General features: G+C 48.7%; 1 protein-coding gene across 1 annotated transcript; it reads right to left on the reverse strand.

Moving 5' to 3' along the window:
* Window positions 1–18532: 18532 nt before the first annotated feature.
* LOC118095199 (uncharacterized) lies at window positions 18533–60045 on the reverse strand. The gene is made up of 10 exons (XM_088655800.1): window positions 60024–60045; window positions 59784–59854; window positions 59118–59197; window positions 32308–32355; window positions 32147–32210; window positions 31584–31863; window positions 31404–31480; window positions 31140–31194; window positions 22152–22228; window positions 18533–18715 (listed from the first exon to the last, which is right to left on the reverse strand). Exons 1-10 carry the CDS (start codon window positions 60043–60045, stop codon window positions 18533–18535), a joined length of 957 nt encoding a protein of 318 aa, XP_088511926.1.
* Between the last annotated feature and the right edge of the window lie 11614 nt (window positions 60046–71659).

The raw sequence follows: 71659 nt of genomic DNA on the forward strand, positions 1-71659 counted from the left end.
CCAGCGAATATGATTGATCAGTATTGGCACTTGTTGCTTTCAGCCCACAGGTGATATGTAATTGATTACTCGCAATCTGCACTGCATTTTCTTTGCATTGAAAGGAATGGGGTGGAATTACATAATCACAGCACAATTAAGATAATTTATGTGATTAATTACGTAAGTTTTGTTTTTTTAAGTGAGAGTGCCATATAAACACTGATCCTTATAAGCTCCGATTCATCTGTTTTATGAACACAGCTCTCTTTCTTCCCTGATCACCTTTTATTGAGAAACATGGATGGAGGTGCCACCTTTAGTTCCTACAAATGGCTCAGCTTCCTGATCCGCTTGTAAGATCACAGTTTTCACAGTCTGAAAGCTGCCACTGCCTTAATCTCTCCAGCAGAAATGAGCCCTAATTATAGGAAATGCAATCTCTCCCTCTGAGAATTCACAAGGAATTCCAAAAGTGGAATCAATACTTCTCTTGCCACAGAACTTCAGAGGCAGCAAGGAGAATTGATATGCAAGTACTTGCTTTTAAAACACTGGGTAAGGTATCCACCAGAACAGATGGCTTTGCATCTGCAACTCTTAATGTGTCACCAGATCCAGTCTCCTGCCTGAATGAGAGTTTTTATCCTTAATATGAATGCCTTTCCCAAAGAGGCACTTTGGAAATCCCGTTTTGCCCTTGAAAGCGCGTGCTTTTACATAAAGAAGTCTTAGGAAATTATCGTTGATACATCCCTCTAAGCAGGTTTTGTCGTATTAATTTACAGCTCGCTCACCAGGATTACAACAGAACCTTTCATACTATGTTCATATGAGCCGTAGACTTCCTTGAAAGCTTATTGGAGGCAAGACCTTAATTTAAGGTAAGAGCTGTTCGACAGTGGAATGGGCCTGCTATTGAACCCAATGGGTTTATGACTATATACGATTTTGGCATTGGGTTCAATCCCCAGAACAGCAACCCTAAGGAAGTTGAAGGCTTCCTGTACTGGACTAGAAAAGATCCATTGCTTTTCACTGCCGCCGATCGAGGTGGACCAGTATACATTAGGTTTACATTTGGTGCCCCCCCCCGAATTCGGCCCCCGGGTGCCCTGCACCCCTTGCACCCCTGGGTAAAATGGCCCTGGCCTCAGGTGCTAATATGTCATTCACCAGCCCCAGCTCTGGCAAACTTCAGAAGGGCTGGGCTTCCCACAAATTCAGGAAAATTAAGTTTGCCTAAACATCCTTAAGTATGATCTTCTGCTTATATCCCAGGCTTGGCTCTGTACTTCAGGCAGGGGTGAAACTAGGCCTTATTTCATCTGGGTCACAAATACGCATTTGTGTACACATACCTTCAGGCAAAAACCCCAACAGCTCCCCCCATAGCTCTGGCTCTGCTTCAGGGCCTGATCATGTGTGTGTCAATTGATGTTTTCTTTTTTACCCATTACCACAGCCCAAGGCATTCATATAGCTGGAAACTGCCTGCTTTTGCAAACCTTTAAATTCTTTTTTTTTTTATTGGCGTTTGAGTTGCCTCTGGATCTCACTAGCATCTCTCTGCAATTGCATTAGCTCTGTGCATTTCCGTCGCTCCAGCCTAATCCATTCACTTCGTGTTTCCCGACTGTGTGAGCGTCTCAGCGGGAAATGAATTGAAAAAGACACTTCCATTCACATTGTTACAAACTTTTCCCTCTCAAACCTACCGCATTTGGAGAAATGAAGACAGCAGCTATAAACGGACTCTGTAGATTATCAATATAGGTTTCTCCATGATGGCCTCTCTTAAGAAGGCAATTCCATGATACATATTTAAGTTGGTTTTTCTCGCTGCCATGGCTGCCATCCTGCATGTCAGAAAGCAAGGAACTATTACTGTGAAATTGCCTTTAGCTCTTCTGCACAGGAGGCAGCAATTGGCTAATAGTTTCTTCAGACAGCTTTGGCAGATGTGCCAGGTTCCTATGCAACCGTGCCCTGCGTGTCAGTCCAACGCCTGAGATATTCCCTTTTATTAATGTCCTGAGCTGTAATTAATCCCCAGCATCATTTGATACTGTCAGCAACGCCATATGGGCTAAGCATGGTTTTCAAGGACTAGCTATTGAGCAACAGCAACAGCAGAAAAATCACAGCTAAATGCCTGAGCGCTCTGCATCAGGAGAGAGGGCAAGTCAGGCCACACAGCGATGGAGCTCGCTTCTTTTTAAAAGAGTGTTGAAGGGAGCTTTGAAGGCCAGAACTGTTTGCTCTCCAAGCACTGGCGGACGAAGACTTTTCGGGGCCGGGGGTGTGCACCCGGGGGTGGGGTGTCACCCCATGCAGCACGCATGCACGATGGCGCCGTGCGTGATGCATGCGTCGTATGCGCATGATGCACGCGCAGGAAGTACGTGGCGCATGCGGCGTGCGCGGCAGCTCCATGCATGCATGCTGCGTGGCGGAAGCGGCGGTCGGTGGAGGTGGGGAGGGGGTGCTCCCCCCCAGAGTGAAGCCCAGGGCGCCCCACCCCTATCGCCCCGTCTCTTGCTACGCCCCTGTGTCCAAGCCAAAGGGCAAGATCACCCCTCTACCATTCCACATTCCAGACAGGAAGCTGAATCTCACTTCAGTCCTGGCTTCAGTGGAACATGTATCAAAAGCCAGGAGAAAGAGGTGTGTCTTCAGTAGTGTATATGAGGAAAAACCACATTATGACAGTGGGGGGGGGGGTCAGGACCTTGCCATGCAATTGGGAAACACTGGCCTGCAAGTGCTCCAATTGGAGAACAGCCTTTACCAAAGGTGCCATGGGCTTTGAAGAAACTCGAACTGAGGACGCAAAGGAGAAACATGCTAAGAGGAAGGCACGTATGGCAAATCCACACTGTGATCAACTCCCGTGCGGAAACCTATGTCCCCACTGTGGAAGAACGTGTGGATCTAGAATCACTTATGGAGTCATTGTTAAAACCGTGTTTATGGAAGACAATCTTACTCGGCTACGAGTGATCGCCAAAGAAGAAGAAGAAATCTAAAATCAACATGCATGTTACCTGTAGTTTGGTGCTCAGTGGCAGAGCACATAATTTTGCCTGCAGAACATCCCAGGTTTAGTCTCTGGTCTCACCATTTCACAGGATTCTCAGGAATCGGGTGCAATCTGCTTTAGTTCTTTGGAGAGTTGCATTTAGCCAAAGCAAACATTCCTGGTCTGATGTCATAACACACACACACACACACACACACACACACACACACACACACATGTTCAAAGAGCACTGCTAGGAGTACTGCCACCCATTCAGCACATCAAATAAACTTCTCATTTAACATATAAATATATTTGAAGAATAATGCTTGTATTAGAGAGAGCGCCTGTTAAAATAAAGGAGCTGTAATCTCTGGCAGTTGCTGCCATTAATATATATCATAAACAGAGCACAAGAGGCAGGTTGGTTGATTTATCATGAGTTGCTGTTCTCGTATATCTTCTTTCCTGTATTTTATTTTATTTTTTAATCAGCGAAATCACCCTATTGTGCGCACTGAGCTCAGCACCTCGACATTTGTACTGCTCAATTCTGCATCTTGTAAAGATGACAGGTCTGTTATGAAAGATTTGTTCTTCCTTCGTAGAAAAGGAGCCCGTGCTGCAGTGTTCATCAGAACGCTCTGGAACTGCTTAGGTACATGTAAGTGTCCTTAAAATGTGTGTGTGTGCTTAAAGTTACGGTATATAGCATCTCAATAGATTTGCTGGCAGAATATGTCCGGTTTCTGAAAGCGTTTCATTGCTGCAGCTAGCACAGAATGCAGTTGCCAGACTCCTTACAGAAATAAACAGCCAGAGGAGATTGTGGTGTTTCAGTGTCTACCACAGCTTCCTTCCCCAACCTGGGCTTGGTTCAAATGCTGGCTGTAACGTAAAGGTAAAGGTACCCCTGTCTGTTAGGTCCAGTCCCGGACGACTCTGGAGTTGCATGCTCATCTCACTCTATAGGCCAGGCATCCCCAAACTGTGGCCCTCCAGATGTTTTGGCCTACAACTCCCATGATCCCTAGCTAACAGGACCAGTGGTCAGGGAAGATGGGAATTGTAGTCCAAAACATCTGGAGGGCCGAAGTTTGGGGATGCCTGCTATAGGCCGAGGGAGCCGGTGTTTGTTCGCAGCCAGCTTCCTGGTCATGTGGCCAGCATGGCGAACCAGAGCAGCGCATGGAAATGCCATTTACCTTCCCGCCAGAGCAGTACCTATTTATCTACTTGCACTTTGACGTGCTTTCGAACTGCTGGGCTGGCAGGAGCTGGGACCGAACAACGGGAGCTCACCCCGCCGCGGGGATTCGAACTGCCGACCTTTCGATTGGCAAGCCCTAGGCTCTGTGGTTTGGATCACAGCGTCACCTGCGTCCCTTGGCTGTAACGTACAACCCTCTAAATCAGTGTTTCCCAATTGATGGTCCCGGGGGGTCCATGGCACCATTCACATAACAAAAAGTACCATGGAGATATCAAGATTGTCAAAAGTAAGGGGTCCATGACTTGGCTTAGGGAAAACAGGGAGTCCGCAGTACTTAATTTGGAGCCACTGCTTCAAGTGGCTCAGCAAAGCATATCTTAGGGCTAAACTAGACAGGATGCCAATGGAACACATTTGGGGGGGGGACTAGCCCCACCTTGGAGGGGATGTTGTCTTATACCGAGGCTACAGTTGTACCTGGTTTTCTTGGCTTTGAAGTAAGGTGTAGTATCACCCCCGTGCCGGAGGTGAGAATGGGCCCGTTCTTTTTCAAGAGTTTGCGCTGAAAACTGGAGAAACGGAAGGGGTGTCCTTATCGAGACCAGCTGACCTTGATCAAAGGACAGCTTCATTTTACTACCCTATCGTGTGTGCTACACTTCTACCTGATTAGACTAGAAAACCTTTAATCGCTAAATGAATTAATAGACCATCCTTGATTTCAAAGTCATCAGCATTCTCTAATTAATTTTAAGTACTCCACGGGTGGATATTTTTAAATCAGAAAAAAAGAACCACACACCATCCTCCAATACCTTAGGGAACTATGGAACAATATTAGTTAAACTAAATCCATGGAATGGGGAGAGAGAATGATGGGAGAAGTCCTGTAGATGTTTGGAGGTCGGTCCCAGACGATGTGGGATAGTGTTGTGATGTCTACCCTTTTTGGAATTCCCCCATTAAATAGTGTCTTTTTGGCACTGACTCCCTCCTCCAACAAAGCTTTCGAGCCAAGAAATCTCCCTGTCTGCATCTATATTTGGGATGGTTTTTAAGGTGGTTTTGGTTTTTTTAGATCTTTTGAAGGTTTCATCATTTCTGTGTTTGCCCCCCTCGACTCCTTGGGGAGGAAGGGTGAGATATAAATGCAACAGACTGAAAAAATGTTTAATCATGATGATGATGATGATGATATCATCATCATAGATTAATAATGGAGTTGGAAGGGACCATGTGGGTCCTCTAGTTCAATGTGAGGCTTGTACCCAGGACCTTGAGATTAAGAATCCACATAGAAATATCACTTGGGTAGACACTCTTCTCCTGAAACTAGCTTTGAGTTGCTTGCAGAAGGGCAGGGCAGTGCTGGAATGCAGCTTACGAATAAAGTTTAGGGAGATTCTGCCTGGAGTTGGAACTAGGAACCCTTTCCAAGAGTTCACATTCATCCACATAACGCGTAGGATTACTTACCCTGTGATGTGACTTTATCAAGTTGTGAGTTGATAAGGCAGCAGCCAAAGCCGTAGAATTGGAGTGGAGAAACTCACAGCCTGAGATCAATGAAACTTGCACTTTACAGGAGAGGAACGCTATTTTGGTGACACCTTTGTATTGTGTGTGACATGGGATCCATACATTATATTACGGTAGTATATAGTGTCATCGAAATTCTACTCAATATTGATCCAGAGTAGATTCCAATGCAGAGTTAGCAGAGTAAATACTTAAACACGTTGCAGGATTCCCCAAAAATAGACCAGAGACAATTATCTTTCATCCAGCAGAGCTTTACTGCTACTGAAGGCAAATGAGCATGTTGTTGTTGTTGTTGTTGTTGTTGTTGTTGTTGTTGTTGTTTAGTCGTGTCCGACTCTTCATGACCCCATGGACCATAGCACGCCAGGCACTGCTGTCTTCCACTGCCTCCCACAGTTTGGTCAAACTCATGTTTGTAGCTTTGAGAACACTGTCCAACCATCTCGTCCTCTGTCGTCCCCTTCTCCTTGTGCCCTCAATCTTTCCCAACATCAGGGTCTTTTCCAGGGAGTCTTCTCTTCTCATGAGGTGGCCAAAGTATTGGAACCTCAGCTTCAGGAGCTGTCCTTCCAGTGAGCACTCAGGACTGATTTCCTTAAGAATGGAGAGGTTTGATCTTCTTGCAGTCCATGGGACTCTCAAGAGCAGGGGTCAGCAAACTTTTTCAGCAGGGGGCCAGTCCACTGTCCCTCAGACCTTGTGGGGGGCGGATTATATTTAGAAAGAAAATAGGAACGAATTTATGCCCCACAAATAACCCAGAGATGCATTTTAAATAAAAGGACACATTCTACTCATGTAAAAACACCAGGCAGGCCCCACAAATAACCCAGAGATGCATTTTAAATAAAAGGACACATCTACTCAATGTAAAAACATGCTGATTCCCAGACCGTCCGTGGGCCGGATTTAGAAGGTGATTGGGCCGCATCCAGCCCCCGGGCCTTAGTTTGGGGACCCCTGCTCAAGAGTCTCCTCCAGCACCAGAATTCAAAAGCATCAATTCTTCGGCTATCAGCCTTCTTTATGGTCCAGCTCTCACTTCCATACATCACTACTGGGAAAGCCATAGCTTTAACTATACGGACCTTTGTAGGCAAGGTGATGTCTCTGCTTTTTAAGATGTTGTCTAGGTTTGTCATTGCTTTTCTCCCAAGAAGCAGGCGTCTTTTAATTTCGTGACTGCTGTCACCATCTGCAGTGATCAAGGAGCCCAAGAAGGTGAAATCTCTCACTGCCTCCATTTCTTCCCCTTCTAATTGCCGGGAGTTGATGGGACCAGTGGCCATGATCTTGGTTTTTTTGATGTTGCGCTTCAGACCACATTTTGCGCTCTCCTCTTTCACCCTCATTAAAGGGTTCTTTAATTCCTCCTCGCTTTCTGCCATCAAAGTTGTGTCATGGATCCTTCATGGATCACTGCCTTGTCGTGGCGAAGGGGCTTAAATAACTTAGAGAAGTTATGTTTTGACCAAACATGATCCACCTGGAGAAGGAACCGGCAAGCCACTCCAATATCCCTGCCAAGAAAACTCCATGGACAAAGACAACAGGCATATAAATGGCAATGTGTATACAGCCTAAATTTCCAAATGTGGCGGGTGGGGAGGATGGTAAAGACTGAAGAGTGAAGCAACAATAAAAAAGAACACCAACCAATGCATCTTAATGCATTGGGTTTCATGGACATGTTGAGGAAGAATGTGAGAGGGTTGGCCATTCCAGGCATAAAGGGCAGCAAAGGAGAATGAGCGGGTTCGTTTAAGAGAACATGAGACCTGAGCGGATTAGGGTGGTGGAGCCGAAATTAAAGACAAAGATCAATAAATGTAAAATCAATAAAAGCAAATGAAATCATTCAAGATCCGGCAGCCTCTTCAAATGTCCATTTGCGAAAATAAGGCCACCGTATCTGAAGGAATGAACAGCTGCACATGAGACTAGAAGCAGTCTGCTCTCTTAAACATGTATTGTATATCCTCGCTCGTTTCTGCTAACCTTAAAAAAAAAAAACCCTGCCTTTAATATGCATAGAATATGCAGACTTATTTGTGGCCCACAATCCATTGCAGCAGGTTGTGAAAATGAGGGAGGACACTTCATTTTACTTTAGCTGATTCTGAATGAGATGAACATATATATATATATATATATATATATATATATATATATATATATATTCATTCTACAAAAACTGAAAAGGGAGAATAGGCAATTTAATTCCACTTCGCTGGATTGTGAGCACCACTTCTATGAGAAAGAACTTCCCCCCCTCCCCATGCTGAGGTGGAAATTGAACACCTGAATTAAAATATGTCGGAAAAATAGGGGGGAAAGGAAAAGGACACTGCATTTGGCGGGCAAGTGGAACACTTGTTCTCTGACATTGTACTGACCTCTAGCGGTTGTCTGACGATACGTTCCAGAAAGTTAAATTTGCACTTCAAATCCAGTAAGGTAAATTCCAGATATCTTTCCAGAAAGGAAGCTGTGACAGTTTATATTGCAACAAAGCCAAGAGTCTTGTGGCATCTTAATGTTTTAACAAGACTATTATTTATTAATTCACATACCATCTAATTGCCAAGGTGGCTTATAAGTGGTTTACAAGTATAAAACCAATTACAGAATGTGCATATAATACAACACACACACAAAACCAATTTAAGTGAAACATGGGGGGGGGGGAGAGGAGACACCCACAATTTAAATGAGCAATAAGCCAAGTCTATTAAAACACCCCAACAATTCAAAGAGTTGAAAGAGAAATCAAAACAAAGTCCAGGGAACAGGGGAATAATCTGATGGCCATCTGTCATGGATGCTTTAGTTGAGATTCCTGCATCGCAGGGGGTTGGCCTAGATGTCCCTCACGATCCCTTCGAACTGTACAATTCTATGATTCTAGGTCTAAACAAGTGCCCATCTTTAAGAGCTGACAGAATGCCAATGGAGCCTCTTGCATTCCAGCAGGGAGATTGTCCCTGAGCTACACCACCCAAAAGTATTAATTCCTGTCATATATGAATAATGCTGGATATAATCTCTGGAAATGCTTGCCCCCCAAAACAGGAATCTGCAACAACTGCTGTGTGTGCAACCACAATTTTAACTGCATTTTGTTTGTGAATGCTGGGTGAAATGTACTCGGAGTCGAGAGTGAATTTCATGCTCTTTATTCAGCTCATAGTCATCAAGGAGAAGAGGAGAAGAAGAATGGCTCTTTCCCCAAAACCATCTGCTTATATACACTATTTACACAATGGGCCTTGCGTGATTGGCTACTTCAGGGCTACACCTGTGGGCCAATTATATTGTGGATTGACTTCTGCCTGCAGCCTGATTGGCTGCTCCTACAGGCCAATCAGGTAGCAGATTCACTTCTGCCAGCCGCCTGATTGGCTGCTCCAGCAGGCCAATCAGGTTGCGGATTCACTTCCACCTGGAGTTGGATTGGGTAGCTCCCGCTGATTCTGAATCCTATTGTTCTAGGATTTAGCTCAGTACATAACACCCCTCCCCTCTAAGTTCCAGTCCTGCCCGGGAAGTTGCATTCGTAGTCCCCAAGGTCTGCTGGCCGCCTCCGTGTGCGTTGTGGCCTGGGGTGTTCCTTGGTCAGGGGTTCTGGTTCTGGCTCGTGTTCCGAGGCTGCTGGCTGTGCCGGGGCTGTCTGGTCTGGCGCCACTGAACCAGTAGGTTGTGGCTCTAGTTCCGGTGTCCTTCCAGCCTCGGGGCGCCCCTCTGTGCCTACTGCTTCTGCTTCCCCTGCCCACCCCTCTTGCTCTACAGGCCTCACTGCCCTGCTGTCCCCTTGGGACCTCTCTGTCCCGCTCTCCTCCCGGGTTCCTCCTGGGAACCGTCGCCGTAGCTGGTCGCAGTGGCGGCGCCAACATTGCCCCCCTTCCGTTAGTACCTCGTACGACACGGGACCGGTCACCTTGGTGACTGTGGCGGGTACCCATGCTGGGCTTGCCCCAAAATTCTTTGCATACACTGGGTCCTGGGCCACAAATGTCCGGGGGTTCCTGCCTTTCCCCACCACTACCTCATCCTGAGCTCTGTCGGGGTGAAGTCGGTCCAGTCTGGTTGCAAGGCGCCGGCCCATTAGTAGTTCAGCTGGGCTCCGGCCCGTCGTTGTGCTTGGGGTGCTGTGCTGTGCTAGAAGAAATGCGGCAAGGCGGTATTCCCAGTCCCCTTGTGTCATGCGGCGGAGGCTGTCCTTGGTGGTCCGCACCATGCGCTCCGCTTGGCCATTGGTGGCAGGGTGGAATGGTGCTGAGCAGATGTGGCGGATGGCGTTCTGCGCTGTGAAGGTCTGGAACTCCTCTGACGTGAATGCGGTTCCATTGTCCGAGACGAGGGTGTCAGGGAGCCCGTGGGTTGCAAACAGCTTACGTAGTACCCGGATGGCTGCCGCCGTAGAAGTGGACGGTACCAGTGCGACCTCCAGCCATTTGGTGTAGGAATCCACCACTATGAAGAATGTTTTTCCCTGGAAGGGGCCAGCGAAGTCCACGTGCAAGCGTGACCATGGATGTCGGGCGGACTCCCAGGGCTGGACTGGGGCCCTTGGGGGATCCGGGCGGGATTCTTGGCAGGTCTGGCAGTGTTGGACCCAGGCCTCTATCTCTCTGTCAATCCCCGGCCACCACACATAACTCCTGGCAAGGGCCTTCATCCTCACTACCCCTGGGTGTGTCTCGTGTAGGGCTGTGAGGACCCTTTTGCGGAGGGGCTGGGGAACCACAACCCTGCTTCCCCATAACAGGCACCCCTTGTGGGCCGACAGTTCATGTTTGCGGTTTGTGTAGCCAGCGAATTCTGGCCCGGGGCTGCTGCTGGGCCATCTTCGCCACACCCAGTCCAGGACCCGGGAGATGACCCTATCTTTTGTGGAATGGTGCGCAACTTCTTGTGCCTGAATGGGTCGGTCGGGAAGCAGCTCCAGGGTCATAACCTCTTGCGCAGGCGCTGGGTCGGGGCCTGTTTCTGGTAGTGGTAGCCTGCTGAGGGCGTCTGCGTGGCCCATCGCCTTCCCAGGGCGGTGGATTAGTGCATACTGGTAGCCGGCAAGGAAAATTGACCACCTGAGGACACGTGGAGACAACACTTGGGGGGTCTGCTTCTCGGGGGCAAACAGGCCAAGCAACGGCTTGTGGTCAGTCACTATGGTAAAGGGCCGCCCGTACAAGAAATCATGGAATTTTTTTACGCCCTTCACGATTGCCAGACCCTCCTTGTCAATCTGTGAGTAGTTTCGTTCGGCTGCAGCAAGCGTCTGGGAGAAGTATGCCACCGGCACCTCTCTTCCATCCGGGAGTTGGTGTCCCAGGACAGCGCCGATGCCATAGGGAGAGGCGTCGCATGCCAGCACCACTGGCAGCCTCTCGTCGAAGTGTGCCAAGACCGAGTTCGAGACGAGCAAGTCCTTGACTGCCTGGAATGCGGCCCTTTGTCGCTGGCCCCACACCCAAGGGGCCCTTTTATCTAGGAGTCTGTGTAGGGGCTCCGCTACCGCTGCCTTATGGGGAAGGAAGGCATGGTAAAAGTTCAATAGTCCCAAGAATAACTGAAGTTCGGGCTTGCTCTTGGGCGCTGGGGCCTCACAAATGGCCCGTACCTTGTCACCGGTTGGATGGACCCCTTCTGCGTCCACCTTAAATCCCAGAAAGTCCACCTGCGGCACTCCCAGTAAACACTTTTCCCGCTTCACCTTGAGGCCCGCCGTCTGGAAACGGTGCAGGACGGAGCGGAGGCGGTCCTCAAATTCCTCTGGTGTGGGCCCGGCGATCAGTACATCATCGAAGAAGGGGGTGACGCCAGGAATCCCTTTAAGGAGAGAGTCCATTAGATTCTGGAATATGCCTGGTGCCACGCTAACGCCAAATTGCAGCCGCTTTACTCTGAATGCCCCTCTGTGCGTCACAATCGTCTGAGCCTCTGCTGTGGCTTCGTCCACAGGCAACTGTTGATACGCTTGGGCCAAGTCCAGTTTGCCAAAGATTTTTGACCCAGCCAGGGTGGCGAGGACATGGCTGACCACTGGCACTGGGTATGCATGGGCCGTGAGAGCCTTGTTTATGGTGCATTTGTAGTCTGCACAGATGCGGACCGAACCGTTAGGCTTGACGGGTGTGACAATTGGAGTTTCCCAGGGGGCGTTGGGCACCGGCTCCAGCACTCCTTGCTCCACGAGCCGGTCCAATTCCTCGTCTATGCGGGGTTTCAGGGCGAACGGGACCCGGCGGGCCTTGTGCCTGATGGGTCGTACAGCGGGGTCTAGCTGTAGGGCAATGGGGGGTCCTGTATATCGTCCCAATGCCCCATCGAAAACCCCTGGAAACTCTTTGCATATGGCGTCCACGTCCACTTGTAAGCTAGTGCGGTTCACCCCGGTAACGGCTAGCCCCAGAGGTCCAAACCATGCCAGTCCCAGTAAGCTAACGTAGGGGCCCTTAACTACCAGCAAGTCCAATTGTTGCTTTCGCCCTCGATATTGCACCCTGAAGGTCCCCACCCCAATTGTAGGGACCTTACGTTTCTGGAAGTCCCGGAGGGTGAATGGGGCCGGCCTTAGTTTGGGACCCCCATTAGGGCACAGTTCCCTTAATGTTCGGGCCGAGATTATGGATAGAGTTGAACCCGTGTCCAGCTCCATGCGGCATGGGGCTCCCTCTATCTGTACCTCTATATAAATTTTCTCTGTGCTGGGATGGGGCAACTGGAATACCTGGTAGTCCGTGATCTCCGTCGAGTTGCCTTGGTGCATGGTGCCGTGTGACCTGGGGCTCCTGGGTCGGTCATCTGATGCTTGTCGACGGGTGAGTCGAGCCCGACACACCCGGGCGATGTGTCCCAATTTTCTGCACTGCCTACACTCTGCGTTGCGGAAACGACAGGTCCTCCTCTCGTGGTTCTCCCCGCAGCTTGCACAGTTCCCTCCTTCTCGTCGAGGCTGCTGTGGTGTGTGTGCTGCTTGAGTGCGCCGCTGTACTCGGTGTACTTCCTCCCTGTCAGATTCGGATTCGTCGGTGAGGTCTTCGTGGTAGACCCTCGGTTGGGATGGCGGGGCCGGTCGTGCCTCTTGCGTTGACCTCTCGGCGGCTTCGGTTGCCAGGGCTTCCTCCAGAGCAATCTGGAACGTGAGGTCTTTTTTGGCGTAGAGGCGTCGTTGCAACATCTCGTCCCTCAGGCCACCGACGAGGCGATCACGAAGCATGTTCTCCAACTCTGAGAAGTTGCATAACCGGGCGGCTTGGCGGAGGGAGGTCACAAACCCAGTTATGGTTTCCCCCGGGGCTTGCCGCTTTGCGTAGAAGGCATTTCGGCAAGCTACCACCGAGGGCTGTGGTGAGAAGTGCTCCTTCAGCCGTTCCATTATTGTTTTGTAAGAGATGGTAGCGACATCTCTAGGTGCAAGGAGAGCCCGGGCGATTTCAAACGTGTCCTCTCCACAGACGCTGAAGAATGTCGCCCTCTTCATGGCATCGTTGGTGACTTCTTTCGCTTGCAGGAGGAAGTTGAAACGGGCGGCGTACCCTTCCCAGTCTCCTGATGCTGGTTTGAATGGCGAGAAGCTGCTGTCGGTTGCCATTCTGGGTTCCTTGGGTCCTGGAGCTGAAGCCTGGATGCACGGTGCGATGCAGCGGTGCAGCAGGTGGCGGTGCCGCGGTGCAGTGCGTGGTGGCGGTCAGCTCAGCAGGATCCCACCTTCGTCGCCAGTGAAATGTACTCGGAGTCGAGAGTGAATTTCATGCTCTTTATTCAGCTCATAGTCATCAAGGAGAAGAGGAGAAGAAGAATGGCTCTTTCCCCAAAACCATCTGCTTATATACACTATTTACACAATGGGCCTTGCGTGATTGGCTACTTCAGGGCTACACCTGTGGGCCAATTATATTGTGGATTGACTTCTGCCTGCAGCCTGATTGGCTGCTCCTACAGGCCAATCAGGTAGCAGATTCACTTCTGCCAGCCGCCTGATTGGCTGCTCCAGCAGGCCAATCAGGTTGCGGATTCACTTCCACCTGGAGTTGGATTGGGTAGCTCCCGCTGATTCTGAATCCTATTGTTCTAGGATTTAGCTCAGTACATAACACTGGGTAATAGGAGATTTTACAAAACTTTGGAGGTGAATTTAAGTCAAAAGTTTAGGTGTGCATACTTTACAGTAGAAAACTTATTAAACTTAGTAAAAATGCCTTTTACCAAGCCTAATTGCTGTGGGAGTAACATGGAGATGGGAGAGGCTTCCATGTGGGGTTTCTCGGGGTTCCATTTTATCCCCTATGCTGTTTAACATCTACATGAAGCCGCTGGTTTCAGTGATGCCTATTATGTCGTATTTAGTTTGCTGTACCAAGAGCTCAAGTTCATCTTGTTTATTTCCCATGCTCTGTGCATTAGTATACAGACATTGAAGACCATTGATCACACACACACACAGCCTCTTATTTAAGGATTTTCCCCTACCACCACTAGGTTTGCGTGCTGTTTGCTCCATTTGGTCCCTGACATTTGGATGATCATTTTCAGCACTTGATAGATTCCTACCTTCAGGACCACTGTCTCCCTCCCCCACATAAGTCAGTTTAAAGCCCTCCTGATGAGGTTTTTGAGATTCTTGGCAAAAACATTCCTCCCAACCCTTGTGAGGTGCAGCCCATCACTTGCCAGAAGTCCATCTTCAAGAAACTGCTGTGGGAGTAACATGGAGATGGGACAGGCTTCCATGTGGGGTTTCTCAGGGTTCATTTTTATCCCCTATGCTGTTTAACATCTACATGAAGCCGCTGAGTGGAGTTATCCAAAATTTTGGAGTACACTGTCAGCTCTATGCTGGTGACACACAGTTGAAGACTTATTTACATCTGCGGCTGGATGTGCTGGACCATGGTCTTGTCTCGGTAATGGACTGGATGACAGCCAGCAAACTGAAGCTGAATCCAGATAAGACAGAGGTACTGTGAGTGGATGGTCCCCTAGACCAAATGGATGGGAGGTTGCCTACAGCTCCCTCACACGCTGGAGCCAAGTTCCCAATGGGAGCCTGTTGTGGAGGCGCTGGGTCGCGCCCCCTCCAGAAAATGTGCCTTGGGGCGACGGCAACCCCAGCCCTCCCCCCCATACTTTGCCACTGCTAGGGGCTAACTCTACCCCACCCTGATTTCATGCAAATCCAGAATTGTGATGAGGCACTACAGATCCTCCAGTGCGAGCTGTGCGATGACAACCTTGCATTTTTATTTATATAGGAAGATATATTTTCTTTGTTTAGAAATACATAAGCAGAGGAAAACCACTTCGACTTCTGCAAGGCGGATTCCAAAAGAGACTCTCTCCAACACAAAGAGCTCCCAGAAAAGGTCCCACTTTCTCACATCCTGTCTCTTACTTATCTGCTCTCTTCACTCAAACATGCAAGAGAAATCTCTGTGTCAAGAAACCGGTTCCTAAAAATTAGCTCAAGCTATTGGGGAGGGGGGAGGCATCCGGTGACCATCAAGGACTCTTAACCAGCAATTTCCCTAGCAAAAGGAGTGTCTGAACATGGCTCGGTAATGTATTGCTGCAAATGCTAGCCTTTGTCAGGCAAAATAATGTTAATCGCCAGTTGATGGCTTCTTAATTGAGCTAGGGACTAGTTCAGAATTTCTCCAGAATGTTCTTAATGGGGAAATCTGTCAGAGGCCAGAGAAATGGACCTGTTCCCTGCCCCCTCTCTAGCTGAGATGGATCCCTGGGGCAGAAGGGGGGACACAGAGGGAGAAGCTGCAGAGAAATTCAGAATGAACAGGGAGGGAAGGGGAGTGGCACAGAGTGAGGTGAGTGCATTCAGGTGTTCTCTGATGTGGGGCAGATTGCCTCCTTGTAGGGGTGCATAAGCATTTCATTTCCACTTAGACTCAACTAGTATATTTGTAAGCAATGCCTCAGAAATGGTTTCCTACAATCAAAGTGTAATAATACCAGAGCCGTCTTTCCCATAGGGCTTAGTGGTTCTTTGCGCCGGGGCGCCGGCCTCTCAGGGGCGCCCAGCGAGTGGGGGAGCTGTGCGGCTTTGCCGGTGGCCTCCCCTTTCCCTGCATGCAGCTTCCCTCCCAAGCCTCTGGGGATTGCTCTCCCGCAGCAGCATTGGGGAGAGTTGAGCTCCCCCCCCCCATGGCTGGCAGTGCGCAGCTTGTCCCCCCCCCCCCATCCATAGTAATTTGGGGAGGCTGGACAGATATTTGCATCTGCTAAAGACGGCCCTGAATAATACTGCTGCTCAAGGGAGAGGCAGTTAAGGGGGTACTTTCTGCCAGTCCCTCACCACAGTAAACCCATAGGAAACAAACACAGGTTCCGAGAAGGCTAGACTTCTGCTCTAGCAGGGGGCATCTTTTTATTGAGCAAGAGCTAAAGGACCAAACCATGCAAGTGCTCTCCCCATTTCTGATCCTTCCCATTAACAATGCCTCTCTTCCAAATGACTTCGACTCTGGTCTTGAGTTGCTGTAGCTTAATGCCATGCCTATTGAGTCTGTTTGTGTCACATACTGTATTGGCCTCAATATAGCCTCACTCGCCACCCCCAATTCTGACCGTGAAAAGTTAAAGGGCGGTTTAAATTCACAACCTTACAAAAATTGGCTTTCACGATATCGCTGCTGAAACAGATATACGGTAAAATGGAACGGGTGTGAGTGCCTGGGGAATTTTAAGGGAGCGGCTTATATTCTCTCCTTCCTGTTAAAACCCATCCCAAACAAATGGCAAGATCCTGAAACTTTGGGAAATTCTCCTTAAAATGATCTGCAACATGTTTAGGAGCGATGAGTCTGTAGGTTGACATTTAATGGAATTATTCTTTGGCGATCACTTGTAGCCGAGTAAGATTGTCTTACTTTTTAGAACACGGAGAAGAACCTGCAGCTCACTTCCCCCAATTTCCTAGGAAGCAGGAGCGGGAAGCTTATGTGCTTCTAATAGGATAATTTGACAGAGCAGGATGCCTAAAATATTGCTCCGAAGGTTGGGTGCCTCCCCTCTCTCTGCCGAGCGGTGGCAAAAGCCCAAGGGGTTCCAGGCTCTCACCTTTGGAGAACTGAGACATGGTGGAGAGAGTCGTAGCTTTAGGAAAAAGTAGAGCAGGGTCCTTTCAAGAGGGCCGTGACCCCCACAGGACAGCAGACTTCACAAGGTGGATTCCAGACTTTCCTCCTCCTCCTTCTCAGCACCCCTGCTCAAAGCCTCTCTTTTCCAGACACCTCACACACACTTATCTCAGCCTCAATTGAAGTGATATTAGAATTCCCAATGTAATGTCAGGCAGGCAGGGAGGGGGAAAGAGAGAGAGTGGAATTCTGGTGGAGACAGAAGATTGATGGAGGCTTGGAAGGGGAGTTTGAATGTGGTGGGAGAGGCAGTTGAGAGTCGGTTGAGAGCGGTGGGTTCTAAAAGGGGGCACCTGAAGCTGGGCAGGTCTGCTCTTCAGCTTAGGATCAATAGTCCAGTCGCCATCACCCAGGGCATGTGCCCGTTCCATGACAAGAGAAGAGGGGCTCTGCTAGCTGCCCAAGAACAGAATTCCCTCGGTTTAGGAGGGCCACGGAGCTAAGGCTTGGCTCCTACTGCTAAGGCCCAGATGCCTCACACCACCCTCTCCAACTACCTGGAAAGCTGCTTTACAGACCTGGGCTATACCTGATTATCGTCTTCCCAAACAACTTAATAATGTAATGCTGATGGTCAACGAAACAGGTTTAAAGACTCTCTCAATGCAAATCTAAAAGAAATGTAGTATAAACAATGGGGACAAGCTGGCTTTCGAGTGCTCCAGTTGGAGAACAGCCTTTAACGAAGGTGTCATGGACATTGAAGACGCTCAAAATCAGAATGAAAGAGAGAAATGAGCTAAGAGGAAGGCGCGTTTGGCAAATCCTCACCGTGAACGACTCCCGCCAGGAAACTGTGGGAGGACATGTGGACCCAGAATTGGCTTCCACCGTCCATTATGGACTCACTATTAAGATCGTGTTCACGAAAGATAATCTTACTTGGCTACGTGTGATCACCAAGGAAGAGGATGATAGAAAGTGGGGGAGGGGGTTTACAGCCTTTTAATGGACATGGACTTAATGGAAAATCCTCAGGGGAAGAGGCCTTGCATGTCTGATGAGAACCAGCCTTGTTAAGCAGAGCTCCCAGAAGCAGGCACAGAAGGCAGAGAAGGAAAGAAAACTGCTGGTTACTTTTAGTTTTTAACAATCTTTTGTCACGGTATATTGAGGGACATGTGAATGGGCTGCCACAGGCCATGAGAGGCACCAAAAGAGTATCTCTGACTGCATGGCTTTAAAAGAGAATGAGGTGACTTAATGGAGGAGAGGGTGGTCAAAGGCTACTAGTCCTGGTGGAAATGCTTCAGAATAGCCATTACACGAAGTCCCAGGTGGGCAGAGGGCTCGGGCTCCAATCCTGCTTGCAGCACTCTCACAGGCATCTGGGAGGACCCTGGGAAAAGAGTAGGCTGGACCAGATGGGCCAATGGCCTGATCCTGCAGGCCCTTCTTGTGTGTTTCCTAAGGACCCCCTCCCCCCGTCCCATTACCTCTGAGGCAAGAGGCCCTCGTCTGGGCTCTAGTCCCTCCCAGGATGCGGCAGCTCCCAGGCTGAGTCGTTCCCTCGCTGCAAAGAAAATAGAGACATGAGCAGGCGCCTGGCTCCCAGCCACGCTAGCCCCAGTCTAGCTCAGAAGCAGCAGCCAAAGTTTCCTCCCTCACTCGAGATGTTCTTCAAATTGGAGGAAACTTTGGCTGCCGCTTCTGTGCCAAACAGGGCCAGAAAGGAGCCATGCCCGTACGGAGAAGGGGCAGTGGGGAAGCGTTGCGGGGGATTACAGCCGGGAGCCGCTGGGATGTTGTCTGCTTCTTCATCCCGGGAGCTAGATCTGGAGCCTCATCCCTGGAGGCGTGGCCCTGTGGAGGAAGAAGGACATCATTTGAGAATGGGGGCACATTCAGCTATCTTAGGTACACCAAAGATTGAAAGGCTTCTCTCTCCACTTTCACCGGCATGGAGAATCCTGGCAATCCTGGAGTGGAAGCCAAGGACAATCAGATGCCCCACAAGAGCATCTTGGATGAGGTGGATTTCAAAGAGGGTGAGACAATTGCATGGTGCAGAGGGTTATGCAAGGCAACCCAGTTGGAGGGAGGAATGCTTCTGAAAAGCACTTCCTGGAAGCCACAGGTGGGGAGAGTGTTCCTGGGAATCCCAAAACATGTTTCACAAGGATCCCTTCATTCCCTCTGCCCTAGTACCTTTTTTTCCCCTAAATTATTTTAAAATAAACTTTATTAATTCATATTAAAAACATACAAATACGAAAAAAAGGAAACCAATATGGTTTCTCCACCATAACAATTACACAATTCATAAATCAGATCTTTATACATAAATAAGTTTAAAATTAACTTCCAAACTCTTCCACATCGCTTTGTTGTTAAATTCCCCCTTTTTCTTTTTCTCCTAGAACTAAATCAGTTATATGCTTCGTCCTTATCACAATTTCCTCTTAATTCCCCTGTGTTGCTCTAATCTAAACAGATCACTAATTCCGTTTTAATATTTTTTTTCCTAAAATAATCTTCTACGTACTCCCATTTCTTCCTAGACCATTGTTTCGAGGTGTTCCTGATTGCCGCAGTCATCCTATCTAAATTCATGAAATCCAGTAATTTCAACTGCCATTCTTGAATTGTAGGTACTTCTTCATTTTTCCACTTTTGACCTATTAGTAATCTTGCAGCTGCACAGGCATAAAGAAAGATATCTTCCCTATCCTCTGGGAAACTGTCGGGCACAAGGCTTAATAGAAAGTATTCCGGGCTTTTTAAAAATGTAATCCTCATCATCTTTTTTAATTCCTCGTAGACTTCCCCCCAGAACTTACTAATTTTTCCACATCTCCACCAGCAATGTATATAGTCTCCTACCTCCTTTTGGCATTTCCAACAGTTGTTGTCTCCGCTCTTATAAATTTTTGCGATCTTATCCGGAGTTAAATGCCAACGATATAGCATTTTCATCATATTTTCCTTTATCCCAGTACAGGCCGTAAATTTCATTGTTACATTCCATAATCTATCCCATTGGGCTTTATAAATCGGCCTTCCCAGGTCTTGAGCCCATTTAACCATAACACACTTTATTTCCTCATCCTTTAGCTCCCACTCCAGCAAGAATCTGTATAACTTTGATAAAGGTTTAACATGATTTTCAATTATTAATTCCTGTACCATAGATTTCTCTTTCGCAAACCCTACTTCTTTGTGTTCCTTAAATAGACTTTGTAGCTGGAGATATTGTAACCAACTGGTGATTTCAACACTAATTCACCCTTGTCCTTTACTAATAAATCTTGGTAGGTTAGCCAATTTCCATTCCTACTTCTTCCTCCCATTGCCGTCATCTCCAGGGGTGAGGCCCACCAGGGTATTTTAGGCTCAATTAGATCTCTAAGTTCTTGCCAATTCTTGAAAATCGATTTCTTTATCACATGATCTGAGAACTGTTTAAATTTCTTCCTATCGTCTTGCAATAGATATGTGTGCCACCCAGTGATGTTCCTAAAGCCTTCTACCTCAAGAATTTCTTCATCTCTCAATAGTAACCATTCTTTAAGCCAACACAGGCATGCGGCTGCATGATAGATTCTAAAGTCCTCTGCCCTAGTACCTGATGTTCGCCACGTCTCTCCAGGGATTTTGCCAGAACAGAGTATACTATGGGGAAAGGCTCCCTCACTGCAAAGAAAACAGAAACATGGCACATGAGCGTGGGGGACACGGGAAGGAAGCATTCCTATAATATAGGGCACTCAATTGGCATTTCCACTTACCTGAAGTGGGAGCCTTTCCCCCCTTGTTCTGGCTGGCCTCTCGCCTAAGGTAGAAAGAAGCTCAGTTAGTCTGATTGGTTGGAGGAGTTCCAGATAAATATATAGATAAGAACATCTATCTCTTTTCTTCTAAGGGCCATTATGGTAACTGAGAGCACCAGTTGAGGTTGGCTAGAATCTCAGGAAGGACATTTACATGGGATACAGAAATTAGGGGAAAATATGGGCTAAGAAGGCAAGGAGAGCCACTTCTCCCCCTGGTCCAGTTCCACACACCATGTCTGCTTCTGACTTATGGAAGGAATGACGTGTGTGTGTGTGTGTGGAGAATTATAGGATTCATCTCCACAGAAGCATTCCCAACCAGAGCCAGATTACCCAATGGACAGAGCAGGCACTGGCCTATGGGCCAGGAAACAATGGATCAGAATAAATACTGTTTGTTTTGCATATTAAAAATGGATATTTTGGATATTTTGACGGCTCGCTACATTTCCTCTGCCTGTTCCCATGTATTTCTATGGGTTGACCGGAAGAATCGAATTTGACAGCTCGCTGCACTCCAATCAATAGTCATTCTCAAACAGTGTCCTTAGCGCTTGCGTACTGATTATTACAACAGTCTTCCAAAGTCTTCCCATTCACCTACCTCAGGTATTGATACAATGTTTTCACAGCCAAATTGGCTGTAACCAGGATTTGTTAAAACCACTACTGATGAGAGAGAGAGTTTCGATTGATGAGACTTAAATTCATGAGAAAAGAAACCAGTCATGAGTCAGATCTCTTTTATTTCACTTTATTATACTCTGTGTATAAAATTTATCTTGGGAGGACTCAGCCGACGGCCATGATCTGGCAACGTAAGCAACCCGCTCAGGGACAGGAATTTTCACCTCCAACTGTGCCAGACAGCCGATCATCTTCTATACGATTGATTTTCCTCTCAAAGTGGATTCAATCCAGGATCTTCTCAAAGGACAGCAGCCATCACCTCCATGCTGGATTTGGATTTGGGAACTGCGTACTCGCCGTCACCGCCGTGCATTTGGGGCCAAGGAGCCATGCGGTGAAGATGGGTGGTCTTGGGAGGACTCAGCCGACGGCCATGATCCGGCAACTACTCAAAGGACAGCAGCCAACTTCTCTTAGTCCTGTGGAATTTAAGAGGGAGGGGGTGAGAAGAGGCCAGGAGCAGCTGGCCAGGTGCTCAAATTTCTATCTTTGACCCCTCCTTTTTGGGATGTATCAATGACATATCAGTGACATACTAGTGATGTATCTTTAGGGGTGTACCTAGGTGGTGGGATGCAAAGAAAAAGGGAAGACCCCCTTTGTTCGGGGTCTCCTTCTTGCTTCACCTGGTTGCAGGTGGGGCCCTGTCGCGACAGTATTTTGCTTGAATAAAGACCAAGCCTACTGGCTGCTGTTTTGCCCTGATACTCTTGGCTGGAGTCTTGTTTTGTCCAAGAGAGCCCTCAGATTTTCCGTTAACACTCCTGTCCCGTTACCTCAGAGAAGCGTATCCTCCGCCTGGGCTCCAGTCCCTCCTGGGATGCGGCGGCTCCCAGGCTGAGTTGTTCCCTCGCTGCAAATAAAACAGAGATATCAGCAGGCGCCTAGCCCCCAGCCACGCTAGCCCCAGTCTGGGGCAGGAGGGTGGGGGACCTGAGGAGGGGCATGTCCTCCTACCTGATCTTATAAGTTTCCCCAACCTGGCCTCCCCCTCCGTACGAGCATCTTGGCTCCCTCCCAGCTGGCCTAGCTCAGAAGCAGCAGCCAAAGTTTCCCCCCTCACTGAAATAACTTGAGATGTTCTTCGAATTGGAGGAAACTTTGGCTGCTGCTTCTGTGCCAAACAGGGCCAGAAAGGAGCCATGCCCGTATGGAGAGGGGGCAGTGGGGAAGCATTGCGAGGGATCACAGCCAGGAACCGCCAGGATGTTGTCTGGTTCTTCATCCCGGGAGCTAGATCTGGAGCCTCATCCCTGGAGGCGTGACCCTGTGGAGGAAGAAGGACATCATATGAGGAATGGGGGGGGGCACATTCAGCTGTCTTAGCCACACCAAAGATTGAAAGGCTTCTCTCTCCACTTTCACCGGCATGGAGAATCCTGGCAATCCTGTAGTGGAAGCCAAGGACAACCAGATGCCCCACAAGAGCATCTTGGATGAGGTGGCTTTCAAAGAGGGTGAGACAATTGCATGGTGCAGAGGGTTATGCAAGGCAACCCAGTTGGAGGGAGGAATCCTTTTTCTATATCACGTGGGTACCCTGCACATTGCACAGAATACAGGGCTCATGTAGCCCTCACAGCTTACAAAGAGTAAAATTAAGAAAGACACAGCATCATCCTAAATGAAGGCTTTATTGCCAAAAGATGCAGGAAACAAGGGGGGGGGTTGCATCTGGGTATCCCAAGATACCAAAACTCTTCCCTGGTAGGTGGCACTCAGGTGCTGCTCTTTCACGGTGGAACTCCTGAGATTTCTTCGAAATCTTAATCTCGTTGCCAGCTCCCCGGCTGAATCTTTCCCTCGCTGCAAAGGAAACGGAGACATCAGCTGGTGCCTAGCTCCCAGCCACGCTAGCTCCAGTCTGGGGCAGGAAGGTGGGGGACCTGGGAAGGGGCTTGGAATTCCACTTGCAGCTTCAGTGGTCTATCACCCATACTTCAGAGGCGAGAGGCCGTTGTCTGGGCTCCAGTCCCTCCCTCATGTAGTCCTCACAGCTTACAAAGAGTGGGTCTATTCTTGGCAGTTTCCCGTAGATATGACACAGCTGAGGCGCAACTGGGAACATTGTGTGAATAAAAACCACCAACTTAAAAGTTCCAATACTTACCTGCTTCTTTAGATATGTGTCAGCAATGCGGACCATAGTAGCTAGCTTTCTTATTCTCTTGGATTGCTGCTAGATTCTAGCTTCCTCGTATATAAATGTGGCAAAGACACTTAAAGAACAAATACTGTTGCTTCCATCATGCCTACTTGGACCCATCAACCCTTACATCCATCCCCTATTTTGCGTGCTTAAATAATTCAATAAATAAACTCAATCAACAACAACAACTTTGGGGCTGTGAAAAATTCACTCGGTGTGTTTTGTTCCCTTTTTGTTGGTTAATCCCATTGCAGAAGAAGAAGAAGAGGGTAGGGCTCTTTGTCTCGCTCCCCATCCCTTTCCCCACAAAAGCAGCCTTTCGCTTTCCTTTCACTTGGCTGAATCAGGCCCCACAGGTTTAATCAGATGTGCATCCAAGGACCAATTCTGATTATCTGTACTATCTGCACCCCATTTACCGTACGGCCCTCTAAGGAGGCCTTTCCCATCCACTGTTCTGTTTTCCAAAGAGTGTTGTTGGTATCAATGGATTTGGCTATCCATGCCAATTAGCCTTTGATAGTATGTCCACCGCTTAGGAGTCCCAACGAAAGCATAATGGAAGGGGTGCTGCTGACGCTATGGAGTTATCCAGTCTGGAAAGAGAAGTTGCTGAATTGCAACTCATTACCAAGCTTAAAACCACGGAGAGACCTGGTCTGAATAAGGACACTGGATTCTTATCTCATTATACATGATCAAGCTCACTTTACCATCTCAGCCCTTGCTTTTTCCTGAAAGACCAATTGCAGTCATTAACAGTCACCAACAGGTTTACCACTCCTATCAGCCAATCACCCATTCCCACCACCCTCAGTAATACCCCTCCCCACCCTCTCACTATATATAAGGGTCTGGTGACTTCTGTTTCAGTGTATCTGAAGAAGTGTGCATGCACACGAAAGCTCATACCAATGACAAACTTAGTTGGTCTCTAAGGTGCTACTGGAATGATTTTTTTATTTTATTTTGACTGCGTCAGACCAACACGGCTACCTACCTGTAACTGATGGTAGAATTGGAAGGGATGCCAAGGGTCATCTAGTCCACCCCAGACAATGCCAGGCTCCTGCCCACAACCACCCCTGGCTGGGCTCCAAACTCCAACCATCTTCTTACCAGCCGCAAGGGGACAATGACAATAAAGATATCTAAATCTGAAATCAGATGCACAGACCCCTTGTGATTCTGCCTGGGGTGGAGAAAGGAGAGAGAGAGAGAGTCAGAGAGAGACAGAGAGGTTTTGCTCTCTGTCCTTCAGGACATGGATATGAGAGCCCCACCATGCAGCCCTGTCAATATCTCAGAGGAATCCCTTGGAAGACCGTAGACTCTCTTTCCTTGGAGGAAGAACTTTCTGACTGCAAGAGCTGTTTGACAGTGGGGAGAAATCCCCCAGGAGGCAGTATACGCTCCTTCCTTGGAGGTTTTTCAGCAGAGGGGGGATGGCCATCAGCCATGGATGCTTCAGCTGAGATTCCTGCATTGCAGGGGGTAGGTCTAGATGACCCCTGGGTTCCCTCCCAATTCTACAGTTCTATGATGCTATGATTTAAGGTGCATCTAATGAGCATCTAAAGCACATGATGTCCCCCAAATGATCCTGGGCATTGTAGCTTTCCTCTCACAGACCTACAATTCCCAGAACCCCTGACAAACTACAATTCCCAGGATTGTTTGGGGGAAAGACACCTGATTTTTAGATCTGGGAGGAGAACCTGCAGCTCACTTCCTTGCAACCAGGAACGGGAAGAAGCTCATATGCTTCTAACAGGATGACTTCACAGAGCAGGGTGGATAAAATATTGTTCCAAAAGTTGGGTGCCTCCCTCCCCTCTCTCTGCCGAGTGGTGGCAAGAGCCCACGGGGTTCCAGGCTCTCACCTTTGGTGAACTGAGACATGGTGGAGACTGTTGTGGCTTTAAGAAAGAGTAGAGTCCTTTCCAGCGGGACTTGTCCCCCACAGCAGGGCAGCCAGCCTTCCCAAGCTGGATTCCAGAATTCTGATGGAAAGTGGCCATTGGAGGAGGCTTGGAAAGGGAGCTTGAATGTTGGGGGGGGGTGCTATTGAGAGTTGGTTGAGATCGGTGGGTTCAGGGGGGGGGCAAGGCACGGATTCCAATTGGCTGCAGGGGCTTCCTGCACTAAATCGGAAGCCGCATCGGACAAGCCAGAACACTCACTTCCGGGGTTGCGGTGTTTGGGAGCTAAAACATTCGAGTTGCAAGGCATTCGAGATCCAAGCTACGACTGTATGTTGTTTTAAAGAAATTTTTAAAAATGCTTTCAGTTTTAGGTTTGACTTTGCTGAATGGAATTGCCTTAAATAAATGCTGTGAGCTATCTTGAGCAGTTGTGGAAGGATGAGAAATATTTTAAATAAACAAATGGCCGTGAAGTTAAGCCATCAGACGGATCAGCAGTCAAAAGTATTAATTCATCATGCACTGCTTGTACTCAGACCAAAAGACTCTGCAATACTCCCAAATTGTTGTCAGGATAACACTTGCCAGGCTGAGCCTTCAAATCTGCTTACATCTTGCAGCGCTAAACACATTGGCAATGAAATGTATTTTTAAAAAATTATATACAGTGGTACCTGGGTTCTCAAACTTAATCCGTTCCAGAAGTCTGTTCCAAAACCAAAGCGTTCCAAAACGAAGGTGCGCTTTCCTATAGAAAGTAATGCAAAATGGATTAATCCGTTCCAGAATTTTAAAAACAACACCTAAAACAGAAACTTAACATGAATTTTACTATCTAACGAGACCATTGATCCATAAAATGAAAGCAATAATCAATGTACTGTACTAGAAAATAAATTAAACAGTATTGTAGATGATAAAAATTAAATCTAAAAAAATTCTTACCTCCACTGATGATAGTCATTGTTTGGATGGGGGTCTTTTATCCATTTTCGCAGTCACACAATCCATCAATCCATCAATCAGTAGCTGAACTGGGATCCACAGTCACAAAAACAAATGAACTGAAAAACCTTCAAAACCAAAACCGCAAAATAAATAACAAAAACAAAAGCACCAAATATAAGCTCCAAATATCACCTCGGAACACTGCAATCAGAAACAGAAGGCTTGAATTACAATGGGGGGAGGGGGCTCACATGAGCAGCGCAACAGGAAACACAGGGGGACTCAAAACGGAGCATGTTCATCTTCCGATTAAAGTTTGAAAAGAACACCTACTTCCAGTTTTGCAGCATTCGGGTTTCAAGTTGTTTATGAACTAAGCTGTTTGAAAACTGAGGTACCACTGTATCGAAAAACTCCCAATAATGTGCCCACACCCACCTCCTCCTACCACCTGGAACTAAGGACCTGGGTTTTCAGATCAGAGGAAATGACTTCAGGTCTGGTTTTCACTTCTGCTCCTTTCCTTTTTTTCTTGTGGAAAACAGCATCTTCAGGTATTCCAGTTGCTGATTGTGGTCCTACCTTGTCTTTTCTCCCCACCTTTAGCACACATATTCTCAGGAGAGGAACCAGCTTCACGAGTCAGGGGTTAGGAGCAGATTTATTGGAAAACCGACTAAGAGTTTGTTTTTAAACAAAGATCTCTGCTTGGAATATAGTGATAAGCAGAGATGCTCAGAAAGTGAAACAAAACTCAACCGTTCTCCCAGCACTGAGGCTCATCCACATGGAGACTAATCCTGTGCACAAGATTTATGTTGTCTCCTTAATGTTGCTTTTGTGATGTTCTATTACGTTATTGTTAATATTATTTACTAGTGTATTTCAGCCCGTTCAATAACGGGCTCTAGAAAATTCTGGGGTTCGGAGAAGCGCTTGCGCAGCGCTTCTCCGAACCCTGGGACCTGTCATTGCTGTTGGCGGCAGGGGGACAGGAACGGAGGAGGAGAAAGCGCTGCTTTCTCCTCCTCCGTTCCTCTCCCGCAGCCGCCGACAGCAAGGAGACCTCCCAGGGTTCGGAGAAGCGCTTGCGCAGCGCTTCTCCGAACCCTGGGACCTGTCATTGCTGTCGGCGGCAGGGGGACAGGAACGGAGGAGGAGAAAGCGCTGCTTTCTCCTCCTCCGTTCCTCTCCCGCAGCCGCCGACAGCAAGGAGACCTCCCAGGGTTCGGAGAAGCGCTTGCGCAGCGCTTCTCCGAACCCTGGGACCTGTCATTGCTGTCGGCGGCAGGGGGACAGGAACGGAGGAGGAGAAAGCGCTGCTTTCTCCTCCTCCGTTCCTCTCCCGCAGCCGCCGACAGCAAGGAGACCTCCCAGGGTTCGGAGAAGCGCTTGCGCAGCGCTTCTCCGAACCCTGGGACCTGTCATTGCTGTCGGCGGCAGGGGGACAGGAACGGAGGAGGAGAAAGCGCTGCTTTCTCCTCCTCCGTTCCTCTCCCGCAGCCGCCGACAGCAAGGAGACCTCCCAGGGTTCGGAGAAGCGCTTGCGCAGCGCTTCTCCGAACCCTGGGACCTGTCATTGCTGTCGGCGGCAGGGGGACAGGAACGGAGGAGGAGAAAGCGCTGCTTTCTCCTCCTCCGTTCCTCTCCCGCAGCCGCCGACAGCAAGGAGACCTCCCAGGGTTCGGAGAAGCGCTTGCGCAGCGCTTCTCCGAACCCTGGGACCTGTCATTGCTGTCGGCGGCAGGGGGACAGGAACGGAGGAGGAGAAAGCGCTGCTTTCTCCTCCTCCGTTCCTCTCCCGCAGCCGCCGACAGCAAGGAGACCTCCCAGGGTTCGGAGAAGCGCTTGCGCAGCGCTTCTCCGAACCCTGGGACCTGTCCTTGCTGTCGGCGGCAGGGGGACAGGAACGGAGGAGCGCTTTCTCCTCCTTCCTTCCTCTCCCCCAGCCGCCGACAGGAAGGACGCGTGCACTCTCTCCCCCCCCCACCTCCAACCGCCGCTCCTCTCACGGGCCAGGGAGGGTTGTGAGGAGGCCTTCGCCGGCCTCCACCCTCGCTTCCCTGACGTGCCCTGCAGTGAGGCAGTGTCCGGCGGGAGCGGCGGTTGGAGGAGGCAGAGGGGGGGGGAGAGTGCGCGCGCGCAGTCTCTGCTGTCCAATCCCTGTATCCCTGGGGCACATGCGCAGTACCCCAGGGACACACGGGACAGCTTGGACGCAGGGACATCTTGGACATTATTATATAGGATTGCATGTAAGCCAATTTGCGATTCATGCAGATGAAAAGCAGCATAGAAATATATTCTCTTGTGCTACAAAACAAACAAATAAAGGGGGGAGAGGATCACATCTATCACCCCCCCCATTGCTTGAGTTACACTGCTTGAGTTATCATGCTTGAGTGTCACTGAGTTGTTGGGTCATGTGAATAGGCCTAGGATCCTGCCAAAATCCCACCCTGTTTCAGGGCTTATGCCAGTTAAGACCAGCCAAACTCAGCTCAGCTGTCTAGGTTCTGGCTAAGTCAGGCTGAGGGAAATACTCCAGATTCTCTCCTGCTGAGCTAAGGGAGTAAAGCCTGTGTAGTCCGGCTGCTCCAGGAACCTCCTAGCTCAAGCTAGAGATACAGTGGGTCCAGTGCTCATTCCAGTGGATCTTGCTATACAAGGAGCAGAAGAAGCATTTGGACCTGATATCCCACCTTTCACTCCCCTTAAGGAGTCTCAAAGCAGCTCACAATCTCCTTTCCCTCCCTCCCCCACAACAAACACTCTGTGAGGTGAGTGAGGCCGAGAGGCTTCAGAGAAGTGTGACTGGCCCAAGGTCACCCAGCAGCTGCATGTGGAGGAGAGGGGAAGCGAACCCAGTTCTCCAGATTCCGAGTCCCCCTCTCTTAACCACTACACCACGCTGGCTATAGGATTGCTCCTTTGGTCATAGAAATGCTTTTAGTATGTGAAGGTAGCAATTGTGAGTCACAATAATAGGAAAAAGTACAAGCTGGCTTCAGTGGGGCAGAACTAACCACCTAGAATGTATTTGGAAAATATATGTGAAGAAGATGCCCAACCGTTGCTGATTGCTAGTGTGCCCTGGTGCCCATGCAGAGCAGCAATAAGTCAACAGATCCTGAAACAGATTTTTCCTTACTTTCTTCCTTCTCCTGGTTGTCAAACCTTGAAAGTTCTAAATGAGTGATGGGAAACAGTCTCTCTTCAGGGTGAGGCCCTCTATCCCTGCAGGATGCAACTACGTGGGTCATCACAGCCCCTCAGATGTATGCCATTCACACCATTTGTATTAGAATCGAAGAATTGTAGAGTTCGAAGGGACACTGGGGGTCATCTAGTCCAACCCCCTGCATTGCATGAATCTTTTGCCCAACGTGGGGCTCGTGCATTGCAGAGGGTTGGACTAGATGATCCTTGGGATCCCTTCCAGCTCTACAATTCTTTGATCCCTTCTTTGCCCATATACTCTGAGACTACCAGAGTTGTACCAGGTTCTTTCCAGTCCGATTTTCCCCACGTGGTTCTGACCAGGTCTAGAGGGGACTCCCTTATTTCACTCCCAGAGTCCTTTCAAAAGTTGTTCCAATGATTCTTTGAAATCTCTCTCCTTATTTGGATTTAATTTGGGAGGTTTTCTCACTCCGGGGACAGTCTTAGAGGCTGTGTGCTGATGAGGTGGTCTCTCCCTCTATTGCCACAAGCTCATTTCCCAAATTGCGACAGCCTGAACCCTTCAGAGTTTGTGTTGCCCCAGTGGGGAGCTCGGGTTTTGGTTTGGTTTGGTTTGGTTGCATTGATAGAAAATCTTACTCATTGTTTTTAAAAGATGGCATGTCAAGTCATCAAGAAGAAGGAAAGAAAGATTAAACATCAAGTACCTGGGTTATATATGGCAAAGAACAAGAACGTTCCATCTAAAATGTCCCTTTTCTATAGACTTTTTAATGTCTACAGATCTACAGTGGCAGACATGAGGCAGAAATTGCCCTGAATAGAGATATTTCCCTACTTTAAAAAAAAAATACCCAATTACAAGACATTTTTACTGACAGTAAACACAGAACAAAGGGAATATATTTAAGCATTTAATGTACCTTTTTTCATCAAGGTAGGTGAGAGATTGAGTGTACAACTACTATTTAATATGGTTTACTTGAAGCCACAGGGACACAGGTAAGAAACATTTTCATGAGAAGGAAGGAGTATGTGCACATCATACACCAAGTTTGTGTTCAACCAAACGATGAGGACTTCCCATTACTTCACTCTGTGCCGGGTCGTTCAGAATATCCTCAAAACCGGAATATTTCTCTGAGGCAGAAGATTCATCTTATCTTGACTTTACAACAACAACAATATTAACCGATATATCCAAAGGATGAACAGGGAAATGTTTTTTCTTCTATTTATCACATCTCAGCTTTCAAATGCTTCAGCAGCTGAAACATCAGAATCTGGAATCTTCAGCAGAGATCCAAAGGCTCTGAAATTCATCTCTTCCTCCGCCAACCGGCATCACTGGGACTCCTCAGTCTGTTTTTTTATTTAAAAAGAAGAAGGGGGGAAGGAGAGTGGTCAAGGACAATGGGAGTTGTAGTCAAGCAAGCCCTGTAGGAAGGCCCCAAAGGTCCCAAACCCGCCTTTCTCAGAAATTCACTGAGAGCATGAACACGTACGCTCAACTCGTAGGGTGTTCTCCCCTCCCCAGGCAAAATTCCCCTTCCTCTTACCAGCTCTCCTTGGGGGAGGCTTGGGCAGCATCCACAGCGGTGCCGACGGGAAATCCTGCAAGAAAGAAGGGATCATTGAAGCAGGGGAGAACGGGGCGCTAGGCACTGCTTCTTGGGCTCAGATCCTGTTTGCTGCTTTCCCAGTGGCATCTGGGTGGCCCCTGGGAGAAGAGGAGGCTGGACCAGGTGAGCCCTTGGCCTGATCCTGCATGCCCTTCTGGTGTGTTCCCTAAGCCCCCCCCCTCCTCCCCCCTGTCCCCGTACCTCACAGGCGAGAGGCCGTTGTCTGGGCTCCAGTCCCTCCCGGAATGCGGCGGCTCCCCGGCTGAATTTTCCCCTCGCTGCAAAAGAAACGGAGACATCAGCCGGCGCCTAGCTCCCAGCCACGCTAGTCCCAGTCTGGGGCAGGAGGGTGGGGGACAAGGGAAGGGCATGTCCTCCTACCTGATCTTATTAATGCTCCCAACTTGGCCTCCGTACGGGCATCTTCCAGCCGGCCTAGCACAGAAGCAGCAGTCAAAGTTTCCTCCCTCTCTGATGTTTTAATGGGAGGAAACTTTGGCTGCTGCTTCTGCGCCAAGCCGGGCCGGGAAGGAGCCATGCCCGTACGGAGAATGGGCAGTGGGGCAGCACTGCGAGGGTTCGCAGCCGGGAGCCGCCGGGATGTTTTCTGCTTCTTCATCCCGGGAGCAAGATCTGGAGCCTCATCCCTGGAGGCGTGGCCCTGTGGAGGAAGAAGGACATCATATGAGGAATGGGGGCACATTCAGCTATCTTAGCCACACCAAAGATTGAAAGGCTTCTCTCTCCTGGCAATCCTGTAGTGGAAGCCAAGGACAACCAGATGCCCCACAAGAGCATCTTGGATGAGGGGGCTTTCAATGAGGGTAAGAAAATTGCATGGTGCAGAGGGAGGAATGCTTCTGAAAAGCACTTCCTGGAAGCCTCAGGTGGGGAGAGTGTTCCTAGGACTCCACAAGGACCCTTCGTTCCCTCTGCCCCAGTACCTGATGTTCGCCACGTCTCTCCAGGGATTCCGCCAGAACGAAGTATACTATGGGGAAAGGCTCCCTCACTGCAAATAAAACAGAAACATGGCACATGAGGGTGGGGGGGACACGGGAAGGAAGCATTCCTATAATGTAGGGCACTCGATTGGCCTTTCCACTTACCTGAAGTGGGAGCCTTTCCCCCCTTGTTCTGGCCAGCCTCTCGCCTAAGGAAGAAAGAAGCTCAGTTAGTCTGATAGGTTGGAGGAGTTCCAGATAAATATATAGATAAAAACATCTATCTCTTCTCTTCTAAGGGCCATTGTGGTAACTGAGTAATTAGGGGGAAAGATGGGCTAAGAAGGCAAGGAGGGCCACTTCTCCCCCAGATCCAGTTCGAGACACAATGTCTGCCTTAGTCTGAAGGAAGGAAGGACCCTAGGGGGTGGAGGCAATAATTGATATTTTTATTTATAGACATTTTTATGGACATGATTTTAGCCGATTTTGTGTTCGTGCCCCTCACCGGCGCCCCTGGCGGGGGCCCACCTCACCACCCCCTAACTACAGCCCTTCCGTACGACCCTACAATTTGGCACCCCTCCCCCTTGTTTGTCTGCAATGCTTGGGCCCCCTCTGCCATGTGGTACCCAGTATACAGGTAGGATGATTGGGAAAACTTCGCCTGCCACACAAGGTCCCAGCATACCTGCGCACTGTGAGGTTCCCCCTGGCACCGCTGGGCTGCTGCTCGGCCGCCGGAGCAGAGCCTCCCAAACCACGGCCCTGCGAAGGAAGAAGGACATTCTACTCTCTAGGGGACAGGGGTCCTGTGGGCCGCCCCTAATAATTCTCTTCTGGAGAACATCAGCCTCAATATTTCTCCCCCCACCCACCTGTCTTCCTTCCCAGCTCCCTCCCTTCCTCACTCTGCTGCCTCCCCCCAGCCCCACTTCTCCTGCGTGGCACAGAGCAGCCCGGCTGCAACCAGTGCACTCCTGCGGTGGACACATAGGGCCCCCCGGGGGAAGCCCCAAACTTCTGTGGGGACAGCCTGAGCCCTAGCAAGTGTGTCTGGCCAGCTGATCCAGGGAAGGAGGGAGGCAGATCAAGCACCCCTGCCATGGTGCCCAAGCCCACGCCACCACTGGCTGCCATCTCTCAATGCACCTGCCGGGGAACAGAATAGCCCGTCCCCTTTTTTGGAAGCAGGGGGGTGAGGGGCTGGGGGGAGACATGCCTGCTCGCAGCCCAGCCCAGCCCCGGTTCACACAGGTTGCTCCCACGACCTCCCGGCACATGTGGAGAATGAATTCCCCATGGAAGAAACATACCACAACTTCAAGATCTTTGGACATCTGCGCCCGACGGCACAACAGCCTTTCAGGAGCTGGGAGACAGAAAGGAAAATGCAAACAGAGGGAGAGGTTACAGATGGGAAATGCCAGGGAATCCCAAAGTCTAAACTCAGAGACCCTGGCTTATGTCTCTCCCAGACTCTCCGATGGGCCACCACCCCTTTGGGCATGTTTCTGTCTCTCTCCCAGGTGAGGCCCTGGCTTGGAAAGAAATCTGAGCCTGCACTTTCCCCCTGACTTCCAATCTGCCCTTCAATACTCCAAATCTACCATTCATTAATCTCTAGGGTTTAGGGGTGTCCCCCGCAAATGCATAATAATTTTTCCCTATATAGATTTTACAGCTACTGTTCCTATGAATTATTATTATTATTATTATTATTATTATTATTATTATTATCCCTTTATGTATATGCCGCTCATCTCCTCTGGGCCTCGGAGCTCCTCTTACCTTTGCAGACACTATCCATGATGAGTCTCTCACCGTCATCTGACAGGCATCCCTCTTGCAGGGCAATATAAGGCTTGCTTGCAAAGTGGCACTTTGTGACATCAGCTGGCAAACAGGGGCCAGGCTGCTGGGTTGTCAGGCAGATGAATTAAGAAAAATAAAATCAGGGGTTCAAAATGTGCTGGGATGAGGCCACCATGGGTCAGGCAAGAGGGTGCTGTTGGCATGTGTGGTTATTCCTCCCCTGGTTCTGCATATTGCTCCCCTGCACATTCCTTTAGCTGCCTGATAGAATCATAGCATGGTAGAGTTGGAAGGGATCCCAAGAGTCATCTAGTCCATCCCACGCAATGCCAGGGTCCTGCCCACTGCCAGCCCTGGCTGGGCTCCAAACTCTGACCATCTTCTTACCAGCCAGATGCACTGACCCCTTGCAATTCTGCATGGGGTGGAGAAAGGGGAGAGAGAAAGGTTTTGCTCTCTGTCCCTCAGGACATGGATATGAGAGCCACGCCATGTAGCCCGACCAATATCTCAAGAGGAGGGAGGAAGATTGCTTTCTTCTGCTCCAGAGACCCGCAGGGCCTGAAGCCATGGATTTATGTTACAAGAAAGGAAATTCCAACACTCGGAGGTTTTTAAGCAGAGGTTGGATGACTATCTGCCATGAATGCTTTAGCTGTGATTCCTGCATTGCAGGGGTTGGACTAGATGACCCTTGGGAACCCTCCCAACTCTACAATTCTATAATCCTATTATTTAAAGTGCATCCAATAAGCATTTAAAGCACATGACGTCCCCCAAATGATTCTGTGCATTGTAGCTTCCCTCTCACAGACCTACAATTCCCAGAACCCCTGACAAACTACAATTCCCAAAATCCTTTGGGGGGAAGACACCTGCTTTTTATAACATGGAGAAGGACCTGCAGTTCACTTCCCTTGCATTTCCAGTTAGTCTCTCCGGGCCCTTGAATTCTTTCTTAACTGCCCTTGCAACTTGTATTTCTCCCTTCAAAACCCAAATAATCCCAAATCCTACCATTTATCAATTTCCAGGGTTTAGTGGGTATTCCCCCCAAAATCTATATTTTAAAAAATGTGTAATTGGGTAATTGAAGTGATGATATTAGAATTCCCAATGGAATGTCAGGCAGGGAGGGAGGGGGAAAGAGAGAGAGTGGAATTCTGGTGGAGACAGAAGATTGTCAGAGGCTTGGAAGGGGAGTTTGAATGTTAGTGGGAGAGACAGTTGAGAGTCGGTTGAGAGCGGTGGGTTCTAGAAGGGGGCACCTGAAGCTGGGCAGGTCTGCTCTTCAGCTTAGGATTAATAGTCCAGTCACCATCGCCTGGGGCATGTGCCCATTCCATGACAAGAGAAGAGGGGCTCTGCCAGCTGCCCGGGAACAGAATTCCCTCGGTTTAGGAGGGCCACGGAGCTAAGGCTTGGCTCCTACTGCTAAGGCCCAGATGCCTCACACCACCCTCTCCAAACACCTGGAAAACAGCTTTACAGACCTGGGCTATACCTGATCATCGTCTTCCCAAACAACTTAATAATGTAATGGTGATGGTCAAGGAAATAGGTTTAAAGACTCTCTCAATGCAAATCTAAAAGAAATGTAGTATAAAAAATTGGGACAAGCTGGCTTTCGAGTGCTCCAATTGGAGAACAGCCTTTACTGATGGTGTCATGGACTTTGAAGACGGTCGAAATTAGGACGAAAGAGAGAAATGAGCTAAGAGGAAGGCACGTTTGGGAAATCCTCACCGTGAACGACTCCCACCAGGAAACTGTGGAAGGACGTGTGGACCCAGAATTGGCCTCCACCGTCCATTATGGACTCACTATTAAGATCGTGTTCACGAAAGATAATCTTACTTGGCTACGTGTGATCACCAAAGAAGAAGATGATAGAAAGTGGGGGAGGGGGTTTACGGCCTTTTAATGGACATGGACTTAATGGAAAATCCTCAGGGGAAGAGGCCTTGCATGTCCATGCTCCCCCAATGTCCAGTTGGTCCAACACTTCCACCACCGTGCTCCCCAAAAGGCGGCACCCACCTGGTAGGTTGAGGTGCACCTTGGGGAGGGGGATAGTGTCATGGGGCAGGAATCCGCTTCACCTGCTGAACAGCAGCCTGAAGGGGGAGAAGGGGGAGTGACTTCACCTGCAGCTTCAAGGCCTCCAAGGAGAAAGGGCTGATGAGAACCAGCCTTCTTAAGCAGAGCTCCCAGAAGCAGATACAGAAGGCAGAGAAGGAAAGAAAACTGCTGGTTACTTTTACTTTTTAACAATCTTTTATCACGATATATTGTTTAATCATTGGCGTATAGAAAGCAACCAATTTCTTTATTGAGCTTTAACCTGTGCCAGAGATGCCCTTCTCCTCCAGTCAGAAACTGGCACATTCAGACAGCATGCGTGGCATCCCAGAAGACATGCAAGGCACTGAGCAGAATGGTTTCCTCCAGCGACTTGGAAGGACTTTACAATTCAGAAAGGCCAGACTGGAACGCAACGGAAGATGGAGTCTCACTCTCTGTCCATCAGCTTGGGTGCTGGTGATGGAGACCATTATCTTGAAGCGTGGCCCTGTGGAGGAAGAAGGACTTGGTATCCTCCTGGCAGACGTTCCTGTTCTTTTTATGGGAGGCTTTGGCAGCAGCCACAGCGGTGCAGACAGGAGATCCTGGACGAAAGAAGGTATCTTTGAAGGAGGAGAGAACTCAACACTAAGGGCTGCTTTGAGGGACATGTGAATGGGCTGCCACAGGCCATGAGAGGCACCAAAAGAGCATCTCCGACTGCATGGCTTTAAAAGAGGATGAGGTGACTTAATGGAGGAGAGGGTGGTCAAAGGCTACTAGTCCTGATGGAAATGCTTCAGAATAGCCGTTACAGGAAGTCCCAGGGGGGCAGAGGGCTCTTGGGCTCGAATCCTGCTTGCAGCATTCTCACAGGCAACTGGGAGGACCCTGGGTAAAGAGGAGGCTGGTCCAGATGGGCCAATGGCCTGATCCTGCAGGCCCTTCTTGCGTGTTTCCTAAGGACCCCCTCCTCCCCCCGTCCCATTACCTCTGAGGGGAGAAGCCCTTGTCTGGGCTCCAGTCCCTCCCAGGATGCGGCGGCTCCCAGGCTGAGTCGTTCCCTCGCTGCAAAGGAAACGGAGACATCAGCAGGCGCCTGGCTCCCAGCCACGCTAGCCCCAGTCTGGGGCAGGAGGGTGGGGGACCTGGGAAGGGAGCATGTCCTCCTACCTGATCTTATAAGTATCCCCAACCTGGCCGCCCCCTCCGTATGAGCATCTTGGCTCCGTCCCAGCTGGCCTAGATCAGAAGCAGCATCCAAAGTTTCCTCCCTCACTGAAATAACTCGAGATGTTCTTCGAATTGGAGGAAACTTTGGTGGCTGCTTCTGTGCCAAACATGTTGACTTTGCACCGTCACCCCATGCCTCTTCCTTCCACCAACCGGCATCACTGGGGACTCCTCAAGCTGTTTTTTTTTATTTAAAAAGAAGAAGGGGGGAAGGACAGTGGTCAAGAAGAATGGGAGTTGTAGTCAAGCAAGCCCTGTAGGAAGGCCCCAAGGTCCCAAACCCGCCTTATCAGTATCTGCCTTTTCTCAGAAATGTACTGAGAGCATGAACACGTACGCTCAACTCGTAGGGTGTTCTCCCCCCCCCCCCAGGCAAATTTCCCCGTCCTCTTACCTGCTCTTTTGGGGGAGGCTTGGGCAGCAGCCCCAGTGGTGCAGACAGGAGATCCTGCAAGAAAGAAGGGATCATTGAAGCAGGGGAGAACGGGACACTGGGCACTGCTTCTTGGGCTCAGATCCTGTTTGCTGCTTTCCCAGTGGCATCTGGGTGGCCCCTGGGAGAAGAGGAGGCTGGAGCAGGTGAGCCCTTGGCCTGATCCTGCATGCCTTTCTGGTGTGCTCGCTAAGGCCCCCCTCCCCCCTGTCCCCGTACCTCTGAGGCGAGAGGCCCTTGTCTGGGCTCCAGTCCCTCCCAGGATGCGGCGGTTCCCAGGCTGAGTCGTTCCCTCGTTGCAAAGAAAACAGAGACATCAGCAGGCGCCTGGCTCCCAGCCACGCTAGCCCCAGTCTGGGGCAGGAGGGTGGGGGACCTGGGAAGGGAGCATTTCCTCCTACCTGATCTTATAAGTATCCCCAACCTGGCCGCCCCCTCCGTATGAGCAATTTGGCTCCTTCCCAGCTGGCATAGCTCAGAAGCAGCAGCCAAAGTTTCCCTCACTGTAATAACTTGAGATGTTCTTTGAATTTGGGGAAACTTTGGCTGCTTCTTCTTTGCCAGACAGGGTCGGAAAGGAGCCATGCCCGTATTATGGAGAAGGGGCAGTGGGGAAGCATTGCGTGGCACAGAGCAACCCAGAAGCAGAGCAGGGAAAAGTGGGTCAACGGAGGCAGGGTCCTCCTGCGGTGGGGACATAGGTAGGGCCCCTGGGGGGCCAGCCCCCAAACTACAGCAGGGACAGCTTGAGTGCTGGCAAGGGAGTGCCTATGCCCACGTCTCCACTGGCTGCCAATGATTGCTGCTCCTGCCTGGGCACATGAGGGCGTGACCCCTGGCTTGGAAGGAGAGGGGCGAGGAGTTGGAGCAAGCCAGGCCTGCTCCCCCACCCTCACCCCAGCCCCGTTTCACTCAGGTTGGTGCCACAACCTCCCGGCACATGTGGAGAGTGGATTCCCTATGGAATTAACATACCACGACTTCCAGCGAAGGTTTTTCAATGGCCCTGCGCCACAGCATCCGCTGGGGCCTTCCTGTCAGAGGACCTGGGAGACAGAAAGGAAGACAAAAGCAGAGGAAGTAACCATCCAGTTATTCACAACAGAAAATATCACCTGGAGACCACAGCTGAGGACCTGCCAAGCTATCAACAGCTCAAGGCAAACCAGGGAGCCAAGCCACATGCACCAATGACGGCCTTGGAGCTCCTCTTACCTTCACAGTTCCTGTTCATCATTTTTGATGGTCCAGTATCTTAACAGACTCTCATCATCATCTGGCAGGCATCCACGTCTCTCCAGGGATTTCACCAGAACAAAGTAGACGTTGGGGAAAGGCTCCCTCACTGCAAAGAAAACAGAAACATGAGCAGGTGCCTGGCTCACAGCCATGCTAGCCCCAGTCTAGCCCAATAATTTTCTTCTGGGCAAGGGGTTGGGGTGAGATGGGCCTGCTCCCCGCCCCCAGCCCTATTTGGCACATGTGGGGAATGGATTCCCCACGGAATTAACATACCACGATTTCCAGCGCCGGTTCCTCTATTCTTTGGCACAACAGCAGCCGCTGTGGCCTTCCTCTCTGAGGAGCTGGGAGACAGAAAGGAAAATAAAAACAGAGGAAGTAACCATCCAGTTATTCACAAGAGAAAATATCATCTGGGGACCACAGCTGAGGACCTGCCAAGCTGTCAACAGCTGCGGACAAGTCAAGCCAGTGAGCCAAGCCGCCATGTACTAGTGACAGGTGACACTAATAACAATAACAATAACAATATTTATATGCCACTCCTCTCCTCTGGGCCTCAGAGCTCCTCCTGCCTTCACAGTTCCTATTCATGACTGTGATCGGCAAGTATCCTGACAAGACTCTCACCATCGTCTGACATGCATCCCTCTTGTAGGGCAATATAAGGCTTGCTTGCAAAGTGGTACTTTGGGGCCAGGCTGCTGGGTTGTCAGGCAGATGAATTAAGAAAAATAAAATCGGGGGGAGGGGGCAAAGTGTGCTGGGATGAGGCCACCGTGGGCCAGGCCAGAGGGGGCTGTTGGGGTGTGTGGTTGTGCCTCCCCTTGTTGGACATCTTGCTCCCCTGCCCCCTCCTTTAGCTGCTTGATAGAATCATAGTACAGTATGGTAGAGTTGGAAGGGAACCCCTACAAAACGGGCTTTCTTCCCTAAAAAAGCTCAACAACCTGAACCCCCAAATATGGGGTAGATCCCTACCTGTTTTTAACTATGTGTGTAGATTGCAGTTTCTTGGGAGTTGGCCACCCCTGTCCTATGGGTTTCCAGGTTCTCACCTTTGGAAAACTCAGTCATATCCGTTACAGAAAGAAAACAGCTGTACATCAGTCCTTTCAGGCTTTGAAAACGAGTTTGAATGTTGGGCGGGGGGCAGATTAGAGTTTGTTGAGAGCGGTGGGTTCTAGATGGGGGGCAAGGGGCGGCTTCTGATTGGCTGCAGGAGCTTCCGTCACTCAATCAGACGCCGTGTCAGATGTTCGGCTTCCAAAGAACGTTCACAAGCGGGAACACTCACTCCTAATTATTTTATTTGTTGAATTTATATAGCACTCTGTCTCCCGAAGGAGGCCAGAATGATATGGGATGTGGGTCTATTCTTGGCCATTTCCCGTAGATATGACACAGCTGAGGCGCAACTGGGAACATTGTGTGAATAAAAACCACCGACTTAAAAGTTCCAATACTTACCTGCTTCTTTAGATATGTGTCAGCAATGCGGACCATAGTAGCTAGCTTTCTTATTCTGTTGGATTGCTGCTAGATTCTAGCCTCCTCATATATAAATGTGACAAAGAAACTTGAAGAACAAATACTGTTGCTTCCATCATGCCTACTTGGACCCATCAACCCTTACATCCGTGCCCTATTTTGCAAGGTTAAATAATTCAATAAATAAACTCAATAAACAACAACAACTGTGGGGCTGTGAAAAATTCACTCTGTGTGTTTTGCTCCCTTTTTGTTGATTAATCCCATTGCAGAAGAAGATGAGGGTAGGGCTCTTTCTCTCGCTCCCCATCCCTTTCCCCAGAGTAGCAGCCTTCCACTTTCCTTTCACATGGCTGAATCAGACCCTACAGCTTTAATCAGATGTCCACCCAAGTGCCAATTCTGACTACTGTACTATCTGCACCCTGTTTACTGTATGGCCCTCTAAGGAGGCCTTTCCCATCCACTGTCCTGTTTTCCAAAGAGCGTTGTTGGTAGCGATGGATTTGGCTATCCATGCCAATGAGCCTTTGATAGTATGTCCACCGCGTAGGAGTCCCAACGAAAGCATAGCAGAAGGGGTGCTGCTGCCGCTATGGAGTTCATGGTAGGGCTAAGCCTCTTAATTCTTCCCTTAGCATCATAGGATTGTAGAGCTCGGAGGGACCACAAGGATTATCCACCCCCTGCAATGCAGGAATCTTGCAACCAAAGTGGGTCTCGAACCCATGACCCTGAGAATAAGAGTCAGGCTCTACAGACTGAGCCATGATTGGTGGTCAGCATATAATATTGGCCCCTCTGGTAGTGAGGAACATAGCACCCCTTTGCCACATTTGAGGGTGTTTTTGGAAGAAGCCAGAGGTCACTACTATATACTCTCCCATATTACATATTTAAGGTTGCATGTTATCTTATGATCTCCCATTATAAATAAATATAAATATAAAGCTTCCCAATTTATAAACATAAATATAAAGCTTCCCAATTTTAAACACAATATATGCAGAAGAACATCTTGGGGCTTAGTGCCATAGGAAAGGATTTCAACCCTAAGATATTGGAAATAATAGTTGTGTATATATAATAACTACCCTCTAATAAGTTAATAATCCGCCATCCCTTTTTCTCCTTTACAATATTAGTAGTATTCTAGAAACTGGAGGGGTTCTGCCTTGGAACATACAGGTTGACTCTGTGACAGACCAGAACCAAGATTTTTAGAACAGGGAGGAGAACCTCCATCTCACTTTCGCCAATTTCCTTGGATCCAGGAACGGGAAGAAGCTCATATGCTTCTAACAGGATGACTTCACAGAGCAGGGTGGATAAAATATTGTTCCAAAAGTTGGGTGCCTCCCTCCCCTCTCTCTGCCGAGTTTGTCTGCCTGACAAACTACAATTCCCAGGATCGTTTGGGGGAAGACACCTGCTTTTTAGAACATGGAGAAGAACCTGCAGCTCACTTTCCCCAAGCAGGAAGGGGAAGAAGCTCATATGCTTCTAACAGGATGACTACACAGAGCAGGGTGGATAAAATATTGTTCCAAAAGTTGGGTGCCTCCCCTCTCTCTGCCGAGTGGTGGCAAGAGCCCACGGGGTTCCAGGCTCTCACCATTGGAGAAGGGAGAAATGGCGGAGACTGTCGTGGCTTTAAGAAAGAATAGAGCCCTTTCCAGAGGGACTTGTCCCCCACAGCAGGGCAGTCAGCCTTCCCAAGCTGGATTCCAGAATTCTGATGGAAAGTGGCCATTGGAGGAGGCTTGGAAAGGGAGCTTGAATGTTGGGGGGGGGAGGCTATTGAGAGTTGGTTGAGATCGGTGGGTTCAGGGGGGGGGCAAGGCACGGATTCCAATTGGCTGCAGGGGCTTCCTGCACTCAATCGGAAGCCGCATCGGACGGTCGGCTTCCAAAGAACCTTCGCAAGCCGCAACACTCACTTCCGGGGTTGCGGTGTTTGGGAGCTAAAACATTCAAGTTGCGAGGCATTCGAGATCCAAGGTACGACTGTATGTTCGAAGTGCGGCATTGCCCACGCCTGTGCTGGAGGGGCTTTACAAAAAAAATCCCATACGCCCAAAGACTCTGCGTATGCCCTCTAGGGGAAATAGGAAGCCCAGAGCACTTCCTCTTCAGATGCCCCCTCTATGAAGAAGCTCGAAGGGAGATCCTGGACCCCATACTGGTGAGGTTAGCAAGCCTCCCGGAAAAGCAATTATACAACATGCTCCTGCTAGGCAAAGACCAGGAGATAACCAGGGCGGTCGCCAGACTCTGTGCCCAACTATGCAGACACAGACTTTCTCCCGAGTCCGTCTGAATTTCCCCACATAGGGTACCCGAGCGAGATAGGCTCAGTTTTCTGCTGCTTCTATTTTAAGCATTGTATATATAATTAACAATGTATTTTAAATGTTCCACAAAGTGTCATATATACGTTATGCTCCCTGAAACTGTTTTTTCAAAAGGGATTCACAGTGTTTTATTTTTATTTTTATCTGTATTTTATATTTTTCTATGAACTCGTCCTCGACCGTAATAATAAATAAATTGGCTGTATGTTCTTTTAAAGTTTTTTTTTAAAAAAAGCTTTAAATTTTAGGTTTGTCTTTGCAAAATTGAATTGTCCTAAATAAATGCTGTGAGCTATCTTGAGGAGTTGTGGAAAGATGAGAAGTATTTTAAATAAACAAATGGCCGAGAACTTAAGCCTTCAGAAGGATCGGTAGTCAAAAGTATTAATTCATCATGCCCTGCTTGTACTCAGACCAAAAGACTCTGCAGAACTCCCAAATTGTTGTCAGGATAACACTTGCTAGGCTGAGCCTTCAAATCTGCTTATATGTTGCAGTGCTAAACACATTGGCAATGGAATGTATTTTTAAAAAATTCTATACAGTGGTACCTGGGTTCTCAAACTTAATCCGTTCCAGAAGTCTGTTCCAAAACCAAAGCATTCCAAAGCGAAGGTGCACTTTCCCATAGAAAGTAATGCAAAATGGATTAATCCATTCCAGAATTTTAAAACAACCCATAAAACAGAAATTTAACATGAATTTTACTATCTAATGACACCATTGATCCATAAAATGAAAGCAATAATCAATGTACTGTACTAGAAAATAAATAAAACAGTATTGTAGATGATAAAAATGAAATTTTAAAAAAATTCTTACCTCCACTGATGATAGTCATTGTTTGGATGGGGGTCTTTTATCCATTTTTATAGTCACACAATCAATCCATCCATCCATCCATCCATCCATCAATCAATAGCTGAACTGGGATCTACACAGCCACAAAAACAAATGAACTGAAAAACCCTCAAAACCAAAACCGCAAAATAAATGACAAAAACCAAAGCACCAAATATAAGCTCCAAATATCACCTCGGAACACTGCAATCGGAAACGGAAGGCTTGAATTGCAATGGGGGAGGGGGGCGCACATGAGCAGAGAAACAGGAAACACAGGGGGACTCAAAACGGAGCATGTTCATCTTCCGATAAAAGTTTGAAAAAACCGGAACACCTACTTCCAGTTTTGCAGCATTCGGGTTTCAAGTTGTTTATGAACTAAGCTGTTTGAAAACTGAGGTACCACTGTATCGAAAAACTCCCAATAATGTGCCCACCTGCTCCTACCACCTGGAACTAAGGACCTGGGTTTTCAGATCAGAGGAAATGACTTCAGGTCTGGTTTCCACTTCTGCTCCTTTCCTTTTTTTTTCTTGTGGAAAACAGCATCTCCAGGTATTCCAGTTGCTGATTGTGGTCCTACCTTGTCTTTTATCCCCACCTTTAGCACACATATTCTCAGAAGAGGAACCAGCTTCACGAGTCAAGGTTAGGAGCCGATTTATTGGAAAACCGACTAAGAGCTTGTTTTTAAACAAAGATCTCTGCTTGGAATGTAGTGATAAGCAGAGATGCTCTGGAAGTGAAACAAAACTCAGCCCTTCTCCCAGCACTGAGGCTCATCCACATGGAGACTAATCCTGTGCCCAAGATTTATGTTGTCTGCTTGATGTTGCTCTTGTGATGTTCTATTACGTTATTGTTATTTATTGAATGTAAGCCACTTTGTGATTCATGCAAATGGAAAGCAGCATAGAAATATAATTTCTTGTAGTACAAACTGAGCCAAAAATGGCGGTGGAGGCAGTAGCTTAGTCAGAGCCTCCCACCTTCAATCAAGCTTTTAAGCAGTTTTTAGTCACCTTTTGATCCTAAGTTGACACCTAAATTGTTCATTAGTCACCTTATCAGTTTGTCCCCTTTGTCTTTAGTTTTTGTGGTTTTATTTCATGGTTTTATGGCTCAACTCGACTTAGCGTAATCACTGAACGCCGAGTGAAGATTGATTGTAGCCCTGGCGACTAACTTGCAGTTTCGTTTTCATCTACTGGCTGTTTTTCCTCCACCTGTTAAAAGACCTGGTTTTGACTCAATAGAACTCTGCTAATTCCTTAGAATGCCTGTTAGAAGGAAAAAACGAAGCAAGAAGAACCAAAACAGCATAATTGGGACTCATAAATCCTCTAAAGCTGAGAAGCAGTCGAAAGCGAATACCATTACTCCTAACCCGGAAAGAGAGCAAACTGTGAGTAATAATGTCGGGAGATCCCCCCCCCCACTCTTTTCTCCAAGGGAACGAGATGACCTGACTCCTCTCCTTTCAAGGAGGGTTGGAGATGATTCGATCTAGAGGACAGGAGGAGGAGAGACTCCCCTTACTCCAAATGCTGACCCACCCATGTCTTTGGAACAAAACAGCAAAAGAGCTTATTGCCAGCAGATTCCAGACATGCACCCTTACCAAGAAATTTGCATGATGTCTGCAGAAACTATGGTCTTAGTTCTCCAAAGACTGAATGAAATTCTCACAAAAATAGTTAATATAGAGGAGAAATTGGATACCTGCCCTCCCTTTACAAAGCCCAGGCATAGCTATATTAACGATTTGCCAATACAAGTCACGGACCAAATAAGGTCCTGCCAAGTTCTTCAAAAGAACCAGATAATGCTTGAGATTCATCGCAATGTGTACAGGTGGATGAATCGCAGGTTAATTACAACATCCTTATCCCAGCTTTTGAACTGCCATTATTAAAAAGTAGCCCTGGAAAACTTCCATTTCTTGCCCAACACAAGAAATGCCACACGTTTACTTATGACCTTTAGTAAACCGGCATTCCCATCTCGACTTATGGAGATGAAAAACATCTTATGGCGGTCTTACTCTCTCCACCCGGTAAGGGTTTTCAAAGATGAAGTAGTGAGACAGTTGGTCCCTGACAGAGATTCAAAACAAATGCTGAGAAGGGAAATCAAACTAAACAATAGAAACAGGAAAGAGGAAGAGAAAGTCGTGAGCTCAGAAATACAAGAACTGAAGAGAAGATTATTAAGCATAAAGTCGGAGATCTCAAGTCAAAGTATAAGGACACTAGAGCCTGGAACACAATATTTAAATATGCCCAACAACTTTCCATCCCAAAGAAGGACATCGGTCCAACACTCGGATCTCTTCCTAAGTGATAGCAATGAAGAGGAAGAGCCTGGCGACCATGATAACCCCACGTTAACAACTCCCAAAGAACTTCAGGTCGCTGATAGACTCTTGATACAAAATACCCAGGCTGGTCCTTTGCTTAATACTCTCAAAACCCACGAAGACAACCGTTCCTCCCTATTCCATCTTTGGCAAGATAGGACAGATGGAGTTCCTCAGCAGAAAGCTGGCTCTCTGTTGGCGAGTGATCCCCATTTTGCAGCACACGCTTCTTTAATACTCCCAAAGGCCCAGAAAGAGTTAGCAGCCCCTCGGCCATCCCATGAGCAAGAAAGGGATTGACAGCTAGCGGGCCATTGTGGGGCCGCCCTCCTTACATGGGGTGCTGCGGGATGGGCCATACCTATTGGGGATGCTTGTCCAGCTGATTCCATACTCCATCATTATACCCCTCCAACCCAAGAGACCTGGCCCAGGGATGACTGGTTAGTGAGGGGACACCATTCCTTTATAGATGAGGCCAACATGGGGTTTGGGATCACCACCATTGAAGGGCGAGGGAGGTATGGCGGTGGGGCTAGATCTTACAGGCGAAGGGTTTTGAGATGTGGTGATGCTTGAATCCCTTCCAATCTTCTCCCCATCCTGAGGGATGAGGGTAGGGCAAGCAGGGATTACCCACCTCCGTCACTGGTGTTGTGCAATGCCAGGTCTATAGGCAATAAAACCGCCACTATGAGAGACTTTTTCATCTCACTGGAGGTTGACCTGGCTTGCGTGACTGAGACCTGGGTGCGTGAAGGCGAAGTAGTTGCCCTGCATGAGATAACACCCCCGGGTTTCTCCGTCCTCCACCAGTCGCGGACTGTGGGTCGGGGGGGAGGTGTAGCGCTGTTAATCCGGGAGGATTGCTCTTTCAGGGCTCTGCCATCACCATCAATCACTGGCATTGAATGTGTTGGCCTAGTGTGGGGCACCAAGGGGGGCTTGGCTGTCTGGCTGGTGTACCGACCACCTAGTGCACCAGCAGCCACCCTGTCGGACCTGCTGGAGGTGGTGGCAGGCTGGGCCTTGGAGTTCCCTAACCTACTGGTTTTGGGGGACTTCAACGTCCATGCAGATGCCACCCCCTCCTCACGGGTTCCGGACCTGGTGTCTTCCATGGCGACATTAGGGCTCTCCCAGTTTGTTTTGGGTCCCACACATCAAGCAGGCCACACGCTGGATTTGATCTTTGGTGCGGGTATAGACATGAACATGTCCTCAACTGTAGAAGTGCCATGGTCTGATCACTATGCTCTGAAAGCCAGGATTGACTTCCCGCCCCTCCCCTGATTGGGTGGCGAGCCTATTTGGGCTCGCCCGCAAAGGCTGATGGATCCTGACGGATTCCGTCAGGCCTTGCGGGACCCTGCTCCCCCTGGCAGCTCATTAGATGAGCTGGTCGAGAACTGGATGAGATCGATGAGATCGCACCTAAGCGCCCTCTGCGACCCCGCCAAAACCGGGCCCCTTGGTTTACCGAGGAGCTTCGGAAAATGAAGCGGGACCTTAGACGGCTAGAGCGAGTATGGCAGCATGCTCAAGACGGAGCCTCAAGAACATCTTACAGGAAACTTATGAAAGCCTATGAGATGGCGGTGAAAGCTGCAAAAAAGTCCTACTTCTCAGCTTCCATTGCATCCGCTAGCTCTCGCCCAGCACAACTTTTTAGAATAATTAGGTCTCTAACAACCCTAGAGGAACAGCCAAATTTAAATACGAATTTAACCCATAGCTGTGAGGCATTTGCGAGCTTTTTTGCAGAGAAAGTCTTGACACTCCGCCGTGACCTCCCTGCCAATTTGGACACAATAACGGAACTGGAGGCCCCTCAACTGTCTTCGAGTTCAGTATTGAACCAATTCGATCAGATACTCCCCGCCGATGTAGACAGATTCCTCCGAGCTGGAAGGCCCACCACTTGCTCCCTGGACCCGTGCCCGTCCTGGCTGATTAGAGCATGTCCGGATGAGGTACGGGCCCCCCTGAGTGAGATCGTCAACTTGTCCCTTGGCACAGGGACTTTCCCAGAGGAGTTGAAGGAGGCAGTGGTGCATCCGCTCTTAAAGAAAACATCTCTAGATCCTTTAGATCTATCCAATTATCGCCCGGTTTCCAATCTTCCGTACCTGGGTAAGATAATTGAGAGAGTGGTTGCCGAACAGCTTGGTAGGTTTCTGGATGAAACATCGGCTCTAGATCCATTTCAGTCCGGCTTTCGCCCTGGCCATGGGACCGAGACAGCTCTGGTTGCCTTAACAGATGATCTCCGTAGACAGCTGGATCGAGGTGGGTCGGGACTGCTGATTCTTTTAGATCTGTCAGCAGCCTTCAATATGGTCGATCATGAACTTTTAGACCACCGCCTTGCCAACGTGGGGATATGTTCGGGTTTTTGCTGAGTCAGTAGCATAAAACACCATCAGATTGCTTCTTCACTCAATCGAATCTAGGTCAAACTAATCTAGGTCAAACTAATAACATTTGGCAGAAAGCCAAGGTCTGCTTCTACTTTAGCAACAGCGTTTCTATTGGTTGAGGTTCAACACTGAGACTAGTTATCTGTGAAAGCCAGTTCAGTATGTGTTGTGGTGAGTGTAGGAGAGAAATTGCTGTATAGGTTGAGAGAGAGACAGAGAGGAGAGGATTTATTTTGCTTTGTATATAGAAACTCTGTTTTCTTTTATTTTAATAAATCCTGTAAATAGTTTATTCTGCGTCCAGACGTCTAGTCATTTCAGTTACCGCCAGAAGCTTCCGGAAAAACCTGCGCAAACTCTGCTGTGTTCAGGCTGCAGTCACACCTGACACTTAAAAACTCTAAGAGGTTATGGGAAGGACACTGGCTGGTTCCTGGCTGGCGTGTTGGCATCAGTGAGCTGGTGAAGCCGTGGACGTGTGGAATCGTTTGGACAACAGCTGCAGCGTGGAAGTGCTGGATGCTGTGTTTCCTGTTCTCTCTCGGAGGCCGTGAGTAGCTGGTTCCAGGTTCCAGGGAACATTGCTCTCAGATGGCGTCACAACCGTTTCAGATGGCGTTTGAGCGTCTGAATGACAGCAACTACTTGCTATGGTCTGAACGCATGCAGGCAGTGCTGCAAAGGGAACATCTCTGGCAGGCTGTGAATAAGCCACCTGCGAGGCCAGATGATGAAGACCTGGATAATGACCAAAGAGCAAGGGCCACCATTATCTTGGGGCTTGAGAATTCCCAGTTACCGCATGTACGGGGGATTAAAACAGCCAAAGGTGTGTGGACAGCGTTAAAAGACCTACATGTGCGTGAAACTGCTGTTTCCAAGTTATCTATTCGTAAGTCATTATACAAGGCGATGTTACAGCCTGGAGTGACAATGCATGATCATCTGCACAGTTTACAGATGAAGTTTGTAGAACTTCAGGAAAGAGACTGTACATTAGCCCAGGAGGAGAAAGTGTCTATCATTTTGAGCTCTCTCCCTGAAAGCTGGGACAATTTAGTAATGACTTTTGAGGCAATGAAAGAAGATGATTTAACTGTTAGTTATGTTACTGGGCGTTTGCTGGAAGAATGGCAGAAACGGGAAGACAGGTTGTTGGCTGCAGAGGCATCGACAAGCGGTCGGCTTGGAAAGAGTGTGAATGCCGTTCCAGAAGGGAAGCAGCAACCACCACGTTCCTGTGAAGAGTCAGCGTATGCTGTGCGGCGGTGTTTTCGGTGTGGATCGACAAAACATCTAAAACGCGGGTGCCCAGAGGTGACGAAGTATCAGCGACAAGATCAGCAGCAGCAACAGCAGCAGCAACAGCGGCAGAAGAAATTCTTCAAGCGTAAACAGTCGGCTCATCTTGTGACAGCCGTGGTCAAGGTTGCTAATGAGAAACAAACTGTCTGGGTGGTTGACTCAGGTGCCACTCGTCACATTGTAAATTCTGACGAGTTGTTTGTTTCAAAGAGCGTGGCACAACGTAGCCAAATTGCTCTCGCTGACGGGAGAACTTCTGAGGTACATTCGGGGGGTTCAGTGTTTGTTCCTTGTCTGCGTGAGTGCCTGGAGAATGTGTTATGTGTGCCCTCACTAAGAAGCAACTTAATGTCAGTAGATTGTTTGCTAAAAGCTGGTTTCAAAGTACATTTTGAAGAAAACAGCTGTGTTATCAAAAAGAATGGTGAGATTCTGGGAACTGCTAAGTCAGAGGGAGGTTTGTTTATGCTTAAAGCAGGTTCTCCAATTTCAGCAGTAGTCAGTGAATCTCAGCCTGTGTTGGGTAACAAAGCTGTGCATGACAACTGTGTGCATTTATTACATAGAAAAATGGGACATGCTGGTTGGAAAAGTATTTTAAAAATGCCTATGCTAGCTGATGGGTGCAAACTGAAGAATTGTAATAAATTTTTGGATTGCAATGTTTGCAAAAAAGTTAAAACCCAGAGAGTATCATTTCCCAGAAGTGATAGAGTGAGCGATACACCGCTACAGCTTGTTCATATGGATGTAATTGGTCCATTTGCTGTTAGCAGAGGTGGAGCGCGTTTTTCTTTGACTATTGTGGATGACGCAACGCGTTATTCCTGGGTTTATCCCATGAAAAGCAAGGGAGACGTGTTTACCAAGTTCAAAGGCTGGGTGGCGTCTGTGGAGAGGTTTTTTTCTCTCAAACTGAAAAGGATTCAGACGGATAAAGGTGGAGAATTTTTGTCAAATGCTTTCCGTGATTGGTTGCATAAACGGGGCATAGGGCATAGAAAAACAAACGCTTTTTCTCCTGAAGAAAATGGAGTTGCGGAGAGAAAAAATAGATCTTTACAAACTATGATGTTTTCTATGATTGAAGATGCTGGGTTACCAATGTCCTTTTGGGCGGAAAGCATGGTTACATCTTGCTATCTTCAGAACAGACTATTCCATCAAACCATTGGTACAACTCCTTATTTCAAATTGTTTGGAAAGAAACCTAAAGTAGACCATTTGCATGTGTTTGGGTCAAAAGCATGGGTACTTATTCCCAAACAGGTACGCAAGAAAGGAGAGCCTAAAACCAAGCAGCTAATTTTTGTGGGTTATCAAGAGCTTGGGAAAGGATATAGGTTTGCAGAAGGAGCAAATGGAATTGTAATTTCCAGAAATGCCACTTTTTGTGAGCATAGTGGTTGGGAGAAATTACATGCTAACACAGAAATTTGGTTTCAATCTTCCCAAGGACACAGTGTTAGTAAAAAAGAGCCTGAGAGTGGAGAGTCTGAGAATGAGGGGGAGAAAAGTACAGATAAGATATCCTCACAGCAAGAAACTAGTCAGACTTCACCCGTTGCTAAGGAACCGAAAGGGGGGCGAAGTTCTGAGGGGGAAAGTGAGACTGCAGAAACTTTTTCTCCCAGGCGATCTCAGAGGAAAAACAAAGGTGTACCACCAGAACGTTATTCTCCTGATATGGCTAACGTGTTTAATGTTTTAGTGGAGCCACAAAGCTATCAGGAAGTGCTGAGTTTGCCAGAAGAGCAGGCTAACATGTGGTTACAGGCTATGCAGGAAGAGATGTCTTCTCTAAATGAGCATAAAGTTTTTACACCAGTAGCAAAGCCTGAGGGGGCTAAAATTGTGGGCTGCAGATGGGTGTATAAGCTTAAGCCTCTAGTAACAGGAGGATACAAACACAAGGCTCGTTTAGTAGCACAGGGGTATACTCAAAGACCTGGACTGGACTTTGACGAGACTTTTGCCCCGACTGTCAGGCCTGAAAGTGTAAGGTTACTTCTGACAATAGGAGCTAAAAGAAAGCTGAAACTCAATCATTTTGATATACAAGCTGCATACTTACATGCATCTTTAACTGAAGAACTTTACCTTACTGAGCCACCTGGTTTTGAGACAGGGTGCAATAGAGTGTTAAAGTTAAATAAAGCTCTCTATGGGCTTAAGCAGGCTGCTAGATCCTGGAATAAATGTCTCCACGAAGCATTGGTATCTTTAAATTTCAAACAGAGTGTAGCAGACAATTGTGTCTATGTACGTGGAACTGGAAGTGAACAAGAGTTGTGTCTAATATATGTTGATGATGTCTTATATGGTTGCAGGTCAGACAAACAGACAAAAAGGTTTGCAAAACAACTGTCTAGCAAATTCAAAGTAAAGGACCTAGGTCCAGTTCGATCATATTTAGACTTGGAAGTGTGCTGGGCCAAGGATGGTAGTTGTTTGATAAATCAGCAGAGTAAAATCAAGCAGTTTTTAATTAACTATAGGATGCAAGACTGCAAAGGAACTGCAGTACCTATGGAGCCTGGATTTATAAAATCACTTCACACAGATGAGAGCTCATTGTTTGAACACCCTGAACTATATCATTCAGTTATTGGGAGTTTGTTATATCTGGCACAGTGGTCCAGACCAGATATTAGTTACGCAGTTGGCATATTAAGCAGACTGGTTTCAAAACCTACGCTTAATGCCTGGAAAGCAGTGAAACAAGTACTAAGGTACCTTAAGCAAACAATTGGCTATGTTTTACAATTAAATTCAGAAGGAGATGAAGTACTGTATTGTTACTGTGATAGTGACTGGGGAAATCTGCCAGATCGAAAATCTGTTACTGGTTTAGTTATTATGTTTGGTGGGGCGTTAATTACTTGGCGGTCCAGGAAGCAGAACGTAGTAAGTGGATCGTCTACTGAATCGGAATTTGCTGCAATTAATGAATTATGCAACGAAGTGATTTATTTCAAGCAGTTGTTAACAGATATAAATGTAAATTGTGAACAACCTGTACAAGTTTATGTGGATAACCAAGCATGCATAACTTTGAGTAATACAGAAGGTTTGAAATCACGTTCGAAACACATTGCAGTGAAATACCAAAACGTACGTTGCTGTGTACAGAATGATGTGATTAAATGTACTTATGTATCTAGTGAGGAAAATATTGCTGATGTGTTAACTAAACCGTTGTCAAAGATCAAGAACAAACAAATGTGTAAAGGTTTAGGTTTGCTAGAAAAAGCAAGTGAAGAGTTAATTGGTTCAGAAGAATCTGAGAGGGGGTGTTCGGGTTTTTGCTGAGTCAGTAGCATAAAACACCATCAGATTGCTTCTTCACTCAATCGAATCTAGGTCAAACTAATCTAGGTCAAACTAATAACATTTGGCAGAAAGCCAAGGTCTGCTTCTACCTTAGCAACAGCGTTTCTATTGGTTGAGGTTCAACACTGAGACTAGTTATCTGTGAAAGCCAGTTCAGTATGTGTTGTGGTGAGTGTAGGAGAGAAATTGCTGTATAGGTTGAGAGAGAGACAGAGAGGAGAGGATTTATTTTGCTTTGTATATAGAAACTCTGTTTTCTTTTATTTTAATAAATCCTGTAAATAGTTTATTCTGCGTCCAGACGTCTAGTCATTTCAGTTACCGCCAGAAGCTTCCGGAAAAACCTGCGCAAACTCTGCTGTGTTCAGGCTGCAGTCACACCTGACACTTAAAAACTCTAAGAGGATACAGGGCACAGTCCAACAATGGCTGCGTTCCTTTATCTCAGGTCGGGGACAGAGGGTGGCGCTAGGGAGGGAGTTGTCGCCGCGGCCCCCCTTGGTGTGTGGAGTCCCACAAGGCGCAATCCTTTCCCCAATGCTTTTTAATATCTTTATGTGCCCCCTTGCCCAGATTGTTCGGAGTTTGGGGCTGGGTTGTCATCAACATGCTGATGACATCCAGATCTATCTGTTGATGGACGGCTGCCCTGCCTCGGCCCCGGACACACTGCCCAGGTGCTTGGAAGCTGTGGCTGGATGGCTACGTGGGAGCCGACTGAAGCTAAATCCTTCGAAGACAGAGGTCCTCTGGCTGGGTCGGGACGACATGGGGTTGGGGGGCCAACTCCCATCTCTTGCAGGGGCTCAATTGGTGGAAGTGCCTTCTGTCAAGAGTTTGGGTGTAACCTTTGACGCCTCCCTTTCCAGGGAGGCGCAGGTTGCATCCACAGCAAAGGTGGCATTTTTCCATCTCCGCCGTATCAAGCAGTTGGTCCCTTACCTCTCTCGCCCTGATCTGGCCACAGTGATCCATGCAACGATCACCTCCAGGCTTGACTATTGTAACTCGCTCTATGCAGGGCTGCCCTTAAAGCTGACCCAGAAACTCCAGCGGGTGCAGAATGCCGTGGCGAGGCTCCTTACAGGGTCCCGGCCGCAAGATCACATTCATCCAGTGCTTTACCAGCTGCACTGGCTCCTGGTGGAGTACAGGATCAGTTTTAAGGTGCTGGTTTTGACCTTTAAAGCCTTATGTGGCTTGGGACCCTCGTACCTATGGGACCGCCTCTCCTGGTATGCCCCGCGGAGGACCTTAAGGTCCACAAACAACAATATTCTAGAGATCCTGAGCCATAAGATGGTTGATTGGCCTCAACTAGAGCCAGGGGCTTTTCAGTACTGGCCCCAACTTGGTGGAACGCTCTTTCCCAGGAGACTAGGGCCCTGCGGGATTTGTCATTTTTCCGCAGGGCCTGCAAGACAGAGCTGTTCTGCCTGGCCTTTGGGTTATACTCATCCTGACCCCAGTGTTTTCCTCCCTCATGGATTGGATGTATGGACTACTTGAAATGAGGCTGCACTTTAAATTTTAATACTGTATTTTAATCTGTATTTTAATTAATTGTTTTTTATGTTTTATTGTAAATCTGTTGGTGTCAGCCGCCCTGAGCCCGGTTTTTGACTGGGGAGGGTGGGGTATAAATAAAAAATATTATTATTTATTATTAAATCAAACAAATAAAGGGGGGAGGAGATCACATTTATCGCCTCCACTGCTTGAGTGACACCGCTTGAGTTATCGTGCTTGAGTTTCACTGAGTTGCTGGGTCATGTGAATAGGCCTAGGATCCTGCCTCAATCCCACCCTGTTTCAGGGCTTATGCCAGTTTAAGACCAGCCAAACTCAGCTCAGCTGTCTAGGTTCTGGCTAAGTCAGGCTGAGGGAGATACTGCAGATTCTCTCCTGCTGAGCTGAGGATAAGGGAGTTAAGCCTGTGTAGTCCGGCTGCTCCAAGAACCTCCTAGCTCAAGCTAGAGATCCAGTGGGTCCAGTGCTCATTCCAGTGGATCTTGCTATGGAAGGAGCAGAAGAAGCTCCTTTAAGGAGTTTCAAAGCAGCTCATAATCTCCTTTCCCTCCCTCCCCCACAACAAACACTCTGTGAGGTGAGTGAGGCCGAGAGGCTTCAGAGAAGTGTGACTGGCCCAAGGTCACCCAGCTGCTGCATGTGGAGGAGAGGGGAAGTGAACCCAGTTCTCCAGATTCCGAGTCCCCCTCTCTTAACCACTACACCACGCTGGCTATAGGATTGCTCCTTTGGTCATAGAAATGCTTTTAGTATGTGAAGGTAGCAATTGTGAGTCACAATAATAGGAAAAAGTACAAGCTGGCTTCAGTGGGGCAGAACTAACCACCTAGAATGTATTTGGAAAATATATGTGAAGAAGATGCCCAACCGTTGCTGATGGCTAGTGTGCCCTGGTGCCCATGCAGAGCAGCAATACCGGTATATTTTAAAAAATGTGTAATTGGGTAATTGAAGTGATGATATTAGAATTCCCAATGGAATGTCAGGCAGGGAGGGAGGGGGAAAGAGAGAGAGTGGAATTCTGGTGGAGACAGAAGATTGATGGAGGCTTGGAAGGGGAGTTTGAATGTTGGTGGGAGAGGCAGTTGAGAGTCGGTTGAGAGCGGTGGGTTCTAGAAGGGGGCACCTGAAGCTGGGCAGGTCTGCTATTCAGCTTAGGATCAATAGTCCAGTCACCATCGCCTGGGGCATGTGCCCATTCCATGACAAGAGAAGAAGGGCTCTGCCAGCTGCCCGGGAACAGAATTCCCTCAGTTTAGGAGGGCCACGGAGCTAAGGCTTGGCTCCTACTGCTAAGGCCCAGATGCCTCACACCACCCTCTCCAAACACCTGGAAAACAGCTTTACAGACCTGGGCTATACCTGATCATCGTCTTCCCAAACAACTTAATAATGTAATGGTGATGGTCATGGAAATAGGTTTAAAGACTCTCTCAATGCAAATCTAAAAGAAATGTAGTATAAAAAATTGGGACAAGCTGGCTTTCGAGTGCTCCAATTGGAGAACAGCCTTTACTGATGGTGTTATGGACTTTGAAGACGGTCGAAATTAGGACGAAAGAGAGAAATGAGCTAAGAGGAAGGCACATTTGGGAAATCCTCACCATGAACGACTCCCACCAGGAAACTGTGGAAGGACGTGTGGACCCAGAATTGGCCTCCACCATCCATTATGTACTCACTATTAAGATCGTGTTCACGAAAGATAATCTTACTTGGCTACGTGTGATCACCAAAGAAGAAGATGAGAGAAAGTGGGGGAGGGGGTTTACGGCCTTTTAATGGACATGGACTTAATGGAAAATCCTCAGGGGAAGAGGCCATTCATGTCCACGCTCCCCCAACGTCCAGTTGGTCCAACACTTCCACCGTCGTGCTCCCCGAAAGGCGGCACCCACCTGGTAGGTTGAGGTGCACCTTGGGGAGGGGGATAGTGTCATGGGGCAGGAATCCGCTTCACCTGCTGAACAGCAGCCTGAAGGGGGAGAAGGGGGAGTGACTTCACCTGCAGCTTCAAGGCCTCCAAGGAGAAAGGGCTGATGAGAACCAGCCTTCTTAAGCAGAGGTCCCAGAAGCAGACACAGAAGGCAGAGAAGGAAAGAAAACTGCTGCTTACTTTTCCTTTTAACAATCTTCTTTCACGATATATTGTTTAATCGTTGGCGTATAGAAAGCAACCAATTTCTTTATTGAGCTTTAACCTGTGCCAGAGATGCCCTCCTCCTCCTGTCAGGAACTGGCACAATCAGACAGCATGCGTGGCATCCCAGAAGACATGCAAGGCACTGAGCAGAATGGTTTCCTCCAGCGACTTGGAAGGACTTTACAATTCAGAAAGGCCAGACTGGAACGCAACGGAAGATGGAGTCTCACTCTCTGTCCATCAGCTTGGGTGCTGGTGATGGAGACCATTCTCTTGAAGCGTAGCCCTGTGGAGGAAGAAGGACTTGGTATCCTCATGGCAGACGTTCCTTTTCTTTTTATGGGAGGCTTTGGCAGCAGCCACAGCGGTGCAGACAGGAGATCCTGGAAGAAAGAAGATATCTTTGAAGGAGGAGAGAACTCAGCGCTGCTTTGAGGGACATGTGAATGGGCTGCCACAGGCCATGAGAGGCACCAAAAGAGCATCTCTGACTGCATGGCTTTAAAAGAGAATGAGGTGACTTAATGGAGGAGAGGGTTGGTCAAAGGCTACTAGTCCTGATGGAAATGCTTCAGAATAGCCATTACAGGAAGTCCCAGGTGGGCATAGGGCTCTTGGGCTCAAATCCAGCTTGCAGCATTCTCACAGGCAACTGGGAGGACCCTGGGTAAAGAGGAGGCTGGAGCAGATGGGCCAATGGCCTGATCCTGCAGGCCCTTCTTGCGTGTTTCCTAAGGACGCCCTCCTCCCCCCCGTCCCATTACCTCTGAGGGGAGAAGCCCTTGTCTGGGCTCCAGTCCCTCCCAGGATGCGGCGGCTCCCAGGCTGAGTCGTTCCCTCGCTGCAAAGGAAACGGAGACATCAGCAGGCGCCTGGCTCCCAGCCACGCTAGCCCCAGTCTGGGGCAGGAGGGTGGGGGACCTGAGGAGGGGCATGTCTTCCTACCTGATCTTATAAGTTTCCCCAACCTGGCCTCCCCCTCCGTACGAGCATCTTGGCTCCGTCCCAGCTGGCCTAGCTCAGAAGCAGCAGCCAAAGTTTCCTCCCTCACTGAAATAACTCGAGATGTTCTTCAAATTGGAGGAAACTTTGGCTGCTGCTTCTGTGCCAAACAGGGCCGGAAAGGAGCAATGCCCGTATTATGGAGAAGGGGCAGTGGGGAAGAGTCGCGAGGGAATACAGCCGGGAGCCGCCGGGATGTTGTTTGGTTCTTCATCCCGGGAGCTAGATCTGAAGCCTCATCCCTAGAGGCGTGGCCCTGTGGAGGAAGAAGGACATCATATGAGAATGGGGGCACAGAAGCAGCAGTCAAAGTTTCCTCCCTCTCTGAAATAACTTCAGATGATGTTTTAATGGGAGGAAACTTGGGCTGCTGCTTCTGTGCCAAACCGGGCCAAGAAGGAGCCATGCCCGTACGGAGAAGGGGCAGTGGGGCAGCACTGTGAGGGATCACAGCCGGGAACCGCCGGGATGTTGTCTGGTTCTTCACCCCGGGAGATAGATCTGGAGCCTCATCCCTTGAGGCGTGGCCCTGTGGAGGAAGAAGGACATCATATGAGAATGGGGGCACATTCAGCTGTCTTAGCCACACCACAGATTGAAAGGCTTCTCTCTCCACTTTCACCGACATGGAGAATCCTGGCAATCCTGTAGTGGAAGCCAAGGACAATCAGATGTCCCACAAGAGCATCTTGGATGAGGTGGCTTTCAAAGAGGGTGAGACAATTGCATGGTGCAGAGGGTTATGCAAGGCAACCCAGTTGGAGGGAGGAATGCTTCTGAAAAGCACTTCCTGGAAGCCACAGGTGGGGAGAGTGTTCCTGGGAATCCCAAAACATGTTTCACAAGGATCCCTTCATTCCCTCTGCGCTCGTACGTGATGGTCACCACATCTCTCCAGGGATTTCGCCAGAACAAAATACACATTGGGGAAAGGCTCCCTCACTGCAAAGAGAACAGAAACATGGCGCATGAGGGTGGCACTCTCAGCCATGTTAGCCTCAGTCTGGGGCAGGAGGGTGGGGGACCTGGGAAGGGGCATTTCCTCCTACCTGATCCTACATGCTTCTCCCACTACGTGATCCTACATGCTTCTCCCACTTGGCCTCCTCCGCACGAACGTCTCGGCTCCATCCCAGCCGGCCTAGCACAGAAGCAGCAGCCAAAGTCTCCTCCCTCTCCGAAATCAGTTGAGATGATTGGAGGAAACTATGGCTACTGCTTCTGCGCCAAAGATGGCCGAGATGTGGTGTTGGCATGGGAGAGAATCACATCCCTTGTCCTGCACAGGTGGACCACAGAGACACATGTCCCATAAAACCATAGGAATATCTAAATCCAACTTCCTCATTCAGTTAGCAAGAGCACTGGGACAAACTTCCCCTTCCACAGAAGGTCACAGCATACCTCCACATTTTGGTTGGTTTTGTGGCACCGCTGGGCTGCTGCTCGGCCGGAGCCTTGATTGGGTCTCCCAAACTACGGCCCTGAGAAGGAAGAAGGACATTGTACTCTCTAGGGGATGGGGGTCCTGTGGGCCATTCCCAATAATTTTCTTCTAGGGCACATCGCCTTCAATATTTTCTCTCCCCCCCCCCATCTGCCTTCCCAGCTCCCTCCCTTCCTCCCTCTGGTGCCTCCCCCCCCCAGCCACATCCCTCCTTCTCCTGCGTGGCACACAGCAACCCAGAAGCAGAGCAGGGAAAAGTGGGTCAACGGAGGCAGGGCCCTCCTGCGGTGGGGACATAGGGCCCCTGGGGGGCCAGCCCCCAAACTACAGCAGGGACAGCTTGAGTGCTGGCAAGGGAGCCTGGCCAGCTGACCCAGGGAAGGAGGGAGACAGAACAAGCACACCTGCCATGCTGCCTATGCCCACGTCTCCACTGGCTGCCAATGATTGCTGCTCCTGCCTGGGCACATGACGGCCTGACCCCTGGCTTGGAAGGAGAGGGGCGAGGCGTTGGAGCAAGACAGGCCTGCTCCCCCACCCTCACCCCAGCCCCGTTTCACTCAGGTTGGTGCCACAACCTCCCGGCACATGTGGAGAGTGGATTCCCTATGGAATTAACATACCACGACTTCCAGCGAAGGTTTTTCAATGGCCCTGCGCCACAGCATCCGCTGGGGCCTTCCTGTCAGAGGACCTGTTAGACAGAAAGGAAGACAAAAGCAGAGGAAGTAACCATCCAGTTATTCACAACAGAAAATATCACCTGGGGACCACAGCTGAGGACCTGCCAAGCTATCAACAGCTCAAGGCAAACCAGGGAGCCAAGCCACATGCACCAATGACGGCCTTGGAGCTCCTCTTACCTTCACAGTTCCTGTTCATCATTTTTGATGGTCCAGTATCTTAACAGACTCTCACCATCATCTGGCAGGCATCCACGTCTCTCCAGGGATTTCGCCAGAACAAAGTAGACATTGGGGAAAGGCTCCCTCACTGCAAAGAAAACAGAAACATGAGCAGGTGCCTGGCTCACAGCCATGCTAGCCCCAGTCTAGCCCAATAATTTTCTTCTGGGCAAGGGGTTGGGGTGAGATGGGCCTGCTCCCCGCCCCCAGCCCTATTTGGCACATGTGGGGAATGGATTCCCCACGGAATTAACATACCACGATTTCCAGCGCCGGTTCCTCTATTCTTTGGCGCAACAGCAGCCGCTGTGGCCTTCCTCTCTGAGGAGCTGGGAGACAGAAAGGAAAATAAAAACAGAGGAAGTAACCATCCAGTTATTCACAAGAGAAAATATCATCTGGGGACCACAGCTGAGGACCTGCCAAGCTGTCAACAGCTGCGGACAAGTCAAGCCAGTGAGACAAGCCGCCATGCACTAGTGACCGGTGACACTAATAACAATAACAATATTTATATGCCACTCCTCTCCTCTGGGCCTCAGAGCTCCTCCTACCTTCACAGTTCCTATTCATGACTGTGATCGGCAAGTATCCTGACAAGACTCTCACCATCGTCTGACATGCATCCCTCTTGTAGGGCAATATAAGGCTTGCTTGCAAAGTGGTACTTTGGGGCCAGGCTGCTGGGTCGTCAGGCAGATGAATTAAGAAAAATAAATATGGGGGGGGGGCAAAGTGTGCTGGGATGAGGCCACCGTGGGCCAGGCCAGAGGGGGCTGTTGGGGTGTGTGGTTATGCCTCCCCTTGTTGGACATCTTGCTCCCTTGCCGCGTACTTTAGCTGCTTGATAGAATCATAGTACAGTATGATAGAGTTGGAAGGGAACCCCTACAAAACGGGCTTTCCTCCCTAAAAAAGCTCAACAACCTGAACCCCCAAATATGGGGTAGATCACTGCCTGTTTTTAACTCTGTGAGTAGATTGCAGTCTCTAGGGAGTTGGCCACCCCTGTCCTATGGGTTTCCAGGTTCTCACCTTTGGAAAACTCTGTCATAGTGGAGACTGTTGTAGAAAGAGAACAGCTGTATAGGCCTTTCAGGCTTTGAAAGCGAGTTTGAATGTTGGGGTGGAGGGCAGATGAGAGTTTGTTGAGAGCAGTGGGTTCTAGAAGGGGGGCAAGGGGGGCTTCTGATTGGCTGCAGGAGCTTCCTTCACTCAATCAGAAGCCGTGTCGGACCTTCGGTTTCCAAAGTACGTTCGCAAGCCAGAGCACTCCTAATTATTTTATTTGTTGAATTTATACAGCACTCTTTCTCCCGAAGGAGGCCAGAATGGCATGGGATGTGGGTCTATTCTTGGCCGTTTCCCATAGATATGACACAGCTGAGGCGCAATTGGGAACATTGTGTGAATAAAAACCACCGACTTAATTCCCTGCTTCTTTAGATATGTGTCAGCAATGCAGACCATTGTGGCAAACTTTATTTTCCTGTTGGATTGCTGCTAGATTCTAGCTTCCTCATATATAAATGTGGCAGAGACACTTGAAGAACAAGTACTGTTGCTTCCATCATGCCTCCTTGGACCCATCAACCCTTACATCCATCCCCTATTTTGCATGCTTAAATAATTCAATAAATAAACTCAACAACAACAACTTGGGGGCTGTGAAAAATTCACTCGGTGTGTTTTGCTCTCTTTTTGTTGGTTATTCCCATTGCAGAAGAAGAAGAGGGTAGGGCTCTTTGTCTCCCTCCCAATCCCTTCCCCCACAAAAGCAGCCTTCCACTTTCCTTTCACTTGGCTGAATCAGGCCCCACAGGTTTAATCAGATGTGCATCCAAGGGCCAATTCTGACTATCTGTAAAATCTGCACCATATTTACCATACGGCCCTCTAAGGAAGCCTTTCCCATCCACTGTCCTGTTTTCCAAAGAGCGTTGTTGGTAGCGATGGATTTGGCTATCCATGCCAATGAGCCTTTGATAGTATGTCCACCGCGTAGGAGTCCCAACGAAAGCATAGCAGAAGGGGTGCTGCTGCCGCTATGGAGTTCGTGGTAGGGCTAAGCCTCTTAACTCTTCCTTTAGCACCATAGGATTGTAGAGCTCAGAGGGACCACAAGGATAATCCACCCCCTGCAATGCAGGAATCTTTCAACCAAAGTGGGGCTCGAACCCACGGCCCTGAGATTAAGAGTCAGGCTCTACAGACTGAGCCAGGATTGGTGGTCAGCATTTATTCTCGGCCCCTCTGGCAGTGAGGAACATAGCACCCCTTTGGCACATTTAGGCATGTTTTGGGAAGAAGCCAGAGGTCACCACTGTATAGTCTCCCATATTACATATTTAAGGCTGCATGTTATCTTTTAAATCCAAGCTTCCCAATTTTAAACACAATATATGCAGAAGAAGGTCTTGGGGCTTAGTGCCATAGGAAAAGATTTTAACCCTAAGATATTGAAAGTAATAGCTTATGTATATATAATAACTACCCTCTAATAATTTAATATGGGACCCAGGTGGCGCTGTGGTTAAACCACAGAGCCTAGGGCTTGCTGGTCAGAAGGTCGGCGGTTCGAATCCCTGGGACGGGGTGAGCTCCCGTTGCTTGGTCCCAGCTCCTGCCAACCTAGCAGTTCGAAAGCACGTCAAAGTGCAAGTAGATAAATAGGAACCGCTACAGCGGGAAGGTAAACGGCGTTTCCGTGTGCTGCTCTGGTTTGCCAGAAGCGGCTTTGTCATGCTGGCCACATGACCTGGAAGCTATACGCCGGCTCCCTCGGCCAATAATGCGAGATGAGCGCGCAACCCCAGAGTCGGTCACGACTGGACCTAATGGTCAGGGGTCCCTTTACCTTTACCTAATAATTTAATAATCCACCTTCCCTTTTTCTCCTTTACAATATTAGTAGTATTCTAGAAACTGGAGGGGTTCTGCCTCAGAACATACAGGTTGACTCTGTGACAGACCAGAACCAAGATGTAACTGTCTGTACATCATGTTGCCCTGATCAAATCTGTTCTCATGAGAACTTTGCAACCCAGATTGGTTTCATATCATTTACAGGCTGAGGGTTTATCTTCATACTTATGCAATAATCTGGTAGAAAATGTTGGGGCAAATTGATTATCTTTACTGATACTGAGCTCTTCCTGTTGTCAGCTATAATTCCAAGCTGTCTATATAATATAGTTACTTAGAAAAGGAGTCCTATTTATTTCTATAGGGCTTAATTCCATCTAAGTGTGCTTAATCCTACGCTACTAGTACGGAACACTTATTGCTAGTTTGCTTGCAAAGCAGCACTTCGTGACATCAGTTGGCAAACAGGGGCCAGGCTGCTGGGTTGTCAGGCAGCTGAATTAAGAAAAATAAAATCAGGAGGTCAAAGTGTGCTGGGACGAGGCCCCCGTGAGTCGGGCCAGAGGGGGCTGTTGGGGTGTGTGGTTGTGCCTCCCCTGGTTCTGCATTTTGCTTCCTCCGCCCGTTCCTTTGGCTGCTTGATGGTACAATTGGAAGGGATGTCATGGGTCATCTCATCCAACCCCGGCAATGCCAGGCTCCTGCCCACAACCACCCCTGGCTGGGCTCCAAGCCCCAAGCATCTTCTTAACAGCCAGATTTTGTTGTTCCCGCGAGGGGTCGATTTATTGGAAAAACCGACTAAGAGTTTGTTTTTAAACAAAGAACTCTGCTTGGAATATAGTGATAAGCAGAGATGTTCTGAAAGTGAAACAAAACTCCGCCGTTCTCCCAGCATTGAGGCTCATCCACATGGAGACTAATCCTGTCCACAAGATTTATGTTGTCTGCTTGCTGATGCTTTTGTGATGTTCTATTACGTCATTGTTATTTATTGTATGTAAGACAGTATGAGATTCATGCAAATGAAAACCAGCATAGAAGTATAATTTCTTGTGCTAAAAAACAAACACATAAAGGGGGGAGAGGATCACATCTATCACCCCCATTGCTTGAGTTACACTGCTTGAGTTATCGTGCTTGAGTGTCACTGAGTTGTTGGGTCATGTGAATAGGCCTAGGATCCTGCCAAAATCCCACCCTGTTTCAGGGCTTATGCCAGTTTAAGACCAGCCAAACTCAGCTCAGCTATCTAGGTTCTGGCTAAGTCAGGCTGAGGGAGATACTCCAGATTCTCTCCTGCTGAGCTGAGGATAAGGGAGTTAAGCCTGTGTAGTCCGGCTGCTCCAAGAACCTCCTAGCTCAAGCTAGAGATACAGTGTGTCCAGTGCTCATTACAGTGGATCTTGCTATACAAGGAGCAGAAGAAGCATTTATGACCTGATATCCCACCTTTCACTCCCCTTAAGGAGTCTCAAAGCAGCTCATAATCTCCTTTCCCTCCCTCCCCCACAACAAACACTCTGTGAGGTGAGTGAGGCCGAGAGGCTTCAGAGAAGTGTGACTGGCCCAAGGTCACCCAGCAGCTGCATGTGGAGGAGCGGGGAAGCGAACCCAGTTCTCCAGATTCCGAGTCCCCCTCTCTTAACCACTACACCACGCTGGCTATAGGATTGCTCCTTTGGTCATAGAAATGCTTTTAGTATGTGAAGGTAGCAATTGTGAGTCACAATAATAGGGAAAAGTGCAAGCTGGCTTCAGTGGGGCAGAACTAACCACCTAGAATGTATTTGGAAAATATATGTGAAGAAGATGCCCAACCGTTGCTGATTGTTGGTGTGCCCTGGTGCCCATGCAGAGCAGCAAGAAGTCAACAGATCATGGAACAGATTTTTCCTTACTTTCTTCCTGCTCCTGGTTGTCAAAACTTTCAAGTTCTAAATGAGTGATGGGAAGCAGTATCTCTTCAGGGTGGGGCCCTCTATCCCTGCAGGATGCAACTTAGTGGGTCATCACAGCCCCGCAGATGTATGCCGTTCACACCATTTGTATTAGAATCAAAGAATTGTAGAGTTCGAAGGGACACGGGAGGTCATCTAGTCCAACCCCCTGCACTGCAGGAATCTTTTGCCCAACGTGGGGCTCGTGCCTTGCAGAGGGTTGGACTAGATGATCCTTGTGGTCCCTTCCAGCTCTACAATTCTTTGATCCCTTCTATGCCCATATACTCTGAGACTAAAGGTTTTGTTGTACCCGGTTCTTTCCAGTCCAATTTTCCCCACGTGGTTCTGACCAGGTCTAGAGGGGACTCCCTTATTTCACTCCCAGACTCCTTTCAAAAGTTGTTCCAATGATTCTTTGAAATCTCTCCCCTTATTTGGATTTAATTTGGGAGGTTTTCTCACTCCGGGGACAGTCTTAGAGGCTGTGTGCTGATGAGCTGGTCTCTCCCTCTAATGCCACAAGCTCATTTCCCAAATTGCGACAGCCTGAACCCTTCAAAGCTTGTGTTGCCCCAGTGGGGAGCTCGGGTTTTTGTTTGGTTTGGTTGCATTTATAGGAAAATCTTACACATTGTATTCAAAAGATGGCATGTCAAGTCAGCAAGAACAAGGAAAGAAAGATTAAACAGCAAGTACCTGGGTTATATATGGCAAAAAACAAGAACGTTCCATCTAAAATGTCCCTTTTCTATAGACTTTTTAATGTCTACAGTTCTACAGTGGCAGACATGAGGCAGAAATTGCCCTGAATAGAGATATTTCCCTACTTTTTTAAAAAAAAACCCAATTACAAGACATATTTACTGACAGTAAACACAGAACAAAGGGAATATATTTAAGCATTTAATGCACCTTTTTTTCATCAAGGTAGGTGAGAGATTGTGTGTACAACTACTGTTTAATATGGTTTACTTGAAGCCACAGGGACACAGGTAAGAAACCTTTTCATGAGAAGGAAGGACTATGTGCACATAATACACCAAGTTTGTGTTCAACCAAACGATGAGGACTTCCCATTACTTCACTCTGTGCCGGGTCGTTCAGAATATCCTCAAAACCGGAATATTTCTCTGAGGCAGAAGATTCATCTTATCTTGACTTTACAACAAGAAGAATATTAACCAATATGTCCAAAGGATGAGCAGGCAAATGTTTTTTCTTCTATTTATCACATCTCAGCTTTCAAATGCTTCAGCAGCTGAAACATCAGAATCTGGAATCTTCAGCTGAGATCCAAAGGCTCTGAAATTAATCTTTGCCTCTTCCTCCGCCAACCAGCATCACTGGGACTCCTCAGTCTGTTTTTTTATTTAAAAAGAAGAAGGGGGGAAGGAGAGTGGTCAAGAACAATGGGAGTTGTAGTCAAGCAAGCCCTGTAGGAAGGCCCCAAAGGTCCCAAACCCGCCTTTCTCAGAAATGCATTGAGAGCATGAACACGTACGCTCAACTCGTAGGGTGTTCTCCCCTCCCCAGGCAAAATTCCCCTTCCTCTTACCAGCTCTCCTTGGGGGAGGCTTGGGCAGCAGCCACAGCGGTGCCGACGGGAAATCCTGCAAGAAAGAAGGGATCATTGAAGCAGGGGAGAACGGGACGCTAGGCACTGCTTCTTGGGCTCAGATCCTGTTTGCTGCTTTCCCAGTGGCATCTGGGTGGCCCCTGGGAGAAGAGGAGGCTGGACCAGGTGAGCCCTTGGCCTGATCCTGCATGCCCTTCTGGTGTGTTCCCTAAGCCCCCCCTCCTCCCCCCTGTCCCCGTACCTCACAGGCGAGAGGCCGTTGTCTGGGCTCCAGTCCCTCCCGGAATGCGGCGGCTCCCCGGCTGAATTTTCCCCTCGCTGCAAAGGAAACAAAGACATCAGCCGGTGCCTAGCTCCCAGCCAAGCTAGTCCCAGTCTGGGGCAGGAGGGTGGGGGACAAGGGAAGGGCATGTCCTCCTACCTGATCTTATTATTGCTGCCAACTTGGCCTCCGTACGGGCATCTTCCAGCCGGCCTAGCACAGAAGCAGCAGTCAAAGTTTCCTCCCTCTCTGAAATAACTTCAGATGATGTTTTAATGGGAGGAAACTTTGGCTGCTGCTTCTGCGCCAAACCGGGCCGGGAAGGAGCCATGCCTGTACGGAGAATGGGCAGTGGGGCAGCACTGCGAGGGATCGCAGCCGGGAGCCGCCGGGATGTTTTCTGCTTCTTCATCCCGGGAGCGAGATCTGGAGCCTCATCCCTGGAGGCGTGGCCCTGTGGAGGAAGAAGGACATCATATGAGGAATGGGGACACATTCAGCTATCTTAGCCACACCAAAGATTGAAAGGCTTCTCTCTCCTGGCAATCCTGTAGTGGAAGCCAAGGACAACCAGATGCCCCACAAGAGCATCTTGGATGAGGGGGCTTTCAATGAGGGTAAGAAAATTGCATGGTGCAGAGGGTTATGCAAGATAACCCAGTTGGAGGGAGGAATGCTTCTGAAAAGCACTTCCTGGAAGCCTCAGGTGGGGAGAGTGTTCCTAGGACTCCCGAAACATGTTTCACAAGGACCCTTCGTTCCCTCTGCCCCAGTACCTGATGTTCGCCACGTCTCTCCAGGGATTCCGCCAGAACGAAGTATACTATGGGGAAAGGCTCCCGCACTGCAAATAAAACAGAAACATGGCACATGAGGTTGTGGTGGGGGGGACACGGGAAGGAAGCATTCCTATAATATGGGGCACTCAATTGGCATTTCCACTTACCGGAAGTGGGAGCCTTTCCCCCCTTGTTCTGGCCGGCCTCTCGCCTAAGGAAGAAAGAAGCTCAGTTAGTATGATTGGTTGGAGGAGTTCCAGATAAATATATAGATAAGAACATCTATCTCTTTTCTTCTAAGGGCCATTATGGTAACTGAGAAATTAGGGGGAAAGATGGGCTAAGAAGGCAAGGAGGGCCACTTCTCCCCCAGATCCAGTTCCAAACACAATGTCTGCCTTAGTCTGAAGGAAGGAAGGACCCTGGGGGGTGGATGGAGAATCATAGGATTCATCTCCACAGAAGCATTCCCAACCAGATCCAGATTACCCAACGGACAGAGCAGGCACCGGCCTATGGGCCAGGAAACAACGGATCAGAATCAATACTGTTTGTTTTGCGTATTAAAATTGGATATTGTCGGTTGCTAAAATAAAAAATATATCAGATCGTTTGTGAGGAGCCCAGTGATATTTTGACTGTCTAGGGGCCTCCACAGGTTTTAATCTGGATCTGTGCCCAACCAAGGGCCAACTTTGGGCTCTCAAATGTCAACGGTACCCTGTACGCAGAGCCATAGCTGGGTGATCTTGCGCCCCTGGCAGAACTGTCCAGATTGCACCCCCTAGCCACTGACAAATTTGCTCTTCTTGCTGCCTCTCCTCCAACCCTCCACCCATTCAGTTCACCCTCCATTTAAAACCCTTTGTTATGAGGCAATAATTGATATTTTTATGGACATGATTTTCGCTGATTTTGTGTGCGTGCCCCTCACCTGCGCCCCTGGCGGGGGCCCACCTCACCACCCCCTAACTACAGCGCTGCCGTACGACCCTACAATTTGGCACCCCTCCCCCTTGTTTGTCTGCAATGCTTGGGCCCCCTCTGCCATGTGGTACCCAGTATGCAGGCAGGATGATTGGGAAAACTTCCCCTGCCACACAAGGTCCCAGCATACCTGCGCACTGTGAGGTTCCCCCTGGCACCGCTGGGCTGCTGCTCGGCCGCCGGAGCAGAGCCTCCCAAACCACGGCCCTGCGAAGGAAGAAGGACATTCTACTCTCTAGGGGGACAGGGGTCCTGTGGGCTGCCCCTAATAATTCTCTTCTGGAGAACATCAGCCTCAATATTTCTCCCCCCACCCACCTGTCTTCCTTCCCAGCTCCCTCCCTTCCTCACTCTGCAGCCTCCCCCCAGCCCCACTTCTCCTTCTCCTGCGTGGCACATAGCAGCCAGGCTGCAACCAGTGCGCTCCTGCGGTGGACACATAGGGCCCCCCGGGGGAAGCCCCAAACTTCTGTGGGGACAGCCTGAGCCCTAGCAAGGGTGTCTGGCAAGCTGATCCAGGGAAGGAGGGAGGCAGATCAAGCACCCCTGCCGAGGTGCCCATGCCCACGTCACCACTGGCTGCTATCTCTCAATGCTCCTGCCGGGGCACACAACTGCCCTGGAAGCAGGGGGTAAGGGGCTGGGGGAGACACATGTCTGCTCCCAGCCCAGCCCAGCCCCGTTTTGCACAGGTTGGTCCCACGACCTCCCGGCACATGTGGAGAATGAATTCCCCATGGAAGAAACATACCACAACTTCAAGATGACAATCTTTGGACATCTGCGCCCGACGGCACAACAGCCTTTCAGGAGCTGGGAGACAGAAAGGAAAATGCAAACAGAGGAAGAGGTTACAGATGGGAAATGCCAGGGAATCCCAAAGTCTAAACTCAGAGACCCTGGCTTATGTCTCTCCCAGACTCTCCGATGGGCCACCACCCCTTTGGGCATGTTTCTGTCTCTCTCCCAGGTGAGGCCTTGGCTTGGAAAGAAATCTGAGCCTGCACTTTCCCCCTGACTTCCAATCTGCCCTTCAATACTCCAAATCTACCATTCATTAATCTCTAGGGTTTAGGGGTGTCCCCCGCAAATGCATAATAATTTTTCCCTATATAGATTTTACAGCTACTGTTCCTATGAATTATTATCATTATTGTTATTGTTGTTGTTGTTGTTGTTATTATTATTATTATTTCTTTATGTATATGCCGCTCATCTCCCCTTGGTCGCGGAGCTCCTCTTACCTTCGCAGTTACCAACCATGATTTGTGATGGGTTAACACAAAACTCTCACCATCATCTGACAGGCATCCCTCTTGCAGGGCAATATAAGGCTTGCTTGCAAAGTGGCACTTCGTGACATCAGCTGGCAAACAGGGGCCAGGCTGCTGGGTTGTCAGGCAGATGAATTAAGAAAAATAAAATCAGGGGTTCAAAATGTGCTGGGATGAGGCCACCATGGGTCAGGCAAGAGGGTGCTGTTGACATGTGTGGTTATTCCTCCCCTGGTTCTGCATATTGCTCCCCTGCACATTCCTTTAGCTGCCTGATAGAATCATAGCATGGTAGAGTTGGAAGGGATCCCAAGGGTCATCTAGTGATTCTAGTCCATCCCACGCAATGCCAGGATCCTGCCCACTGCCAGCCCTAGCTGGGCTCCAAACTCTGACCATCTTCTTACCAGCCAGATGCACTGACCCCTTGCAATTCTGCATGGGGTGAAGAAAGGGGAGAGAGAAAGGTTTTCCTCTCTGTCTCTCAGGACATGGATATGAGAGCCACGCCATGCAGGCCGGCCAATATCTCAAGAGGAGGGAGGAAGATTGCTTTCTTCTGCTCCAGAGACCCGCGGGACCTGAAGCCATGGATTTAAGTTACAAGAAAGGAAATTCCAACACTTGGAGGTTTTTTAAGCCACCTGCCATGAATGCTTTATCTGTGATTCCTGCATTGCAGGGGGTTGGACTAGATGAGCCTCGGGAACCCTCCCAACTCTACAATTCTATGATCCTATAATTTAAAGTGCATCCAATAAGCATTTAAAGCACATGACGTCCCACAAATGATCCTGGGCATTGTAGCTTCCCTCTCAAAGACATACAATTCCCAGAAGCCCTGACAAACTACAACTCCCAGAATTCTTTGGGGAAAGACACCTGCTTTTTAGAACATGGAGAAGGACCTGCAGCTCACTTCCCCCAATTTCCTAGGAAGCAGGAACGGGAAGCTTCTGTGCTTCTAATAGGATGATTTGACAGAGCAGGATGCATAAATATTGCTCCAAAGGTTGGGTGCCTCCCCTCTCTCTGCCGAGCGGTGGTAATAATAATAATAATAATAAGGTAGATTCCAGACTTTCCTCCTCCTTCTCGGCACCCCTGCTCAAAGCCTCTCTTTTCCTGCCAACTAAGCACCCACTTATCCCAGCCCCCTTCCAGATCCCCCCCTCTCTGTTCACACTGCAGGGGAAGGACTTCTCTTGCATTTCCAGTTAGTCTCTCCGGGCCCTTGAATTCTTTCTTAACTGCCCTTGCAATTTGTATTTCTCCTTTCAAAAACCCCCAAAACCCCAAATCCTACCATTTATCAATTTTCAGGGTTTAGTGGGTATTCCCCCCCTAAATCTATATTTTTTTTAAAAAATGTGTAATTGGGTAATTGAAGTGATGATGTTAGAATTCCCAATGGAATGTCAGGCAGGGAGGGAGGGGGAAAGAGAGAGAGTGGAATTCTGGTGGAGACAGAAGATTGACGGAGGCTTGGAAGGGGAGTTTGAATGTTGGTGGGAGAGGCAGTTGAGAGTCGGTCGAGAGCGGTGGGTTCTAGAAGGGGGCACCTGAAGCTGGGCAGGTCTGCTATTCAGCTTAGGATCAATAGTCCAGTCACCATCGCCTGGGGCATGTGCCCATTCCATGACAAGAGAAGAGGGGCTCTGCCAGCTGCCCGGGAACAGAATTCCCTCGGTTTAGGAGGGCCACGGAGCTAAGGCTTGGCTTCTACTGCTAAGGCCCAGATGCCTCACACCACCCTCTCCAACTACCTGGGAAGCTGCTCTACAGACCTGGGCTATACCTGATTATCGTCTTCCCAAACAACTTAATAATGTAATGCTGATGGTCAACGAAACAGGTTTAAAGACTCTCTCAATGCAAATCTAAAAGAAATGTAGTATAAACAATGGG

Source organism: Zootoca vivipara, chromosome 12 (genome assembly GCF_965207765.1).
Source record: "Zootoca vivipara chromosome 12, rZooViv2.hap1.1, whole genome shotgun sequence".
Lineage (NCBI taxonomy): Eukaryota > Metazoa > Chordata > Lepidosauria > Squamata > Lacertidae > Zootoca > Zootoca vivipara.

Bases quoted from the DNA above. Each gene is read 5' to 3' on its own strand.
- LOC118095199 (XM_088655800.1), bottom strand. From the start codon at position 60,045: ATGATGAACAGGAACTGTGAAG. The intron at 59,855-60,023 runs GTAAGAGGAGCT...TCTGTCTAACAG, and splicing joins GATGAACAGGAACTGTGAAG to GTCCTCTGACAGGAAGGCCC. The intron at 22,229-31,139 runs GTAAGAGGAAGG...TTTTATTTGCAG, and splicing joins GCCTCCCCCAAGGAGAGCTG to CGAGGGAACAACTCAGCCTG.